Source organism: Pyrus communis, chromosome 7 (assembly GCF_041283825.1).
Source record: "Pyrus communis isolate YQ-2024b chromosome 7, ASM4128382v1, whole genome shotgun sequence".
Lineage (NCBI taxonomy): Eukaryota > Viridiplantae > Streptophyta > Magnoliopsida > Rosales > Rosaceae > Pyrus > Pyrus communis.
Genome location: NC_142571.1, coordinates 17136075 through 17207667, shown reverse-complemented (window position 1 = coordinate 17207667; position 71593 = coordinate 17136075). Strand labels below are relative to the sequence as shown.

The 71593-nt window shown below is 36.2% G+C and overlaps 5 protein-coding genes across 12 annotated transcripts; 4 read left to right on the top strand and 1 right to left on the bottom strand.

Annotated features, from left to right (window-relative positions):
- The first annotated feature begins 31810 nt into the window (after positions 1 to 31810).
- On the top strand, positions 31811 to 34639 carry LOC137733745 (peroxisomal membrane protein 11D). 4 transcript variants are annotated; one of them, XM_088696321.1, is made up of 9 exons: positions 31856 to 31979; positions 32067 to 32090; positions 33031 to 33237; positions 33494 to 33568; positions 33649 to 33723; positions 33815 to 33895; positions 33982 to 34056; positions 34152 to 34325; positions 34434 to 34639. In XM_088696321.1, exons 3-9 carry the CDS (start codon positions 33046 to 33048, stop codon positions 34467 to 34469), a joined length of 708 nt encoding a protein of 235 aa, XP_088552447.1. In that variant the 5' UTR covers positions 31856 to 31979; positions 32067 to 32090; positions 33031 to 33045; the 3' UTR covers positions 34470 to 34639. The 4 variants fall into 4 exon arrangements, with proteins under 4 accessions (XP_068329020.2, XP_068329019.2, XP_068329018.2 ...); XM_068472919.2 differs by lacking the exon at positions 32067 to 32090 and having other exon boundaries at positions 31811 to 31955; XM_068472918.2 differs by lacking the exon at positions 32067 to 32090 and having other exon boundaries at positions 31824 to 31979.
- Positions 34640 to 36453: 1814 nt separating this feature from the next.
- LOC137735061 (F-box protein At4g00755) lies at positions 36454 to 40815 on the bottom strand. Of its 5 annotated transcripts, none has more exons than XM_088696320.1 (6): positions 40263 to 40815; positions 39906 to 40089; positions 39032 to 39451; positions 38776 to 38939; positions 38338 to 38456; positions 36454 to 37037 (listed from the first exon to the last, which is right to left on the bottom strand). In XM_088696320.1, exons 2-6 carry the CDS (start codon positions 40030 to 40032, stop codon positions 36764 to 36766), a joined length of 1104 nt encoding a protein of 367 aa, XP_088552446.1. In that variant the 5' UTR covers positions 40033 to 40089; positions 40263 to 40815; the 3' UTR covers positions 36454 to 36763. The 5 variants fall into 5 exon arrangements, with proteins under 5 accessions (XP_088552446.1, XP_088552445.1, XP_068330526.2 ...); XM_088696319.1 differs by having other exon boundaries at positions 40476 to 40811; XM_068474425.2 differs by having other exon boundaries at positions 40412 to 40810.
- Positions 40816 to 52352: 11537 nt separating this feature from the next.
- Positions 52353 to 58423, top strand: LOC148695789 (uncharacterized). Its single transcript, XM_088696318.1, has 10 exons — positions 52353 to 52597; positions 53310 to 53425; positions 54146 to 54191; positions 54793 to 54921; positions 55018 to 55086; positions 55552 to 55620; positions 55749 to 55821; positions 55907 to 56003; positions 56161 to 56226; positions 56843 to 58423. Exons 1-6 carry the CDS (start codon positions 52492 to 52494, stop codon positions 55605 to 55607), a joined length of 522 nt encoding a protein of 173 aa, XP_088552444.1. The 5' UTR covers positions 52353 to 52491; the 3' UTR covers positions 55608 to 55620; positions 55749 to 55821; positions 55907 to 56003; positions 56161 to 56226; positions 56843 to 58423.
- Positions 58424 to 62733: 4310 nt separating this feature from the next.
- LOC148695788 (uncharacterized) lies at positions 62734 to 63864 on the top strand. Its single transcript, XM_088697399.1, has one exon. The coding sequence runs from the start codon at positions 62734 to 62736 to the stop codon at positions 63862 to 63864; it is 1131 nt and encodes a 376-aa protein (XP_088553525.1).
- A 3123-nt stretch (positions 63865 to 66987) lies between these two features.
- On the top strand, positions 66988 to 70078 carry LOC148695787 (replication protein A 70 kDa DNA-binding subunit B-like). The gene is made up of 10 exons (XM_088697398.1): positions 66988 to 67131; positions 67526 to 67799; positions 67896 to 67995; positions 68093 to 68217; positions 68290 to 68371; positions 68456 to 68588; positions 68942 to 69099; positions 69220 to 69672; positions 69782 to 69914; positions 70013 to 70078. Exons 1-10 carry the CDS (start codon positions 66988 to 66990, stop codon positions 70076 to 70078), a joined length of 1668 nt encoding a protein of 555 aa, XP_088553524.1.
- Positions 70079 to 71593: the final 1515 nt, after the last annotated feature.

Below are 71593 nucleotides of genomic sequence, written 5' to 3'. Positions count from 1 at the left end.
AAATTTGCCCTTCCCCTTGAAAATTCCTGGCTTCGCCACATACCAGAAATAAACTTTTTATTTTATTTTTTATTTATTTTAATCAAAGACCAGAAATTAACTACAACATAGATGGTAAGTCAAAATTTCATTGTTAAATTAATCTGTCAATATATACTTAGTGTTTAAAAAAGAAAACATGGTTCGTGTTATAGGCATAATTTACTTAAACAATTATGGAGGCCAGAAAGAGAGAGATGGTGCAGCATAGAGAGAGAAGAGAGAGATGTGTAATTGTGAGGTGTGTTCTATTCCACCCCATTGTGCCTTTTTTTATAGTAGTAGGGAAGGTTAATTCCTTACCCTTTTAAGATTACAACTCTAATAGGATATTAACTACTAAGCGGAATATTCAAAGATATCCCTAGATACACTAGGATTTACACAATCACATTCCTAATCTAATAAGACTGCAACACTTCCCCTTAAGTGTATAAATACTCAAGTAAATGGCGCATTGTCACATCCCGACCCAGGGCGGATCACTTCCCGGGCCCGCTCCACCACCGTAGCACGATATTGTCCGCTTTGGGCCCCGACCACACCATCACAATTTTGTTTTTGGGAACTCACGAGCAACTTCCCAGTGGGTCACCCATCATGGGAGTGCTCAAGCCCCCTTCTCGCTTAACTTCGGAGTTCCTACAGAACCCGAAGCCAGTGAGCTGCCAAAAGGCCTCGTGCTAGGTAAGGATGGGAATATACATATAAGGATTACTCCCCTGGGCAATGTGGGATGTCACAATCCACCCCCCTTAGGGGCCCGACGTCCTCGTCGGCACACCACGGCCAGGGTGAGTCTCTGATACCAAGATGTCACAATCCACCCCCCTTAGGGGCCCGACGTCCTCATCGGCACACCACGGCCAGGGTGAGGCTTTGATACCAAATTGTCACATCCCGATCCGGGGCGGATCACTTCCCGGGCCCGCTCCACCACCGTAGCACGATATTGTCCGCTTTGGACCCCGACCACGCCCTCACGGTTTTGTTTTTGGGAACTCACGAGCAACTTCCCAGTGGGTCACCCATCATGGGAGTGCTCAAGCCCCTTTCTCGCTTAACTTCGGAGTTCCTACGGAACCCGAAGCCAGTGAGCTCCCGAAAGGCCTCGTGCTAGGTAAGGATGGGAATATACATATAAGGATCACTCTCCTGGGCGGTGTGGGATGTTACACGCATCAGGTCTTCAATGATAAAGTAAGTACAGTTGATGAAGTCGTCAGCACAATGAGCGAATGCGAATCTTAAATCAAAGGAAGAATGCATAAAAAGGTAAAACTTACAAAACCTCGTTATGGTAAAACTCAAGGTGGGATAAAAACCTATAGACTAAGGAGAAAAGTGAGAAGTTGCATTAAGTCAAAACTATACGTCTTCTGGACGCAAATAGAAGAGCTCACAAGGGTATGATTAGCCTAGTTAGGTAGCAAAAACCTAGTAGGAAAAATGCTCTTAATCGTAGGGAAAAAGAGTACATTAAGATCAAGTGAGTATACTTCTGGACACTCCCACTGAGTTTGACAAAACTTCCAAATGAGAACTACAAGCATTGCATATGAATAGTTAGGCATACCAATTCCTCGAACAAACTTCTGGAAGGTTGACTTCGGCAGTGATGTCGTGTAGAGGTCGGCAAGATTGTTTAGGATCGGCTTGCATGACTTCAATCTCCTGATGCTTTGCTGATGTGAAGTAGACCAATATACCTTGGCGTTGACTTTGTTGATGTATCATGTCTTAGATGGGTGGATACATGTGGCATAGTCTTTATGGATCGTCGTTAGGACTCAACGATGGATGAAAACAACAAGTACTTCGAATATGCTAAACAAGAACTCCTAACCATGTCTCACTTATGGCGTAGTGAAGTGAGGTGATTCTTGGAATGATTCAAAGATTTCGCAACTAAGGTCATATCATGGACCTCCAAGATATTGTGATATCCCTAACAGTAAAGACATAACCATTCAAGCATTTTACCTTGTGCAGGTTAACCTGCGTCAACATAATAAACAAGGCAAACATCATTCCAAAGATCAGGGGGGTTGGATTCGCTCGAGATGCGTTGGGATATGCCCAAATTCGTAGTACCTTTAGGGTAAGTCTTTAATACCAATTTAGTGGTTGCATGTAGGCGTGGTGCTGCATCTTTACCAATAGATCAACAACGAAGGTGATGTCTTATCTAATACAATGAGCTCAGTACAACAAAGCGCAAAGTTGAACTTAGATATGGAATTTCGGATTCCATAACCTTTTCAAGCATTTGCATATAACATATGGACAATCATAGGTATACTCCAAGGTAACACATTCAGGGTGTAGTTTGATTGGTAAACCAAAGTACTGTCAGAACAAGAACTTCAGGTCAAAGCATAAATGAGTTTTTCTAAGATCTTTTATCTCAAATTCCATCTTCAGTTGCGAGGTAGTTTTCTCAAACTCTTTTAGAGTCTTAGTGAGATTCGTGTTAACGATATAAACTATAACTCTAGCAATTTGGAATAAGACTTCATAGTTTAACACGCAGGGACATTTATTCATTGATCAAATAATCACTTAGACAGGTATACCACATTCGTCGGATTGTTTCAATTCGTAAGTGAACACCTCAAACAAGTTAAAAGGGTGTTCCATGGTTTGAAACTATTTGAACCAATCCATGTAATTCTTCAGGAATTTACATGTAAATCTCTGTATCTATATCCCCATGGAGAAAACATTAACCGTATTTCATAATGCTGCTATTAATCACAGGACATTTGAGAGAAACCTTGCACCGTAAGGCATGCATAATATCGCACTATTTCATTCATCACATAACACTTCCTTTCCCACTTGTAACGCAACAGGGTTACCTTGGGCAATGTAGGAACGATAGGTCTAAAACACACTTTGGTAAGGAATTTGACCTAGATTGTAATTTCAGTTGTCCAATCAGTTCTACGTTGTCACTTAATCAACGGAACATGGTTTGATATCATCGTTTTTCATTTATGTTGGTAGCTACCATATGATTGAAAACATCATCGATGATAATCTCATTTCAATTCCATTTTCTCATCAAAACTAGTATACTGGACCAAGAACTTCAAGTCTCGGGAGTAATCCGGATTAATCTCATGAGATGGAAATGATCTAAAACAGTGATCAAGTATGGATGCATTGTTGTGTTGTGATCTTCCTCTTCTAGGTAAGTGAATCCTATAAACCGAGTGATATGTCATGCTCTAAGCTAAGACAGATTGATTGGTTATCCGCTGATGTACCGAACTATCCAACAGGAGCATCCAAACCGTCCAACAGGGACGGCACACCCTTCGGGGATGTTGACTTGACATCTGTTAAGTACGACTATCCTTGCAGGCATGTTTGCAGCTGGTATATGATCTCATCACTGTAACTGGATAAGAGGAATGCATCTGAAGCAATATTCTGAAAGCTATAATTCATCGCATTTGCTTATCACACTTGTGCGGTACAGGGATCGAAATAAGACATAGTGGGCAACATCCATGCAAATTCGCCCCATTCTACAAGAACGTTGATGTTTTTTTCTCCCCTTAACGACTGGAAGATTGTCTCACTAAAGTGACAACCCGCAAATGAGCGGTAAAGAGATCGCATGCAAGGGCTCTAAGAGAGCTAAGGTAAAGGAGAATCGTAATCGACAAAGATTCATATCCTTCTTTAAGGACCTAAGTTGGAACGTTGAGGCGGCGCAACCTGGCACATGGAATGCACACCCAAACGCGTAAATACAAAAAACGTCAAGTTTTTACCAACTGTAACGTCAAAATTGTTAGGTTGCAACGGGCCTCAAGACGGACCAACATAGCTACGTACAAGATTGCATAGCCCTCGGTAGAAACCGAAAACTTGGTGCATTCACCAAGGTTCAAGCAATCAATTAAATTGCGCTTTATGATCGTTATACGAGGCTGTTTTGGGGTGAACATGGGAATTTGATGTCTAATTATAAACCCAAGAGACATGCAATTCTTTATCGAAAAACGTCAATATAAATTCTCAAGCATTATCCAATCTCCCGGAAACCCTTAATCAACCAGGGGGTTTAGGAGCAATGTGTGTGGATAAACATGTGACCAGTTTGTCGATTCATCAACCAAAACCATAAGTATTTATATGGTCCGCATTTTGGTTGGATTAGTCTATATATTTTCCCTTGAATCCACTATGAAAAAGGGTGATTTCGTATCTTTGCGAGGGATGACATAGAAAATCAATTTGCTTAATCAGCAGGCTTGGCAAAGTGTGCTTGTAGGCACAAGATCCTTACTTCGGGTAAAGAGATATGTTGTAGCATCATTGTTCGACCAAAGTGTCCCAAATGGTCGTGCGAAAGCAAGTAAACTACTTAATCACCAGGCTTCAGGCCGGCCACATATGGTGTGTTCCCAGTTGGGAGACAATCTATTGGCCTCAAATCAAAGCTTCAGGCTTATTTTTGAAGGTGATGCAAAGATATTGCACTTTATTTTCTTCAGTGATTACATTTGTGATCATTGTCATCTCGAATATCCTTAAAAACCCAGAATGGTGAGAATATAAGGTCTTTTAAATGGTAATGTAATACCATTCATACAACAAGGAGCATGACGATGCTCTTAATTAGGTTAGACAGACCTGAAGTTGTTGCTAGAGATGTGATTTAGGCGTAAAGTTAGTGTACGTAGTATCGCATTCATCTAAACAACTAATTGTCCCACATTCGCACCTAATCACGTGTTTTGATTGAATTCGGTCACATATATACAAGAAACATGCTTTAATTAACCCGTATTCGAGGACAATATGAATAAGATTATCCATAACGAAAAACAAACACCAAACTTGAATCCAAGAACATGGAAAATGTTCACAAAGTAAATGGTTTAGTAAGGGGATTCGGCCAACAAGGCCACTCATGTCAAAATTCTGTTTTTCCAACGATGTTTGGTGGAGAAAAATTAGTCTAACAGATTGACTAAGAGAATGGTGCTCCTCAACGACATTGGTAGGGGCACGAACAAGTGCATAACCAATGATCTATGGAAGTAGATTTTGCAGGGTTGAGGTTTCGAAATATTATCCCTTATTCTTGAAGTTTTAGGTATTAGATTCTAAGGATCATGATTCGGGCATGATGCCACACCTTGGTAGACCTGATTCTACCATATGTTGTAAAAACAAACTCGAAATTGGATAGTGAGAGAGATAGACCCTGAATTGGGTTCAGTAAGCTCTAGCCGAAACTGAAGGGTTCTGTTCAGTAGGTCTCTACCGAAACAGAGTAGTACCATTCGATGCATCTCTGCCGAAGCAGAGCATGCCCTTCGGTGCATCCCTGCTGAAGCAGGGCATCACCTTTTGATAAACTTTGATCGAACTGGGTCGAGTCATTCGGAAAACTTCAGCCAAACTGGGTCTATACTGTTCAGTAGACTCCAGTCGAAGCTGGGTTTATACCTTTCTCTCATGGTTGTGGTAGTAATCAGATCCGAGAATTTGGTAAACTTTTGTTTTCTACACTGCTGCCTTAAGATGGAGTTAGAAACATGGAAGGACGAGAAAAAGTATTCTCCAATCAAAATTCTATCGAATTTATAAACTTCAGAATTGTACTCATTCGGGAGGTAAAAAGCCATCGAATATCTCGAATAATCAGACAGTTCGTATGAGCAAGCCAAAGAGCCGTGGAATCCTTGTTTAAGAGGTACTTACGTTTGTAATGCTTCGGGCATAAGTCTTCGAATAAAGATCATGGCGGAGGCTTATTCAGCTCTTCCATGACATTGTTAGCTACAATGGTTTCTTAGCTTCTTAATAGTCAAGTGGAGATTCACATCATGTACCCCACATAAAGTGGTTTCTATTAGAAATGTCCAGATCATGAAAATCGAACTTGACGCGGTTCGACAATCCACTGAATTGGAGGGAACAAAATTATGATTGGTGCTATGGGAATGAAACATCCATATGCATCAAAGTTAGAATATTCGAGTTCTAAGACATGGTTTTCATGAAAAAAGTCGAGTTTTCATGGGTGTATTGTTTTATGGAAACTTCGGGTTTCAAATGCCCTAAATTTGAAACTACAGGTTCAATTTAGTATATGAATATTTAGTTTATAAAAGAGAGGTTCCTGCAAGAACACATGATGCAATATGGTGATTTAAGTGTAGTGGATTTGAGTTGCTTCAGGAACTCAAGTGTGAGCGCTTCGGGACTACGAAAGGATGTCAACGGTCAAAGAAAAAAAAAATATATCGAATCGTTAATGTCTAAAAGTGATCTTCAGGTCAATAATTTTAGATTAATTATTAGATTAATGGACTGCTGGTCACTTTTAATTAATTCAATAGATGGAGATCATTCGAGGTCGATCGTAGAAGCAAAATAATATAAAGATTCAGGCGTATACACAGAAGTCATGTTGGCTGCAGGCTAATTAGGAGGTAGACCAAAAAAAATATATATATATATGGGCTCAAATCTGCTATGGGTAGCCCCAGCCTAATCTGGGTTGTGGGCCGAATTAAAAGGGAAGCCCAATTGGGCCCGGTCTATGATAAAAAAAAGCAGCCTATGCTACTGGTTAGCGCGTGATGTGATAGAAACTAACACACAAATTAAATCCTATAAATTATGCAATCGTAGTATGAATAAATAGGGATCGTTCTATTCCGGGGATTAGAAGGGATGCTAACTAAACTTATAAACTGAAAACTAAGTTAAAACTAACATTAAAACAATAAGGGGGGAGATTTTGGACAAATTTAATTAAAATAAAAGTAAAGGGCAGCAAGTAAATTAAGTTGTGACTGAAATATGAGTGAAAGGATAGCTAGAGGATTCTTCTCCACACATGAATCATATACATACAAATTGATTTCCAGTTATTCTTCCTATAAACCATGAATGACAATGCCCCAAATTAATTGTGAACATCACTAATTAACTCTCAGATTTTCCTAAGTTCATTGAATTGGACTCAACGACGCAACCAAATTATTCTTCTCAAGTTCCCTAACTATGAAAAGAATGATAGAGATATATCTCAAAGATCATTAAGTTCTATGAAAATCATAAGCATTGACAAAGCATTCGTAACTATGAAAAGCATGATACTCCTAAGAATTTACTTAACTCAATCATGACTAGTGACTTTTACTACTTGCAAATATAAGTTCATAACAATTAGGTGAAATTCCCTTATATTCTAGCATCCAATTCCCGCATGCAAACTAAGTGTGCACCCTTAAGAAACATATAAGAATAAGTTTTCTATAAAGCAGATAAGTAAATCGCAATCATGTTTTATAAAACAATAACTGGATGTAATCAATTTATATAAAACATATGATCATGGCTTCAAATTCAACTATAGCTAAAAAGAAACTTAGTTACACATGTTCATCATAACTGAAAAGCAATATAAAATAAACATTGAAAATTAAAACAAAGATAGAAAGAACTCTGAAAATTCCAGCAACTTCAATGGATGAATGGTAGGCATGGCACCCTCTAAATCGCTGCAGGAATTTCATATATGTAGGGGGAATGACTGAATCCAAGGAGGAAAGGGTTTTGGCGTTTTTGAGTTATTTTTGGACTCTAAAAATCAGGTAGAAAGTGTTGGTATGTGATTAGGATTCCTCCTTGCAGTTGGAGACAAGATAAGATAAAATAGGATAGAATAATGTTCCTCTCCAATTAGGATTCCTCTTTCTTGTGTAATTCCTTGCCTTCCAAGCCTCAACTTTAATTTCTCCAAATTTTAGCACATGTTTATCACCATTTAAACACCAAAAATTTCTAGCCCATATGTTATCCACGCTTGCTATCCAATCCAAGTCCAAAACTGCTCCAAATTGCTCAATTTTGCCATTTATTGTCATCTTTACCAATTGGACCTACAATACGAAAATAACATAAACTACCAAAATAAATGGAAATTAACGAAGTAAATGCAAAGAAATAAGATAACAAAGTGGCATAAATATGCTCCTATCAAATTCCCCCACACTTAGGTTTTGCTAGTCCCCGAGCAAAACAAAGAAAACAAAACAAAACCTAAACCTTCCAACAATTGCCTCAGGGATTTCCAATGAAACATGACATGTTAAAAATCATTACTTACATAGATTTTAACAATCCTTACTCTTGAGCTTATACTTAACCGTAGTAACCACTCTGTCACATCCCTGCCCAGGGCGGATCATTTCCCGGGCCCGCTCCACCACCGTAGCATGATATTGTCTGCTTTGGGCTTACCATTCCTTCACGGTTTTGTTTTTGGGAACCTATGAGCAACTTCCCAGTGGGTCACCCATCATGGGATTGCTCTAGCCCCCCTTCTCGCTTAACTTCGGAGTTCCTACAGAACTCAAAGCCAGTGAGCTCCCAAAAAGCCTCGTGCTATGTAGGGATGGGAACATACATATAAGGATCACTCCCCTGGGCGATGTGGGATGTCACAATCCACCCCCCTTAGGGGCCCGACGTCCTCGTCGGCACACCACGGCCAGGGTTAGGCTCTGATACCAAATTGTCACATCCCGGCCCGGGGCGGATCACTTCCCGGGCCCACTCCACCACCGTAGCACTATATTGTCCCCTTTGGGCTTACCATTCCCTCACGGTTTTGTTTTTGGGAACTCACGAGCAACTTCCCAGTGGGTCACCCATCATGGGATTGCTTTAGCCCCCTTCTCGCTTAACTTCGGAGTTCCTACAGAACCCAAAGCCAGTGAGCTCCCAAAAGGCCTAGTGCTAGGTAGGGATAGGAATATACATATAAGGATCACTCCCCTGGGCGATGTGGGATGTCACACACTCACTAGCTCACATTTAATCAATTAAAATAACATTTGAAAGTAGTAACATACCTTAGAGAATTCACTCAATTCCTCACCGGATATACTCTCTATTTTCACACATATTTTCTGGCTACACTCCCTATATTAAGTATATGTGAGAAGATTGATGTAAACATGTAGACTAGCACTCACATATGTTATAACAAAGAAAGCACTTTCTGAAATTTCTAATACAAATATGTATATGATTTCATGAATGGAATGCCACTACTTAAAAGCAAGAACCAGGGATTCCATATGCTCATACCAATTTCAAACTCCACATATGGAAATACATAACAATCAAGATAAAAGTCTAAGGGTTGTAATGGGGCTAAGGTATTGGCTAACAAAGAAAGGTTAAGGATAAACAAAGGTTCTTAAAGTGATAGTAAGCAAAGTAATGAAATCAACACTTAGAATTCAACTTTTGATTGCAGTACCCAACTTGAAACACAAAGGGGATATTCGTACAACTTTAGGGTCAGATTCACATTTTTGGACCCTTCTTCAATAACCAACACTTATGAACTCATTCTCACTTCGTTTCAACCTCTTTTTTCGACAAACTAAACTTATAAACTGAAAACTAAGTTAAAACTAACATTAAAACAATGAGGGGGGAGATTTTGGACAAATTTAATTAAAACAAAAGTAAAGAGCAGCAAGTAAATTAAGTTGTGAATGAAATATGGGTGAGAGGATAGCTAGAAGATTCTTCTCCACACATGAATCATTTGCATACAAATTGATTTCCAGTTATTCTTCCTATAAACCATGAATGACAATGCCCCAAATTAATTGTGAACAACACTAATTAACTTTCAGATTTTCCTAAGTTCATTGAATTGGACTCAGCGACGCAACCAAATTATTCTTCTCAAGTTCCCTAACTATGAAAAGCATGATAGAGATACATCTCAAAGATCATTAAGTTCTGTGAAAATCATAAGCATTGACAAAGCATTCGTAACTATGAAAAGCATGATACTCCTGCCAAGAATTTACTTAACTCAATCATGACTAGTGATTTTTACTACTTGCAAATATAAGTTCATAACAATTAGGTGAAATTCCCTTATATTCTAGCATCAAATCCCCGCATGCAAACTAAGTGTGCACCCTTAAACATATAAGAATAAGTTTTCTATAAAGCAAATAAGTAAATGACATTCATGTTTTAGGAAACAATAACTGGATGTAATCAATTTATATAAAACATATAGTCATGGCTTCGAATTCACCTCTAGCTAAAAAGAAACTTAGTTACACATGTTCATCATAACTGAAAAGCAATCTAAAATAAACATTGAAACTTAAAATAAAGATAGAAAGAACTCTGAAAATTCCAACAACTTCAATGGATGAATGGTAGGCATGACACTCTCTAAATCGCTGCAGGAATTTCATATATATATAGGGGGAATGGCTGAATCCAAGGAGGAAAGGGTTTTGGCATTTTTGAGTTATTTTTAGACTCTAAAAATCAGATAGAAAGTGTTGGAATGTGATTAGGATTCCTCCTTGCAGCTGGAGACAAGATAAGATAAGTTAGGATAGAATAATGTTCCTTTCCAATTAGGATTCCTCTTTCTTGTGTAATTCCTTGCCTTCCAAGCCTCAACTTTAATTTCTCCAAATTTTAGCACATGTCTAGCACCATTTAAACACCAAAAACGTCCAGCTCAATGCTATCCACACTTGCTATCCAATCCAAGTCCAAAACTGCTCCAAATTGCTCCATTTTGCCATTTATTGTCATCTTTACCAATTGGACATAAATAATACGAAAATAACATAAACTACCAAAATAAATGGATATTAATGAAGTAAATGCAAAGAAATAAGATAATAAAGTCGTATAAATATGCTCTTATCAGCGCACCGCCCCGATCTAGGTGTTTTCAGACTGAAAAATAAGCTGGCATTTGTCAGACACATGGATTCTTCGATGGAGAACCTTCTTGACGTCCGTGGTGTTTCCAAAAACCAGTGAGATTCGCATAGATTCTCCAAAATAGCATCAAGGTTTCGAGGTCAAGGACAACTTCCAATCGTTGTAGGTCACCGAATCTTGACTTCAGGCAAGCTGGCGTCAGGTGGAACGAAGAAGACGACGCAAAAAATGATATCGTATGCATTATGTGTATCTAGGTTTTAGGACAGAGTCAGCTCAGCTCGGTTTAAGGTTGGGGCGAGCTCGGCTTCAAGCCGTGACTCCAGCGCATTTTTTTTCTTTTCTTTTTTTTGTTTTTGTTTTTTTGTTTAGGGTTTTCAAAACCCAAATGGAATCAAGGCTTGGGCTCAAAGCCCAGCAAAAAGGATTAGGCTGCAGGTCTTTTAGCAGAGAATGGAGGCCCAGGTAGCGGGCTTTGTACTCATGAATAGCAAGCTTATAAGGGCTGCTTAGTTCCCTTTTGTTTTCTTGGTTAGGGTTTGGAAAAAAAAAACCCAAAATTGCTTCTATTTTATTTCGTTTCTTTGACTCACAAATTCCACATAGCGATTTTATAATTGCGTATGCATAAACATACATATATTGGCTAATATATGAACATATACAATATATATCAAAAGGTAAATATAAATGTAAGGGGTTCATGCATCATGGGGAATGTTTTCATGCTTCATGATCGTTTCAAATATCTTCCTTTATTTTAAGCGTACCTGATTGGCAGAAAACAATAAAGGCCTTTGAATTTGTAGAAGACCCTTTTCAGAAAGCCAGAATTTCATCTCCAATGCGTTGTATGTTGGAAGTATGCCCACAAAGCCACTCATTTCATGTAATAGCTTTTGGAATACTTATTGCGTTAAACTATTATATGTTTAATGAAGGGCAAAGCTTATTGTTAAACATTATTTATTGTATTATGTGTTTAAGCAATAAGGGAATCCAAGGAATGTATTTAATCTAATGGATAAGTGATCTAAGTATGTTAGATTAATGAGACCTTTCTATTATGTTCATTCCTAAAACGTTCCTAGCCACAGGACTGCCAATTGGGCATTGACAACCTGCTGAGGTTAGTATGTGCTATGTTAATTCAAGTGTGAATATGACTAGTCTCAAGTCATTTAGTGTTGGATACTGAGACAAACACATAGGTGCTCAAAATGGTAATCAAGTACACTGAACTACGATCAAAAGAGAGTTCGAACAAACATGTCATGTAAGAACTCGTAAGTTGCAATATGCAAAGTAGTCATTTGACCTGAGGCATCATAGATATCTAATGGTTAGGTCATTGATCTTTGATCATGTCAAAGACATTCCATTTAGAGTGTCCACGACATTGTTAGGGTCAAGCTATCTAGTTATGTAGGCATATGAATGCACAACAAGGGATCTCTAACCTTCCGTGATGGAGGGAGAAAACTCTAAGATATGATTCAGGAGTCTTTGGTCAAAGCATACAAATATGACTTAGGAAGTTGGTTCCAAATCCTATTCAATTGAATCATATAGAGAAGTATGACATTGGATAGTAGACATGAAACAAACTATCACTCAAACAATGTGATTAAGAGTATTGTATTATAAAAGGACCGTATTGCATTGTAATTGTAACTGGATAGGTTCTTCAACCACTTCTACTTAGCTTAGGTAACCATGACATACTGCTAGGTGTCACTCATGGTTTGTGGGAGCCTGAAGATTAGCAAACACTAATCTTCACCAAAGGGAGAATTGAAATGTAATTTCAATTCACAATCGATCATTAAGAGTAATAATCGTCCACTTCCTCGCTAATTGGAACCTAACGGATCGTACACCGAGTAAGGATGAAAGTGAAGAAATATAAATGAGATGGATAAGCAATTAAATGGTTTAATTGAGAATGGTCAAGATTAATTAATTAATTAGTTAATTAATTATACGAAAGGTTCATATTGGGCTTTCAAGTTAGTTTCGGGACTCGGAGCCCAAAAAGGTTTTGATCCACAAGGCCCATTTAGTTTAAGTTGTGTAACAACTAAAACTAAATGGAAATTAACCCAAATACAAAGTCAAAACCGGCCATACGGCGAGTGGTAGCAAACTTGGGTTAATTGCAAGTTTGTCACTCACATGTGAGGTGGTATAAAGGCATCTTTATAGCCATTCTCTCACTAGGGTTTTTCTTGAGGCAAAGTTTCTCCTTTTTCTTTATAGAGGCCGGCCTTCCTAGGGGAGTTCACTAGCATCCAACTTCCTCTAGGTAATCCATTTCATCTTCACACCATCATCCTTGGTGTGGAAACTTAAAGGTACCAAACTTTTGGTATTTTTGGAGTTCCTTTCCTCACATCCTCAAGGAGCAAAGGAGTATCAAAAGGGAAGAAAATCACAAGGATGATCTAAGGAGCTAGGAGGTGACTTGAAGGCCCTCCACTTGGGTGAATCCCTTGTGTAAGCAAGGATGAACTTCAAGGGTAATGAATCTCAAATCTTTTCTTCTCTTTAATGTTGTTAAAGTGTCTTGTGGTTCACCATTCACTTAGCTTTGAAAGTCATGGGTTTTAGAATTGTTTTTGAATGTATGCCTACTTTAAAGTGTTAATAGTTTGCTTTTGTGTTCAAATGTTCTTACATGTTCTTAGCTATGACAAATAATTTCCTTCATTGTATCACGTTTAACATAGAAAAATTAAATTGAATCAATAGCATGGAGATCAATTTAATAAAATAATAAATTAATCATAAAAAGAATGATTAAAATGTAATACTCCCCTGATTGAAGATCAAACTGTCTTTAGCTCAGCGTCAAGAGCGTGCTGATAACATGTTGTAGGCATAATTTACCTAAACAATTACGAAGGGAAAAAAGAGAGAGAGGGTGTGGCATAGAGAGAGAAGAGAGAGATGTGTAATTGTGAGGTGTGTTCTATTCCACCCCATTGTGCCTTTATTTATAGTAGTAGGGAAGGTTAATTCCTTACCCTTTTAGGATTAAAACTCTAATAGGATTTACACTAGGATTTACACAATCACATTCCTAATCTAATAGGACTGCAACAGTTCGTTTATTTATTGGATTACTATTATATGACTAAACGATTTCAAATTTAGTTAATTTTTTTCATAGAAGATCATATAGACAGTAGACGGTTCCAATTATCATGCAACAAGATGAGAAGGATGGCTGAAAATATAGAATTAGAAGGTTCGAGTGTGAATGTTAGTAGCATCCTTTTTTTTTTTTAGTAACTGAATGGGTGGGTGGTGGGAAAGCAACTTGCATGAAATAGGTTCACCACCATGTGGCATCCCCATCCAAAATACGTTTTGTGACATCCCGTCCCGAGTTTAATATTATTAAATTTCCTAGCCTTTAAAATTACAAAGATGCCCTTGGCATGTGGAAAACCTTCGTGGACATTCGAGTCCCTGTTACTCCTCATTTCTTTGCACATATTTCTAGGTGGTACTTGTTCTTACGAACACGTCAGCACGAACGAGGCTTAAATAGAACAATTTATGTATGTTTCCCAATGAGGAGCAAAATGGTAATTTTATACTCTCGGAAATCCATTACTTTTTTATCAAGATAAAGTGAGTTGCTGGCATTGCACGCTGCAAACTATAATATCGATGGCTTATTTGTTAGGTTCGTTAAGCAAGTGAGCAAGTAGGCATGTCTATGTTAGTGTTTTATTAATTAGGACTCGTGCCTAATTCATTATTATTTGGGCTTAACCCAAAGTTACACACATATATTTTCTCGTAGTACTCGACGATACGAACGCGTGGGCGCAAGCAGAACTAAATTCGGAATTACGATGAAGATTTTACGAATTTTGGAGCGTGAAAGGAGTTTTCGTAATTACACATTTATGAGAGATATTTTTCTGTTTCTTCTTTTGTGGATTAGGTTGTGTGCCAAGTGGAGCCCACGCCCCATTCCTTCCCCTTTCTCTTGTGGCCCTTCTCCATGCCTCCCTCTTATATTGTCTCTCTCTTTTTCCCTCACTCTCTTTCTCATAAAAATTCTCATCTCTCTACCCTTTACACTCTCTCTTTGTCTCAGCCTATTCTCATCCCTCTTTCCACAAATGCAAAGAAACCATACCACCATCACCTTCAACACTCCGGCGAGCACCACCACCATAAACCCAGACCAGTCACAAACCATTTACCCAGAAACAACACCATTGAACCCGGCCTGGCACTACACCACTGTCTTCTTCATGGAACTCCAATAGGTTCTTGACCTTTCCGATAAAGCTAAGCCTCAGGACATTCTAAACCTTTCATTTTTATTCCTATGATTCGATCTTGACCTTATGGATGTGTTTTGAATGTTGAGGTAGCATTGAATCGACGAGAAAAAGATTCCTCAGTTTTTCCAGCAAAGAAACAATAGTTGTCAGGCCATTTTTCCAGCCAACACCATCCATGACTTAACCTTATTTTGGTATGGATTTGTTCCCTACATTTCTAGCTTCAAATTGATCTTTGGATCATCGATTTTGGTGGTGAATCCAGCTAGAAGTTAGGTTAAACATGTTCTTCACCATGAAGGCGAGTATGTATGTACTCGCGGGCGATGGACACGTGAGGATGGTCGTCGACTACGGCTCATGGTGGCCTGTGCAGCAACCTTGTTGCGGCGTGTGGAGGAAACTCGAGGTCCCTCCTTAGGTTTCTCGACATGCCGAATCCGAATTTACCCTTCGTTTTTCCAAATTCGATTGTTTTAAAATAGTTCCTTTATTAACCGTACTTTGTACGTATACGCGAATTTACGATAGTATGTTAAATATTTACATGAATGGTTTCATTGCTAGGTGAAATGGGTTGCAAGGATGTTTGATGCCGGCGAGGGGGGTTCAACCCGACGACATAATTTTGAATAGGTCTTTACTTTTAAATATTGTATATTTATTTAATGTGTGTATATATATATTATAAAGAATTTTCTACGTTTTGCCTAGATTAGACTAACGTTTATAAGAATTAGCGGAATAACGGAATTTATGAAATTATCCTAAATCCTACGGGATGCACATGTATGCATACTATTATGGGATGCCTTAATTATATTTGCAGCCATAAACAGTATTTTATTAACTAGAATTATCGAATTACCATGACATGGTCATACTTATATTACTGCTTATCGTGCATCCTACATTGGTGTTAGGACTCGCCATGGCTAGTCTTCACGTCTATGTTCACATCGCACCGATACGCTCACTTTGGATCCATTGTAGGTGACAGTCTTGTCCTAGATTGCTATAGGCAATTAGGACTCGTATATGGCGCGCATAGCTTCAGTCTTCACGTGATTTTAGAATTAGAGCATAAATCATTATTACATCTAATCATGTTCATGTTAGAATATCTTTGCATGAATTCGTGTGTCAGCATATGTCGATCAGCACCTAATATTGTATGTTCGTTTATGCGAGATATGACAATTACAGGATGTTATATGTTTCACATGTGAAATATTGTGATTTACCGTATTTCTAAAATATTATTGTTACACTAAGTGTTTTCATACTATATGTAGTATATATATTTGGAAACTACTTTTGTTTTACGACGAGGGGTTATACGTTTTCGAAAAAATTTTTACAAAACTTTATTTCAGGCCCACTCACCCTTGTTTTTCACCTCTCCATGATTTAGTGGCAGAGCTCTTGTGTCGACGAGGAATTCTGGCAAAAGTTGGTATAGGAGGCTACTTCTGATGGTATAATTCTTATTCTAATTTTACTGTACTTTACTTACTTGTGAAATGGTTTCAATGTGCTCATATGCGCACTCTTGCATTTAGTCACTTTTAGGTTTAAATTTACTTATATTTTCCACATCATCACATTTTATGGCTTCACCACCTTCCTGATGTCAACTAGCACATCTCGATTCAGAGTCCAAGTAGACATTCTAGGTCGGGGTGTGTCACGTTTTCATGCGGAGCAAAACTCACACTTGATAATGTATTATTGAATACAAGAGGCCACATGACAGTAAATCAGTTTCATGTAAATCCTTCTCAAGGTAGTGAGGGTTAATATAATCCTCATTAAACTACCATCCCATTTCCCATGTAGGGTTACCTATAAATGCATAATAGATGTAGGTTACCCCAATATTTTAGATGTGTTCAAATGCTTTGAATTAATATCTTCCCAGTTTATAATCTGTTCTAATCTATGGACTGTTTATTTTCTTGAATGCACAAATCATCCTTGTGATGCGATCCACATGTCAATGTTATTTATATGGTGAAAAAAAATTCATAATATGTACAATTTCTCTCTTTCTGTTTTTTTTTTTTTTTTCCTAAATCAAACCAATGCGCTAAAATATGTACAATTATCTAAATCACATAGATAAACTGAACAAAATTTGGATAAAAGGTTGGATACTCAACTAATATTTATAAGAAACGTAACCACAAAGGTAATCATACGAGTTCTTCACCACATGGATAAAAAAAACACGTCGGATATATAAAAAATTAAAGGGAGGTTGTTCCATTCCTTGGCTTTTGTGGAACATCGTTGAGGATATTAATGGCTCGGAACAACTTTTGAGGCGATTACTTGGAATCATGTTTATAGAAAAGCTAACTTTATTACAGATGGCTTTTTTTTTGAAAAAAAGAAACCTATTACAGACGTTAGTACTAGTACAGAGTTCGATTTTAATAACTTTCATATTTAGTATAGGACCTTGACCCCTGCAGCAAGAAAAGTTTTAGTTTTGTACTATATTGAAAGTAGTTGTGATCGTAGACGTTCTATTTAATCTATTGCTTTTTTTCTATAAAAAAAATATTGTAAAAAATCGAGTACCTTGAAAAAAAAACCACAAGAAATAGAAATAAAATAGAGAGGGGATGGGTGCAAGGCAAATGTAATTAGGGATGGGTAACTGTTATGGCGGGCGGATGACCGCGATTATTTACTCATAACCACAATAACTAGATGTAATCAATTTATATAAAACATATGATCATGGCTTCGATTTCACCTCTAGCCAAAAAGAAACTTAGTTACACATGTTCAACATAACTGAAAAACAATATAAAATAAACATTAAAACTAAACAAGGATAGAAAGAACTCAGAAAACTCTAGCAACTTCAATGCATGAATGGTAGGCATGGCACACCCTTAATCTCTGCAGAAACTTCATATATATAGGAGAAAATGGTTGAATCCAAGGAGGAAAGGATTTTGGCGTTTTTGAGTTATTTTAGGACTTTAAAAATCAGGTAGAAAGTGTTGGAATGTGATTAGGATTCCTCCGTGTAGCTGGACATAAGATAAAATAGAATAAGGTTTGAATAAGATAGGATAAGGATAAGATGAATCTGGATAAGATAAGGTAAGATTAGATAAGATAATGCTCATCCCACTAGGATTCCTTTTTCTTGTGTAATTCTTTGTCTTCCAAGCCTCAACTTTAATTTCTCCAGATTTTAGCACATGTTTAGCACCTCTTAAACACCAAAAACGTCCAGCCCACATATGCTCTCCACGTCCAAATTGCTCCGAATCCAAGTCCAATTGCTCCTTATAAGCCCACATATGCTCCTTATAAGAACATCCAATCCAAGTCCAAAATTGCTCCGAATTGCTCAATTTGACCATTTATTGTCATCTTTACCAACTGGACCTACAATAATACGAAAATAACTTAAATCACTATAATAAATGGAATTTAACTAAGTAAATGCTAAAAAATAAGATAACAAAGTCGCATAATATGCTCCTATCAAATTCTCCCACATTTAGCTTTTGCTAGTCCCCAAGTAAAACAAAGAAAACAAAACAAAACCTTAACCTTCCAACAATTACCTCAGGGATTTCCAATGAAACATGACATGTTAAAAATCACTACTAACATAGATTTTAGTCATCCTTACTCTTAAGCTTATACTTAACCACAGTAACCACTCACTAGCTCACATTTAATCAATTAAAACAACATTTGAGAGTAGTAACATGCCTTAGAGATTTCACTCAATTGCTCAGTGGATATACTCTCTATTTTCACACAGATTTTCTGACTACACTCCCTATACTAAGTATATGTGAGAAGATTGATGTAAACATGTAGATTAGCACTCACATATGTTATAACAAAGAAAGCACTTTCTGAAATTATTAATACAAACATGTATATGATCTCATGAACGGAATGCCACTACTTAGAAGCAAGAACCAGGGATTCTATATACTCGTACCAATTTCAATATCCATATATTGAATCACATAACAATCAAGATAAAAGTTTAAGGGTTGTAATGAGGCTAAGGTATTGACTAACAAAGAAAGGTTAAGGATAAACAAACGTTCTTAAAGTGATAGTAAGCAAAGTAATGAAATCAACACTTAGAATTCAACTTTTGATTGCAGCACCCAACATTAAACACAAAGGGGAGATTCATACAACTTTAGGGTCAGATTCACATTTTTAGATCCTTCTTTAGCAACCAACACTTATAAACTCATTCTCACTTCTTTTCAACCTCTTTTTTTTTTTTTCTCAACTTTTTTTTTTTTCAATTTTCTTCTTCTTTTTTTTTTTTTTTTTTTTTTTGTTTCGTTTTCTTTTCTTTGAAACATACACACTACTTCATTGGATTCAAAAGAACAAATTCTTCCCCCACACTTGTTTTTTCTGCAAATCATAGATCAAAAGGAATTCTCAATAAGTCATGCTTCACTATTCTTTAAAAACAAGGGTATGGATATTCCTATACTAAGCTAGGTAGGGATAATGCAAGCTAACAAAGAAATAAGCTAAATAAGGCTCAAAGGGGTTTAAACCTACTAAACATATGCAAGGGATAAGGCTTTTTGGCTGTGGTGGTAAATAAGCAACTTCATCTTGTTATTTGTTATGCAATCAATTTTATATTTTGAATGCAATAGGCATGATTTCTAGTATTTGGAACTAAAATGATGAAAAAGCATTCGAACTAGCAACCAAGCAAAGAAATAATGAGATCATGCAATGACTTTAAAAAGCAAGAATATCACAGATTAATAACTCTCCAAACAAAGAATAAGCTCAAATCTCATAGGGTTGTAGCATTAGTTTGAGTTTCTTCCTTCAAGCATGTTACAAAAACTGATTTTCTTTTCTTTTGTGATTACATGTGAATTCGTAAATGACAACTATAACTAAATATTAACCAAAAAGCATATCAAACTTCTACCCATGTTTGTAACTTTCTTTAACAGTTATACAATTAAAAACCAAATCCTCATCATTGTGTTGGAAGGTACCTTAAGACACAAACAAGCAACAAAAACGACTCTTTTTGGTATTTTTCTCAAAATTTTTCGATTTTTCTCAAAACAATGAATAACAACATTAGTAGTGCTAGGTGGTGAAATTCAAAAATTAACCATCAAAAGCATTTTGTTTATATGAAACGTATGATCATGGCTTCAAATTCACCTCTAGCTAAAAAGAAACTTAGTTACGCATGTTCAACATAACTGAAAAACAATCTAAAATAAACATTAAAACTAAACAAGGATAGAAAGAACCTAGAAAACTCCAGCAACTTCAATGGATGAATGGTAGACATGGCACATCCTTAATCTCTGCAGGAACTTCATATATATAGGGGGAAATGGCTGAATCCAAGGAGGAAAGGGTTTTGGCGTTTTTGAGTTATTTTAGGACTCTAAAAATCAGGTAGAAAGTGTTGGAATGTGATTAGGATTCCTCCTTGTAGATGGATATAAGATAAAATAGGATAAGGTTTGGATAAGATATGATACGGATAAGATGAATCTGGATAAGATAAGGTAAGATTGGATAAGATAATGGTCCTCCCACTAGGATTCCTTTTTCTTCTGTGATTGCTTGTCTTCCAAGCCTCAACTTTAATTTCTCCAAATTTTAGCACATGTTTAGCACCTCTTAAACACCAAAAACGTCTAGCCCATATGCTCTCCATGCATGCTATTCAATCCAAGTCCAAAACTGCTCCAAATTGCTCAATTTGACCATTTATTGTCATCTTTACCCAATGGACCTACTATAATACGAAATAACTTAAATCACTATAATAAATGGAATTTAACTAAGTAAATGCAAAGAAATAAGATAACAAAGTCACATAAATATGCTCCTATCAATATGATTACAAAGTAAAGCTTCTAAGAACAAAAAGTAGTCATTATCTTGAATACTAGATGATTCAAAGCTCCAAAATATTCCGAAACTAAACACTTTCAAACACTAATGCTTTAGCATGTTCAATCAAAAAGTCTCATCGACTTGTTGTCACCAAACTTTCGGAGTGTACATCATCTACAAAGGGAAGGGAAGGTCCTGATGATCGTCAACGTCGCATTGTAGAGGTACACAATATCTAATACCAATAACCGCCTGTGGATGCAAATTTCTTCCTCCTTGATCTTGGACAAAATTGCACCTACAAAAAAAATAACACATTTGGTCAAGGCCAAGAGCCTCACGCGCCCATGATGATTATGACCGCGGCGGCGGCGGGGGGGGGGGGCCGCCTTTGGCCGAAGAACCTCCGATGCCAAAGTTAGAATTTAGAGAGAATGTTTGAGAATTTTATAGAATTTTAGCGAGAGAATTGGAAGTGAACTTTGAGGAGAATGATGGGTTTAAATAGGAGAGTGGTTGGCCTCCTTGGATGAGAGAGGGTTGGCCACCTAACTCCCTTTGTGGGCTAGGTTCTTGATTTGTGTTAAATTGGGAGTTATGGAATAATTAACTAATTAATTAGTCAATTAATAGAATAATTGCCTAATTGATTAGCTAATAAAAGGGGAAAATGAGGTAGAATATATAAGGCATGGCCGGCCCCCTTGGGAGAGAAGGTGACCGGCCTTATGTGTGTTTTTTGGGAGTAATTGGTAGTTTAATTTAATTGGCTATTAATAGGTAAATTAGGTAATAAATCTATTAATTAGCCAATTAACATAATTTAAAAGGAATGTTTTGGGAGTTACCTTGTAGAAAGGATTTGATGAGGATGGATGAAATAGGCTTTGAATTGTTACCTATTTTGGTCATTTTTGACTTGGTTGAAAAATGATTGCCCGCTGCTTGCGTGTAGGAATTCTGGTGTGCCTCAAGGGTATTCTTGTCCTTTTTCATCCAAAGATCCACATGTCGCCTTGTGATTATTTTTGGCTCCACAAATGCCCCCATACCTATTGGGCTGCTCGCAGAAAAGGGCAACAAGTGTAGAGATTTTCTTGCTTTAGGAAACTTTAGGACTGCTTCCTATTTTGATGTAGATTCCCTCTTCAATAAGAAATTAGATCCTTCTAGGAAAAGGAAATAAATTTCTCTCAAAGCCTATTGTAAGTCCACCTTAAGTGGATTATTAAATCAACTTAGAAGAGAAATTTATTCTACCTTAAAAGAAAGAGAGAGAGAGAGAGAGAGCTTAGAGGATATTTATTTCCCTCTAGCAATCTTCTACATCTTGCCCATGCAAAGGATCGTCTTTCGTGGATTGCTTCGTCTTCTCGTTGCTTCTAGTTAAGAAAAAATTAATTTTCTTGTCTTCATAATTTTTTTTTTGGAAGCCTCAGGGCTTGAGAGTGGCTCAACGGGGGTCGAGGAGACTTGAAAAAGTTTGGAAAGACCATGGCACTGTCACCGTGGGTTGTGGTATGCCAATGGATGGCTGGGCTCGGCTCGGGCCATGAGGAGGGAGAGGATGTGGGGGCGCCAGCCCCCCTTCTGCGCTTGGGCCGAGAGCTACCCTTTTTTTTTTTTTTTTTTTTTTGAACAACTCTCTAACAAATCCCTCTTATGCCTTTGTAGAATTTTTTCAAGCATGTCCTCGAACCATAAGAATGATGATGGTGTGCTACCGTTGTATCGTCAAGGCAGGTCTTTGAGCAAGGTTGGTTACTTCAAGGCTGCACACTTCAAGATTAGCTCCAATGACTTGTTTAGAGACTTCCTCAAGGCTTATTGGCACGCCATTCCGTCAGAGTGCGTGTGAAACGTTTTAAGGATGGTAGCAGCCGTGAACCATGTGATGGGGCTCGGAGAGCCATCAAGTTCCACCCCTACTATTTTGTGTTGAGCTTTACTTTTCTCATGCTGCATTTCTTCCAAGAAGTGTTTTGCTCCATGAAATGTGCCCCCGCTCAATGTTCTTCGAATGCGGTACATGTGATGGAGGGATTCCACAATCTTAGCTAATTCTTTGACTTAGATTTAACTGTCAACGAGTTTTGGTAGTTTTTTTACATAGGTCACATTGAGGGAGTTGGGCAGCTGCTATTTCGCCATAGGTTTTTTGATAACTCGAGCAAGGGAGATCATAACTGGGCCAATGAGACTTTGGAGATAAGTGGAGAATGGGAATCTGATTCTTCCCCTAAACTGTGTGTACCAACGGTAAGTAGGCTGCTTAATCTCTTGGTTGCTTGGTATTTGTGCTACGTTGCTCTTTAATTTTCTAATTGTCTCCTGCTGCTTTTGTAGATTAGGAATTCAGCTCCACTCCTAAGACTTCTCCTGATATGAAGAAAGTGCATGTTGCTCTAAGTATCCCCTCCGAGTACCGTGAATGGTGCTGGCTGCTTAGTCTTCTTCATAGGGAAAAAGGTGAGCTACCCCCAAGAAAGGAGACAAAACAAATCAAGCCTGAGGCATTGGCTCGTCCTATAATTATGGTGGATCCTGCTACAAATGAAGGTGGGAAAAAAAGGTATTCCCCACCTGCCTAAGAGACGCATACTGAGAAGAAACCGAATACTTCTTCCACTGCTCATGAAAGTTCACCGGCTGCTCCCAAGCTTGTGATTAACTTAACTTCCTACAAGGGCCAGAAAGAGAAAGCTGCTAAATCTGTGCCAGTGGCACCTGTCGTTTTGAAGACTGCTATCTTGGTTGCTAAAAGGATTGCCCAGCGTAGAGGTTCCTCTATGCCTCCAATGCCGAAGTTTGTGCCAAAGCGTTCGTCTGGAGCTAAGTCTAGCTCACCTTTGTAGAGGCTTGCTATTATGAAGAATGAGAAGGTGCCTCTGCCTGCTAAAATGGAGCCAAAATATGTTCCCTCTGCTACTGAGATTAACTCATCTGTTGACAAGAATGAGACTGTTTGCACCGACAGTTGTGAGAAATCCACCAAGTCTGTTTCTGAGGAAGCTGCTGAGATTTATGGGCTTTTGAAGCTAGACCTGCTCGAGGACATGGATGTATGTGCCAAGTTTGTTGATGGCGTCAAATGAGTTATTGACCTAAGTTCCTTTACAAAACATACAACCGAGTATAGGAGGACTGGTCTAGTAGCATTGATGCAGAAAACGACGATTCTGGCAGCCAAATCTATGCTTCTTGATCAAGAGAACACCAAGGTTGTTAAGAACGTGGCAAGAACTGTGGCAGTCGAAGCTTACTCCTTGGTCGAGAAAGTCAAGAAATTAGAATATGGACTTGCTGCTTTAAAAGGGTCTAATATCTCTGCCCCCACTTCTCTGCAGCTTGAGACCGCTCTCCAAGAGATCATGAATTTGAAGACTAGGCTTCATACGATCCAAGTAAAGTACAAGAGTGTAGAGAATGAGATCGAGTGTTACATACCTCAGATTCAAGATCTTAAGCATGCCATCTTTGAATTCTGCTCCACTGCTTATGCAAAGGATGAAGAATTGATCGCTGCTTACAACCAAATGATCCATTTCAAGAAGGTTGTTGATAGGCTTGAGCCAAAAGTGTTGGAGCTCCAAGGTTCTTTGAAGATCAACAACAATTTAAAGAAGGAAGTGGATGAGCTGCAGCAGGTTCGTGCTTACCTGTTCGAGGAGAATGAGCAGTTGAAGGTGAGAAGGCTGGGTTTGAGGCTTCGCTTACTCTGAGTCAAACCGATTTCTACAAGTTAGGTTATATAGATCATCTCTTTGGACGACCATCTAATTTTGAGTTTTCTGGTAAAGACTTTGAGACCTTCTCTATTTCTCCGGAAGACTTGTTCGCCTTTACTTTTGAGTGTTTTATTGGTGAAGTAGTCGGAGAGGTTGGTGCCCAGGCTGGGGCAGCTGAGGGTGAAACACCGGATGGTGCCACTGCTGAGGGCATCACGGCTGCTAAAGGTGTGGTGACCGAGTAGTCGTGGGATGGCTAAGCTACTGAAGAGTAGTCTTCTAGGTAGACTTTAGGATTTTCTTTGTGTTTTCCTTGTTGCTTTTGCTTTGCTTGAACTCCTTCAATCTTCGCTCGTTGTTTATCGATTTTGCTAAAGAATTTAGTAAACTTGTTTCCTTCGCTTTTTTCCATCTTCGCTTCTTTTGTTCATGCCCTAACCTTTAAACTTTATAAACCATTAGCAGGTGTGCTGCTTTTCTATAAGCAGACAGGCCTACGTAGACTATGCAGCCGTAGGTGTTGGCATAGAACTTTTTGCAAAGTTGTTAGCCATAGGGTTGGCAGCCGGATATCTTACTTACAGAAGTAGACAAGTCCGCGTAACCACTAGGCTATTTAACATTGGCTTTCTCTAATTCCATATGTTGCATAGCAAGTATCACAACACTTTAGGATTTGGTGTAAGTTGTTTCACGCTTGGCAGTGGTGAAGCTTATCGACTAAGTAGCATGTTGGCAGTGAATAAGCTTCGTATATGCATGCTAGCTTGTTTAACCTTTCACAAGAATGTGCAATTGTATAAGTCTAGTGTGGTTTTACTGCTCGAAGGGCAAGCCGTAGGCAGTCTTCCGAAAACTGTAGGTTACCTTCGTGCACTCGGTAGCAGCTTTAGGTTTCCAGAGCAGCCGTCTGTCGAGCATACTACATAATGTGGCCCCTCCATCTCTGGGGCCCGATTCCCCGCGGATTAGGCCAAGAGACCCAAAATCCTTCAATTAGCTAAGCCTTGAAAGAAACCATTGTGGCTACTTCTAGGAATCTCGACGCAAGCCATCGTGCATCTAGTTATGCTAGGGCAGCCAAGCTCATCCACGTCTGGATATTCGGAGTGTAAAGTTTATCCTCCCGCTTTGGAGAGCATGGTTGGTCCCTTGGAGGGTGTAATTCCTGCGGTAAGTCCCTAAGAAGGGCGCAATCTTCTTTTGAAGTACAGGAGAGATAAGTTATTGTAGACATGTAGTCGAGCCAAGTTGTAAATTACTTCTGAATTCCTCATTGAAAAACAAGTGAAATGAACGAATAACTTAGTTGTAAAAGAATGCATAACAACTGGATAACCCTCAGTTTACGAGGTAGTGCCCGTTAAGCTGCTTGAGTCTTCGCGTCTTCATATAGTGGGAGGTCACATATGGTACTTTCTTAAGTTGTAGGCGTTCCATTGCTTCTCGATCTCTTTGTCATTTATGGTGGCGATGGTGTAATTACCCTCGCCACCTACTTTGCTGATCTTATACGGACCTTCCTAGATGGGATCCATCTTTTTGGAGCCTTCTCTGTTGGCAGTGATGAAGGCCTTTCTTAGGACTAGATCTCCGAGTTGCAATTGTCGGATCTTGGCCCTTTTGTTGTAGTTGGAAAAAAGCTGATGCTGGTAAGCTATGATGAAGGTGATGGTCTGCTTGTACTTCTCCTTTGCCATATCTAAGCTTGTGGCCATTAATTTACTGTTCTGCTCAATGCTTAGCAGTAGAGTGTTGATGCTTGGCACGATGATGTTGGGATGAATGATTGCTTCCAAACAAAATGCCAAAGAGAATGGAGTCTCACCGGTTGCTCATCTTTTGGTGGTGCGATATGCCCATAGACATCCGGAGAGTTCATCTGGCCATTTTCCTTCTTGTCAGTGAGGGATTTCTTGAGGCAATCGAGGATTGTCTTATTGGATCTTTCGGCCTACCTATTGCCTTAAGGATATCTTAACGTGGACATGTGCTGCTTGATGCCATACCTTTGGAAGAACTTCGCCAAATCTTTACTCACAAACTGCGGGCCGTTGTCAGTGACGATGGACAAAGGGATGCTAACTCAACAAATGATATTCTTCATATGAAGCGTTTTATGTCCGTCTAAGTCGTGGTCGTCATGGGCTTGGCTTCTACCCATTTAGTGAAGTAGTCGGTTGCCATGATCATTATACCTCTGCCTCCAGTAGCAGGCGGTATAGGTCTTACCAGGTAGATTACCCACTGCATAAATGGCCAAAGACTCGTCTGCGGATGTAGCTCGCTGACAGGCAATGCTAGAACCGGTTTATAGCATTGGCAGCGGTCGCATTTTTGTACTAACTCCTTAGCATCTTGGTGCATGGTAGGCTAGTAGTAGCCTGCGATAAGAGCCTTATGTGCTAAGGATCAGCCTCCAAAATGGTTTCCACAAACGCCTTCGTGGATTGAGCTTAGAACCTTCAAGTCATCAGGAGGTGTTAGGCAGCGGAGATGTGGTTCGGTGTAGGATCTTCGGATGAGAATGCCATTCCACATGTAGGAGCATGCCGCCTTGATTTGGAGCTTCCTAGACTCCAATCTTTCTGTGGGAAGTGTGCCGTTGACCAGGTAATCCATAATGAAACTTTGCCAGTTGGGAGTTACACTAACCTGTGAAACTTCGGCTGCCGGCTCCGCCTCTATGCTTGGCATGTCTAGATATTCCACCAGAATAGAGCGTTTGAGTTGGTGGTCAAGGGCGGAATCTAGGCCAGCTAGTGCATCTGCATGGGTGTTGTCTGTCTGCGGAATTTGAGTAAGAGCATAAGTCTGAAATGTCTCAAGCTGCTTGCATACCTTCTCTAGGTATTGCTTCATCCTTAGATGTTTTGCTATGTACTCCCCAGTAGTTTAGCTAGTGATTAGCTGGCAATTGGAATAAATTGCAAACTTCTTCACCGCCAAGTTTTTTGGCATTCGGAGGCTTGGCCTCGTACTCTGCTTCGTTGTTAGATGCTTTGAAGCCTAAAGTGATCGCTTTCTCGAGCATTGAGCCGTCTGGGGTGACAAAGACCACGCCTGCTCCCAAGCCCTTGTAGTTGGATGTGTTGTCAACATGTAAATGCCAGAAGTCTCCATTGGGGGGAACAGGCACGGCTAAGGTGTGCTCGGCTACTTCTGGGGTGTTGCTAGGCTGCTTGGTTGCGTCGCCTAGGCTAGGGGTGAATTATGCTATAAAGTATGCCAAGGCTTAGGCCTTTATCGCCGTGCGGGGTTGAAAAACTAAACCATATTGGCCAAGCTCCAACGCCCATTACATCATTCGTTGAGAAGCGTCTGGACTATGTAGGATTGATCGTAGAGGATACTGAATCATGACAATGACTATATGAGCTTGAAAGTATAGTCTGAGCTTCCAAGCCACAACAACTAGCACCAAAATTAATTTTTCGATCTTCGGATATCTTGTTTTCGCATCGAGAAGAGCTTTAAAAGTGTAAAATACCGGTAATTGAGCCCTCAGCTCTTCTCGTATAAGGGCAGAGCTCACTGCTACTTCGGAGACTGCCAAGTAGATGTATAAATCATTCGCTACTTCCAGTTTGGATAGTAAGGGAGGTGATGTGAGATACTTCTTCAGGTTTTGGAAAGCTCTTTCACATTCTTCATTCCATTTATCTTATTGTGCCCTCTTAATAGCTTTGAAGGCAGCTCCTCGTCCAATCAAGCTTTGAATCTCCTTCAAGGTAGTTGGAGATTTCATCTCTAGGATTGCTTGGATTTACTTAGGATGTGCTTCAATTCCTCGTTGGGTTACTAAATACCCTAGGAATCGGCCTGAAGATACTCCGAACGTGCATTTGGTGAGGTTGAGCTTCATCTTGTGCTTTCTGAAAATGTTGAAAGTTTCTGCCAAGTTACGGATGTGGTCTGACCGCTGCTTGCCCTTTACCATGATGTCATCGACATAGACCTCCATGGTTACCCTAATTTGCTTTTTGAACATCATGTTTACTAACCTTTGGTAATATCTTCCGTGTTCTTGAGGCCAAAAGGCATAACCTTGTAGCAGTAAGTGCCTCTCTCGATCACGAATGCAGTTTTCTCGTTGTCTAGTTCGTAGTGCATGCTTCTCAACCAAAGCAAAGGAATCTGCTGAAGTTAAGTCTTCTTTCATGATCATTTCTCTGAACAGTGGGTGGTTTGCTGGGAGTCCTTTTTGGAAGGCTTCACTTGTTATTGAGTTGTCGCATCTAACGATCTTTGCCTTCTCTGCTTTGAACCTCTTCACATAATCGCGAAGCAACTCCTTTTGGTTTTTCTTCACGCTGAACAAGTGGTCAGACTTTTTCTTGATCAAGCCGTAGGATGAGTATTCTTTGGTGAAAAACCAAGGAAAGATCATCAAAATTCCGAATGGATCGTGGTGGCAAGGTGTGAAACCAATTTTGTGCCTCGCCTTGTAGAGTGGTAGCGAATATTTTGCACATAAGAGCATCGTTGTTTTGGTAAAGGACCATCGCGCTTCGATAGTGTTTCAAGTGCCTCTCTAGATCTCTATCTCTTTTGAAAGATGTGAAGTGTGGCATGCTAAACTTGCGTGGAGGCTCTGCCTGCTTAATCTCGTCCGTGAAATGTGACATGCTCATGTTGGTCATATCCAGCCCATAGTGCTTCATCAGCCACTTCGTTGCATTGGAAATTACACAATCGTTCGTTGATTAGTCTCTCTACCTCTTCTTAGATTTGCCTTTATTGGGGTAGTAGAGCCCTCGACTGCCCCAGATTTTGACCTATTAGTCTAGGCTACTCTTATCTATGCTTGGCTCGTCTATGTCGCAGTTGCGATGCATGAGGTAAATTTCCAGTAGGCAAAGGATTTCTTCATAGGCTACTAATTGAACTTGAGCCTGACTAAGTGACTGCTTCTATCCGTTCTCGTGCTGCCTACTCCAATGTGATGTGGAGAATGCTCTTTGCAAGCCTAGCCGCCAATGAACGCTTTGCCTAGAAAGCTGCTTATGTTGACTATCAAAGTGTGGCCCCAACCGTAAGTGTATACTTGTCCGTAGGCCCAATCGAGAGTGCACGCTATCTCGAGAACCCAATCGGGAGTGTACGCTGCCTGAATGCTCTAGTTGATCGAGTGGCTGCTTACCAGGACGCTGCTGGAGTGGTTCCTCATTTACCCTTGTTCTACTTCGGGACACCTCATTTGACGTTGGATCTCGGTGCATTGCAAGAGTTGATTCACCATGGTCGTCTGTTGTGCAAGGGTACTCGTCAACTCTATGACTTGTCAGGACAAATGTTTTTCGCCATTCGGATTGGAAGAGCTTGGAAGGAATGTGCCTCCTTGAGCAGTGGAATGGTGGTAAACTCCGGGCACGAGATTTGAGTTAGGAAATGTCAAATACGCGAAGAAATGTGGTGAAAATGTCCACGGCTCGATGGTTGGGATATTCTTGGGCCGACTTAGGCTGCTTAGGAAACCACGGGAGCAGGCTGCTCGGCGTGTGATGCACGCGGGTGCGAGGCTTGGAATCGGCTTAGCAACGCGTTGGGCATGGAATGACATGGCTTGGGTCGTGGCCGTGGTGCCGTAAGCCTTGGATGGCACAGCTTGGGCTTACTTAGATGGCATGGCTCGAGCCGTGGTGGTGACACCATGGACCTCACCATGGGTGGCCACCAAGGTGGTTCCCGTGGTAGAACCTCGAGGTGGTGATGCCGCTCCACTTATTGTCACATTTAGCCTCGTGGATCGCCGAGATCCCATTTCTTGGATGTTGGAATTTTCACTTATTAAATTTTCTAAATTTCTTGCCATTGTACTTCTCTTTTATGTTTTATCAAAAAAAATTCGCAAATAAAAAATTCTAATAATAAAAACGTACAAAAAATTTACAAATGGACAAGAAAATAAAAAAAACCTTGGATGCAAGAGTCTTCTACGAGTGTGGGATATGAATATTTACGAACAAAATGAACATAGTATTTACAAGTATTCATATCCATGCACGGCGTCGGATCGAGAAATTTGCCATGTAAATAAATAAATATACCAAAAAATTTAATACCATATATTTGTGCAAGAAAAAGAATAAGAAAAAGAAATCATCTTTATTTTTTCCTTAGAATGAAATTAAAGCAATATTAAAAAAGAAATACATTTGTTATAAAAAACAATACAACTAAGTCTTCCATATTATGGCATTCAACCCACTATCTATATGATGAAAATGAACTTGCCCCAGTAATAAAAGTACAAACTTGGCTACTTAAAGATGAGTAGGAACTCCTACTCAAAATTTCTCAAAAATGTTCGTCATCAATTTATAGAATTTTGTGTTTATAATCAAAGATGTTTATATTACAAATCACCATATAAAGATCGTCTCTGCAAAAAAAAAAAAAATCAATTAAAACTAAGGTCACCTCATCAAACTGTTTAAAAACAAATGAACAGTATTGGTAAAAGCATTACAAACCGTCTATGTATTTGCTACAATCGATTGATTAAGCGACCTTACTTTTAATTTATTTTTTTGCAAAGAAGATCTTTACAATGTGATTTATAGTATGAACGGTTCTGATCATAAGCACAAAGTTATATAATTAAAACACTAAGAGATTTGAGTAGAAGTTCATACTTATGTTTGAGTAGCCAATTATTGTTCCTAATAAAATCGATAACCTTAAGGAGAAACATATACGATTAAATGGATAACAACTAATTGTGTCACACCTATTACGTTTTAAATAAATGCATTACTTTAGCCAAAGAATACCACATGGTCAATTGGCCAAACCCACAAATCCACACCACAGCCCATGTAAGACGCAAACTCACACCATAAACCATATTTAAATAGAAAAACTAATGAAAATGATTTGAAAACTTTGAGTTTTAATGATAAAGAAAAAATAGAAGGTAAAATGAATAGTACCATGATTAACTTTTTAGTATAAAAATATGATTTTTTTCGTTAAAGTAAACAATAACATGAGTTTTTCGTTAAAATTTCCTATTTAAATCAAGAAAATGACAATTTCGTAATTAAAACCAAATCTCTTGTTCAATTGAACCACGCCTCCCCAAATAGAGTAATTTTGTTTGTATGTATGGGAAAGGAGAGGACCAAACAAGCCATTATCACAGCCTATCAAACACCAACAGACTCTAAAGCAGCAGACCAAACTCCAAAGGCTCCTCTTTCCAGTTTTTGCTGTTTTCGAGGTCATTTCCTTGGCACTCTCTTCGGTACTCTCTCTCTCCGCTCTTTACTTTCTGGATTTATAGATTGGGATATCACAAATTCTAGAACTTGATTGTCATCCTGCACTCTAGGAACCAGAAAAGACACAGCTTTAGGTACGCACACTCTCCGACGTAAATCTCAAGTTTAAGTCTATTTATGTTTGTGTGAAGTGGTTTTCTGGTTTTGATGATTTGGCTGGTGGGTTTTCATTTGTTGGATAAAATTTTGATTTGGATTTTGGGTATTTCTTGATTTGGGCCATTTCGTTGATTTGATGTTGTTATTGATTGCTCACGACCTGCGGTTGTATGTTTGGTTGCTCGGAAAGTGAAGGAAAATGAAAATCTATTGTTAAATTGTGTGTGTGTGTGGTGGGGGAGCTAGATTTCAGCTGGGTAGACTACAGAATCGTTACTAATTTCAGATGGCCAAGAAAAAGGGTAAATATTGTATATGATCGGTGTGTCGTTCTGCTTTCCTTGTCATGGAAATTGTTTGCTTCTGAATGATTAACGAAGTTGGACAATGCAAAATTACAGTTGTTAGATGCTAATTGAAGTATTTGTATGCGGGTGCGCGCGCACTTGTGGGGTTCAGCTGAAGGGGGTATGGACTGTGTTGTATGTTCATGGTGGGTAGGCTGGATAGCAAAGCATTTAACTCCTACTTTCTGACGATAAGCTGAATATTGTGTAGGATAAAATGGTTATTTGGTTCCTTTATAGTGGAATCTGTATAATTAAATTACAGTTCTCGTATGTGAATTGAAAAGTTTTCTACAAATTTTATCGAATTTTTTAGATGGTACAGTTGTTTTGACCAGATTGAACTCAAGTAAAAACTCAGGGACTGGTTCATACAAGCTGAAATCATAAGTATATCGACCAAAAGTTGGTCTATTTCTTGAGTGATGGTTATAATACATATTTTGCGAAATTTCACGTGTTAATATATGCATATGCTTTATGTATCATTTTCCCGTGTTGATTTTCATGCTATATGTGCTTCCCAACATTGCTTCATATGACAATTTACTTGTACTTGTTTCCTTAGGTCTACGCATAAGGGATGAGTACACTAGATGCAACTAGAGCCGAACTTGCTCTTGCAGTTCTGTATCTGAACAAGGCTGAGGCCAGGGACAAGATATGCAGGGCAATACAATATGGTTCTAAATTCTTGAGTAATGGAGAACCTGGAACAGCCCAAAATGTGGACAAATCAACTAGTTTGGCACGAAAAGTTTTTCGTCTGTTCAAGGTTAGGATTTGTGTGACATATACCCCTTATTATTGGTAACAAACTTTCTTCGTGGCTGTTGTGCTCCTTTTAAATTTTTGGAAGAACCAGAGGGAGTAAGGATAATGCTTCAGCAATGAGGCCTTCGTTAAGTTTTTTGTATCCACTCTCATGCTTATTAGGAGAACCTTTGGTTGTCCAAACGAAATATGACATAGAACTTGAATTTCAAGCCTTTCTATTCTTGAACGTTGTATGAATTGTCTTTTTGGTTCAGTTTATCAATGATCTGCATGGTCTTATTAGTCCAACCACTCCAGGGACTCCTCTTCCACTTGTTCTGCTGGGAAAGGTATAGATATAATCTACTTCCAGCTAAAATCTATCTTCTTATTTTTCTTCATGATGACAATCTACATTGATGCTTTACAGTCCAAAAATGCATTGCTGTCAACATTTCTGTTTCTTGATCAAATTGTCTGGCTCAGTAGAACAGGTATTTATAAGGTATGTATTATCACATTTCCCATACAATTGTAATCTATTGGGTTCTGTGATATTCAGTGGGGTAAAAGTTTAGAAATTATGTTTGTTATAGAACAAAGAACGTGCTGATCTGATTGGCCGGATCTCGCTTTTCTGTTGGATGGGCTCCTCAATATGTACCACTTTGGTTGAGGTTCGTTGCTTCCTAACCATGCCTCCTTTACCTTTTTCGAGATATACATGGCATGAACAATGTATTCTTATTGCTTCCTAAGTCAGATTGGGGAGATAGGAAGGATTTCTGGACAACTTAAGAAGTTGGAGAAGGATCTGAAGAACAGTGAGAAGTATCATGTATGTTGACCACAGACCTTGTAAATCCATTGACCATAAAAAACTTCGAGATGGTACCACGTTCTTTACATTTTCATGTGGATTTGTGACTGCAGAATGAACAATACCGTGCTAAACTCAAAAAATCAAATGAGAGGTCACTGGCCATGGTTAAAGCAGCGTTGGATACAGTGGTAGCAGTTGGGTTGCTTCAGTTGGCTCCTAAGAAAGTTACTTCACGTGTTACTGGAGCCTTGGGATTTACGACTTCTCTGATCTCATGTTATCAGGTTTTTATACTACCTTCATCCATGAACATTTGTCTATGAATTTGTAACGGATCCAAAGGCGTTTTTCCTATTGTTTTCGACTGAGTCTCCTTTGTGCCTGTGATGCAGTTGCTTCCAGCACCAGCAAAGTCCAAGGCAGCCTAAAGATCGAAGTCTGTTTGCTTGATGTGCTTCAGCGTCCGTTTAATAATTGTTTATACTTTTATATGAGTATTTGTTAGTTGAAACGTTTGAGCAATTTGAAAACTAAAACTTTAACCATTACTTTGTTACCATCAATAATGCTTTGTGCAATAGAAATTAGTCATTTGATAGTTGTATCAGCTCAGCAGCATAACTTTCGTTACGGTTTACGTTATCTGCAGCATTACTTTCGGGTTTTTTTTTTTTTTTTTTAAAACAATATTATCGGATGGGGAGTAGGCTAAGCCTCATATTGGACTATTAATAATATGGTTCAAATTCGTCTTTGCAGAGAATTGAACCAAAGACATCTCACCTACAAGTAAAGAGGAATACCACTAGGCTGAAGTACTAAGTGGCGCATCATTACTTTTATTCCTGGTTATACGTTTAGATGTTGATCCGACCTCGTTAGCGTTTCATCTAGAATGCAAGGAAAATCTATTTTCCAATACGAAAATTTTGTGCCAAATCCGAAAATTTAGAATTCTGAACGTTTTCGAATAAAATTGAATGGAAATTAAATTTTTAAAAAATCTGGGAACTCTATATAGATCTTTTATTATTTTTTTTTTTGCAACTTGCACCCAAACGGAAGTAAAAAACATTGATGCAAAAGTTTGAAATTTTTCAAAAACTTGTATTCCAAGTATTCCAAAATTAGAATAAAAGTTGGATTCCAATTTTCCTTTTTAGGAACTGGAACTCGTCTCTGATCTGATATGTCCAACAAACACCTAGTTTCACTGCAAGTATTACTCTATTCTGGTAGATATTAAGAAACGTCAAAATATAGACCCAATTATAGAATTACAATCAAAATATGTCCAAAGTTCGATTCTCTCCAACGTAACAAAACAAGAACATTTTTAATTTACTTGCAACAAAAGAGTAAGAATAGAAGATTAACGAAAAAATGAAGGGCATGTAAAATTAAAATAATTTTGAATCTCAAGTTCCTGCATTTACTAAAATGTAAATATACAAATCAATTCACTTTTAAACCTTCCCTCTGTTCGCTTACATGTAAATAGTCGTGTTAACTACCCTTTTAAAATTCATAATCAAATACCTAAATATCAAGAATTAGATCAAGTAGGGAGGGCTAGTTGATATGAATCTATTCCTTAGGTCATCTCCAATGGAAATGGCTAAAAATCCAAAAGTAAAAAAATAGCTTGATTTGCCCAAACTTCATCTCCAACTAATGATTGTTCTATGGCGTCCATCGGACCATTATTTGGTTATACGTAGTCCCCCTCTTAGCTCTTTTTTTGGGGCCCAATACTTCAGTTGTGCAATAATTGATTCAAATTCAACCGTTAAATTTGAAAACATCCAAAATCAGTTTAATTAAAATAACCAATAAATTTAAAATATAAACTTAAAATTTATACATTATTGAGGGAGCTAAGTTTAGCCCCTTTGGTTGGAGATGGTATGAGACCTGGTTTGGTACTGAGGTGATTCTGTAAAAAGCTACTATCAAAAAAAGCTAGGAGCTGTTTTTGTGTTTGGTAAACACTCAGCTTCAGCTTTTTTTCACAGTTTTGGATGAAAAAAAGCCAAAAACAAGAAGCTACAAAACTTAGCTTTGAAAAACTGGCTTTTTTCACATCTGTTTTACATAAAAGTTTACCAAACACTCTAATACTGCTTTTTTTTTTCAAAAGCACTTTTACAAAAAAGTTTACCAAACACTCTGCTGCTTTATTTCACAGCTGCTTATTCTCACAGCACAGCAGAAGCAGTTTTTTTTCAAAGCACAGCAATACCAAACCAGCTCTGAGTATGACCTGACATTGTTGATTTAAAAATAATTTTTTCAGGACAATAATTCTGAACGGAGCTATATTTAGCCCTTTTGGTTGGAGATAACCTTTTGGTTCTTATTTCTAAATACTCCCCTTCCTCATTCAGTAGAGATGGCCCAAGAGGAGAAATATACTTCCAACATATAATTTCAATTCTCAAACAATGAAACAAACACCAAAAACATCATGAAACAGACCTCAAATGTTCAAACACCTCAAATATACAAGCAGGTATACCTGGCATTTAGTAGGATTACTGTTTTTAACACCTCAATTATATCTCTACAGAAACTGTTTATCACATTATCACTCTCACTTTACGAGGGCTAATACACTCGAGAAAATTAACCCCAGATGCGCAGATATCCAATTCAAAGAGGAAGGACAGAAGCTATGGTTTAGAAACGATCAAAGAAAAAACCCACACCTTGATACATGTAATTAGAGGAAATATTCTTCATCAGATCCGTCCTCTTCCTCCCCTTGGTATTCCTCCTCAATACCTACTAGATTCCAATTCACAATTGGCTGCATGCCTCTCATATCCTCCAAATTAACAGTGGAGATAACAATGGACTCGTTCTCGGGCAAATTCTGTGGGTTGTGCAACTTGGCCTGCACGTCATTCTTCAACACAAACTCCCCAGATGGTTCATGAATTTCAACGCCAAATGCAGGCGATAATGGCTTCCCTTTGACTTCAACATGAGACACACTGCAACATGCAATAAAGTGCACAAAATTAAAAAACATGCAAAACAACACTCTGCCATAACAAAATGGGTGATCGAACCAGCAAGTCTAAACAAAAAATTAAAAACTCCTGATTGATCATCTATCTCATCAAGGAATTCCCTTTCCTGAGGTAATATTTCTACCTACACAAGTTTTCGATTGTCATGTTGCAATCCCAAAACCCATATGTCATGACAGCAAAAACATCTTATTGGCCTAGTGATCGTAAAATCTTATAAATCCTGTTCTTTTCCTCTATATTGTTCTATGTTTGTCTATTTCCAGTACATTCAACAGATAGGAACATAAGAATGACCACTAAAATTAAAAACTAAAAATTAAAAGAGGGTGTGAGGCTTCGAGCCTATCCATCACGATACTGGCACCTGGCAGGATTATTCTCTTTCTTATTAACAGAAATATCATACATAACATGATAACAAACAAATAGTACATTTCTTCAACACTAAAAAGAGAATACACAGAAAAATGAAAAATAATTGGCGAAATGCACAGATAAAGCAAACATGTTTCCTCAGATAATATGCCATCAGGTATCAACAAACTGAGGCACAAGGACATGCACATAGCAGAAACAACAAGCTTCACTGATCAACTGAAGCTAAAATAAAGAAAACGAAAGTAATTGTTGTTCTCGAGACAAAAGATGTGGAAAAGAGTTCACATGTAGAATTATTTCAGTTTCCCATCCTTCATATCAAAATGACTAAATCCAATTCATTTTCACCATTCCAACAAAAGTTACTCAACTTATCCTGCCACTTCATATCACTTTTTTAAGAATGTATAAGCAATTTCTTAATGTAGTGGCGTTTGTTCTATTATAATAAAATATTGAACCATGTGAACTTACCATTTTGCAGGCTGACTACAATAAAATTTTAAAGCCAAATATCCAACTGACAGAACAAGAGTGATGCTGTTACCACCACCCATGTTTCCCATCCCACAATCTCTTATTCTTTGTAACATATTACTCGATCAGCAGTATCACAGACTAAACGTGCCTCACAGTCAAAGAAAAGTATTGAACCAATTACAGGAAAGGAGTCGCAACATAAGTTTGTATTAAAACAATTGCAACATGTTTTCGGTCAAAAAACTCTAGTAACATTTCTATAGTACTACTCAGTTCTCTTTTTTAAGTTTGTCCTTTAAAATAATTTCATCAACATAGTCATTAACGAATCAACAAAAGTCAGTGGGGTGAGCATTTCGAGTATGGTATTAACACTCAAGAAAATAAGCGCAGAACTAACCATATATAGAACAAGCCATCCATTTCTTGTCTCTGTACTCTATCCAGAAGCTCAATCTGCAAAATTCCACCTATGCAAAGAACTGGTTCTGGAAGCTTAAATGTCTGCAGGCGGTTCTCCTGTTTGTAAGTTATCTATTAGCTTATTTAAGTCAAGTATCTAATCATAATCTAACACTTCAAATCCAGGATTTCCAGTTTCTATACTGTAAAAATGTCTAGAAGATCCAGAATTTTCAGTTTGTAGTATGAATTGAACGGCCCAAACGGCTCATTTTCTCTGCTTCAAAGTTTCTTTATTAAGTAATGGAAACATAAGGAGTGTGTCACTTCTTCCTCCCAAATGGAGGGAACATTAAGTATCAAAGGAACCATTTCACAACAAATATGATGCAAATGCAGAAAGACTGTTAAGAAGTACAGGTCAGGTGGTACACACCTGAGTCATTGGGAACACTTCTGAAGTGTAGGTCCATACGAACTTGTTCTCATGACATGATTCATCCTTTGAATCACACTCTACAACCACAAGGGATTTGGCACGACCCATACGAAATCGCACAGCCTTGGCTGAATATATGGGTAAACCTGCCTGGAAAAAAGCTGTAAATGGGAAAAGATAAAGAGACGCCAATCAGAGAAATTTAGAGAGTAAAAAATGGTAAAATCCACAATTTGGAAATTCAAACACTTGCCTTGGAAAGGATGTATGCTGATTTCATTAATTACAACTAAATCAGACACCAACTTGTATATCAGAATCTCAGGCACTGCAGGGTCACTTTGGCCTTTACTTGACCAATACGAAGCTCTCCGTCCCACCATGGCTCTTGGTTCTAGAGTATTGCGGATGCTTTCTTCTGGATAATTGTCGGTGCTGGAAGCACTGATTGCCTTAGAAATAGAACTCCTCACATCGAAAGAAATAAAACCACGAGCTAAAAAAGCATAGACCCTATGCTCCCTTTCCAAGGTTTCCCATTCCTTTGACTTGCTAGATCCAACTTCTGCAACCTCTTCTGCGTCAGGGCTGTTTAACTCAACCACACCAGCAACTCTAGATAACTGAGGAAACATTCTCAAGCACAACTTTTTACAAAGACCATTTTCTATCACTGCATATGATTAAATGTTACATACATTTCAGCCTCGTTTGGTAATACTGGAAAACTTCAAACAAAAGGGATATAAATCTTCCAAAAAACCCACGTTGATTTCCATTCAAAATATTCATGTCAAACATCAGTGAGACATAATTATAACGGTTTCAGAAATTCTCAACCTAACAAATTGATGCAATCACATAACAACCAGAAGATAACATATTAATAAAGGAATCAATCCATATATACAATCTTGATACAGAGCACAGACAATAAGTATATAAAACTTGCCACCTACAAACAACTTACTCAACCATAAGAACTTTTGTGAAAAAAAAAAATCAACTTTATATCTTTACTAGGCTTAATTACTAAGCTACACACATGTATAGCACATATAATCACAATTGGAGTTACGCATTAGTAAACTTAAAAAAGCAACGAAATATACAAGCCCTCAACTCACCAAAATGACGCCAAGAGCGTGAGACAGAACTAACACGAATAAGATCAAATAGATCGTCCAAACAAGTTAGGACATTTAAGGACATGTCAGGTTCAAGCCAGTTCAAGAAATCCATACAAGGACCCATAGCAAGCAACTACGAGATTAATGAACCAAACCCGGGTGCCTTTCTGAGCCTCAAGACCTGATTTCAGAAAGTAAGAGACCATCAATACAGTACATAATGATAATTGAAAGAAGAAAAAAAAAGTAGAAGCAATGCAAATTCTGCCATATATATCGAAACAACATAGGCTTATTGAAACAACAATCTAACAGCAGAAACTATAATTAAGCAAAATTAAGAAATGCCCATACAAAAACAATGGAATTGATCACATTCCTGTCATGCATGGCATCAAATTTCACATCAATTACTGTAATTCAGTGTCGAAGTGGCGATGACGATTAAGATATGGGGAAAACCACAAATTTTCAAATCATTACTATAATTTCACATCAATTACCGGAATTTAGAAAAATAAAAAAGGTTAAATCTTGAAACCAGAATTCATAATTGCAAATTCATACGTTGGAAAATTTGAAACAACACGAAGAAATTGAAGGGAGCTGCCGGCGAAAAGTGAGTAAAAGTAAAACCGAGAAAAATTAGAAAATTGGAACAACTTTATCTTTTCAGAAAATATAAAAGCGCACAGAGAGGAGGAGGAGAGTAAGAAGGAAAAAAACATCGAATTCTGAACTTTTCTTGACGAGCAAAGGTGTCTCTGAAATGCCCGAAACCCTAGAACAGAAGAAAGATTGGGGCACAGAAGGGGGGAGGGAGGGAGCGAGGGAGAGAGAGAGGGAGAGTTGGTGATAAGCACCCAAGAGAGATGGCGTGTAATTACAGAACAGAAATTGATGAAGTGAGATAATGGAAGGGAGAAATTTGGGTAAAGTACAAAAAATTAACTATTGATGTCACGATAGTTTCATATCTTATTTTTTAAAATTGATAATGTCATACCACATCTTACAAATTTGTGTCAATGTTATACTTTTCGTTAGCTTAGCATGAATTTCTCAGTTAAATGTTGACGTGGCTTGATTCAGGACTCACTTTCTTTTAAAAAAAAATTATTAAAAATTAAAAAAATTATATAATATTTTTGAAATATTAAAACAAAAGTTCAAAAAATAATAATAATAATAATAATAAAAACCCTCACTTCCCTTCCCCCTCTCTCTCTTCTCCTCCCATCTTCATCTTCCTGCGTAATCTTCAACCAAAAAAACAAAAATTTGAAAACCCATCAACCCCCCCCCCACCAGAAGAAGAAGAAGAGAATAACCAAAAAAAAAAAAAAAAACCGCAACCCAGAAAGAAGAAGAACAAGAAGGAAAAAAGAAAAAAAAAACACCAAACCGCAACCCAGAAAGAAGAAGAACAAGAAGGAAAAAAGAAAAAAAAAACACCAAACCAAATGCAATTCGTCCCCTCTCCCACCAGCACCCCCCCCCCCCCCCCCAAAAACCCAACCCCCTACCAACCCCAAAATCCACCACTCCCACCCCATCACGAAGGTTTCCTGATTCCACCTCAACGGGATTTGGGTTTTTTTTTTGGGTTGCAGGTATTGGGTGCAAGGGTGGGTGTGGGTTTAGGGAAGATGGGAGGGGGAAGAAAGGAAGGGGGGTCGGGGAAAATCACGAGTTGGGGGTGGGGGAAGATAAATTGGTTGTTTTTTTTTTTTTTTTTTTTTTTCTGGGTTGCAGGAAGGGCGCTAGAAGGGGGAAGAAGATGAAGAGGGGGAGAAGAGAGAGGGGGTGGGGAAAGGGGACGTGAGGGTTTTATTTTATTTTATTTTTTATTTTTTACTTTTCTTTATTATTTTGATATTTAAAAATTATTAAATGATTTTTTATTAGTTTTTAATAATAATATAAAATGGGTCCCGGATCAAGCCACGTCAACATTTAATTGAGAAATTCACGCCAAACTAACGGAAGGTATAACATTAACACAAATTCGTAAGATGAGGTATGACATTGTCAATTTTAAAAGATGAGGTATGAAAGTGTCGTGACACTAATAGTTGAGGTAGTTTTTTGTACTTTACCCGAGAAATTTTTATGAATATCGAAAATAAGGGGCGTGTATTCAATTTGGATTCTAAGGGATTTTAATTCTCTTAATGAATATAGGGGTATTCAATCAAGATTTTAAGTGATTATCTGAAATTCAATTAAAGGTATATTCAATTAGAATTTTAAGATAGTTTATTAAAATCCTTAGAAATCTGGGTGTATTCAATTATGATTTTAAAGAAGTTTATAACATTTCAGATGTATTCAATTAGAATTTGATTTTAAAGAATTTGATAAAATTGAGGAATTAGAGGGAAATGGAGAGATTTTGTAGTGTATTTTAAGTATCCACAAATCTCACATCTCCTCATGAGATTTCGAAGGAATTGAATCAAAATTTTATATGGAATCTCTACAAATCAATTAAACTCCATAAAAATCCATGGATTTATAAATACATTAAAGTCTTTCAAATTCTCAATTGAATACACCCCTAAAAGTTATTTCCACTATGTTTAGATGAGAAAAATAAATTTAGAATTTAGATAAAAGTTAAAATTTATAAATTGACATGCACCAATTTCTTTGGTTTGATTTATAAGCATAGAAATTTAGAATTTCCGCGTGGAAAAAAAACTTAGAATTTGGAACCTCCAATTTCCAAGTTTAAATTTCATGTAAATAGATGTCATTTTCCAATTTCTATGATTGAGAGATTAAAAATAACAAATTCCGTATTCAATTCTATTGTTCTTTTAGGTTAACCAAACAAGAAAATTCACAAATTCTAGAAAATAAAATCTCGTCATTTCAATTTCTGTTAATTTTAAAATTCCTTAGTAATCTTAAATTTCTTCGTACAAACGTAGTGTTAATATATTTGTTTGTTTATTACTTTTTTTTTTTTTGAAGAAGAAGAAGAAGAAGAAGAAAAAAAAAAGATTGAATTAAAGAGAAACTTCGAAAACACTTAAGACCTCGAGAATCATACTGGAGAGCGTTTTTCTTTGTTACGTAACATATTTGTTTATTTATTACTGTAACACCAAGCAAATACTTTCGAATTAATAAGAAAACAAACTTTTTTTTGCTTCATCAAAAGTATTTGCTTGCTTAGTTATTCAATGTACATATCAAACAAGTTTCCTTTGATTCGGAATTGAATCGATACTTATTGTACGCGCATCGTTTTTTTAGTTTGCGTTTAAATGTATAGAAATGCTAGACTCAATCGACCATCTAAGAGCATCTTTAAATGAAATGTTAAAATCTTAGGTGGACTGCTATTGTGCATATTTGACATCAAAAGTCTCTCCAATCGAAGTGTTATTTGCTGACTGGATTTGAAAACTTTGTGATTTGAAGTCAAATTTGACATCAAAGTTAAATTTCTTTTTAATTCATTTTAATAGTAGATCCCTTATTCTACTACATTTCAACCAATAAAAAATTTTGTTTCAACATTTTTTTAATAATTACAACTATTTAAAGCTTTATTTAAATAATAAAATAATATTTGACAATTTGGTTGGAGAAGTACAAAATTGGACATAAGACCTCAGATTGTCACATCAACCATCAATTGAATTTGACTCCTATAATTTGACATTTTCTTTGGAGATGGTCCAATTTGGGCAAAGTCGCAATTAGATGTTAGAGATTTCTCATGATTGCCATTCAGACTTCACTATCTCTTAAAGCATCACGTCCTCATTTTAAACGCCACCAGAAATCCTCTGATGCTATTCAACTCTAAGAGTGATGCTCTCATGCGCATTAGAACACAAAAATGGTCAATATCAATCATTCACTCATAAAAAAACAATGTGCAAGATAGAATTACCATGTATTCTAATTAGGCACATATATTAATTGTGTACGACTTCAAACTTAAGCTTACAATGTTGCACTACTATTAAAGCAAGTCCACCCCTCTTAATTGCAAGGGGGATTGGTGATTCAATCCACCAAAACCAGCAAAAAGTGCTCCAACCCCGCCCAAACAAGTTGGGCTATAGAAAAAAGAGAGAGGCCCGACCACTCACTTAGGCCAAAATCGCTCAACCCAGCGCCTGAGGGAGTGTGATGTCATGGTGACTGATAAGCGTATGTTTATATATATTTTACATGAAATTCACTTGTATTTTCTTAGTTAGTTCCTTATATTTTTGAACTATTTACTTTGTTTTTGTGTTTTTTAGTATTTGTTAAGCAAAGAAAAGAAAAATAGCACAAGCAGAATTTTAAGTAACAAATTCGTCAAAACTGCCTGTGCAGATCAGTTGACTTTGCAAGCAAGTTGCGAACAACTCAAAATGAAATAGAGAATGAGCCTTATATGCTTGGAAAGCTACGGATGTCTATTTTTTGGAGCGTTTCACGGATTGTTAATATCATTTTTTTCTGGAAGAAGTCATGGCCGTTTTAACACTGAAAGGTTCGCAAGAGGCTGAGTAGTTTGTAATTGCAATGAAAGCAATAAACCCAATAAATCTAGCGGCTAATATTGATGCAACCAAAAACAAACCAGCTGACACCTATTTAAATATCAGAGGAAATGGAATTAAAGATGAGGATTAAGTGGGAGTAATTGGCATAAAGGCTACCCAAAGAGTTACAATTGTTTTACCATTTTCTCTCACTTATTGTCATCATTAAATTGCTATTAGTGGGAGGAGTTATGGAGAAGACAATGATGCAGCAAGAATTGGTTTAAAGGAATGTTAGGGAAGGGAATAAAGGAGAGTTTTACAGAAATAATTTTGAAAAAAAAAAAAAAAAAAAAAAAAAAGGCTGCAAGTTGCAGCAAAAAGGAAGAAAAAAGGCAAGGCAGTAGCGTTGGTGAAGCAATAGAGGAGGAAGGAGGAAATCATGACATTCTCTTCTTTCAGTTTTATCTTTTCAAACTCATGTCTTTCTTTTGGTTTAATTTGAGAATTATGTGTAACTAAATTTTTAGTGGTTAGGGGCTGTTTTGAAGCCCCGAAATAATTGCAAGTTTGTTATGACATTTTGTTTGAATTACTTTTATGAAAGGATGAAAATTGGTTCACTACTTGTCTCAGTAATGAATACTTTATATGTTTTCTAAGGATGCATACTTACTAAGCATATCTAGGATTCTAATGCTATGAACATGTGTATGACTGCCCTTGTCGAATGAAGACCTACATATGTTCTAGAGTAGTACTTGTTAATTGCAATTAACATGTGAACCAATTTCTAGGATAAATAAGACAACGCTAGTAATTACGATGCCTTGTGATGACTCAAATTCTTTTCGTTCTTAATGATTTCTACTTGTTAAATCTATGAACACAACATTCTATATTGCATGTTAGGGACTAAGTTAAGTTGAAAACGTCATTTTCTTAACATACTACATAAGAAAGAGTAATAGGTTGAGTTCTAAGATTGAACCAACTTGAGCATCTTCATCCGAAAATAAAAGGAATTTGAATGAAACATAACATGTTTGTATGATTATTTGGTGGTGGATAGAAATTCCCCTAACTCATTTTTCTTAATTTGTGAACTACTTAAAATCTGTTTCTGTGAGTGTAGCTCTGTGTGTCTAGTGTTTGCATATAAAATCTCATAGACTTTAGATAAGTGTAAGTCGGTCTAATAATTATTTTCAGTGGCTGGTCAGTAGGGACAGGAACCCAGTTTTTGTGACATTTTAAGTAGTTAGATAAAACAATCTTCTGCGGGACAGACCCTTATTTTCATATGCTACAATTGACAAATCTTAGTGTTAATAAGGAAAATCAATAGGATATTTGTGTGCTACTTTGTGGTGTGCTTTTAATCCTATCAGTGACTTCACCCACGTTACTATACTTTTTGTGCCAACACATAGGATTCACATACGTGTCAGTGTAAGTGGTCAACTAACCATGCTGCGTTGAGCCTCAACTACTCACTCTGGCCGAAATCGCTCAACCCAGTGCCTAAGGAAGTGTGACGTCATAGTGATGTCACCCACATTACTATATTCTTTTCTTTTTTTTTGCGATGCCACTTTGGATTCACGTGCGAGTGAGCGCAAGTGGTCGACCAACCCTGCTACGCTAAGGCTCGGGTTGCAGGCACACTCAACTCTTAGCCGTCCGATTTCAACAAGATTTCTAGCCTATGATCCAAATTTGTTCAACAAAAAAAATTAAAAAATCTGAAGAAAAAAATAATAATAATTGTAACTCAAGCAGTTAATAATGTATCATTACATTAGATTATCTTTTCGTTTCTGTGATATATCAATATCGCTAGTGTGGAGCCAAAAATAATCACAAGGCGACAAGTGGATTTTTGGGTTAAAAGGATAAAATTACCCTTGAGGAACACCAGGATTCCTACACGCTAACAGTGAGCAATCATCCCTCAACCAATTCGAATTTGACAATAAAAAACCCTAGACTCCAGCAGCAAAGCCCACATCGCCACCGCTGTCACGTCCTCGGAGGAAGCCAAACTCCAAACCGAGAAAGTAGAGACCATATCTAATTCTCCTTCACGAGCCCCTGCAAATATATAGAAACAAAGTATCATACGGGTAGAGGGTGAGGCTAAGGGGAGTATGTAAAATATCCAACACTTAGCCTTGATGAGGATACAACATATGTATGACATTTGGGGGGGGGGGGGGTGGGGAGTGAAGGAAGGAAGTGGATTTGGTATCCTATTCTTGATTGGAACCCGCCTATCCGAATACATGGTGGGGTGCTGGGATGTAGCATCACAACTAAGGAGGAGGGAGGACAACAAGTTAAAAGACAGAAAGCAGTAAAAGTAGCCAAAAGATGCCGGATAAAGAGCAAGAAGCCTAGTTGATTGGAAGGAAGTGGATTTGGTATCCTATTCTTGATTGGAACCCGCCTATCCGAATACATGGTGGGGTGCTGGGATGTAGCATCACAACTAAGGAGGAGGGAGGACAACAAGTTAAAAGACAGAAAGCAGTAAAAGTAGCCAAAAGATGCCGGATAAAGAGCAAGAAGCCTAGATCTGAGACAAGCTCAGGGGATAGTAAGCTCAGGGAAAACTAAGATAAACTCAGAGAGAATAGGGAATAAAACAAAAGAAAGAAACTGGAAAAAGGAGAGGAAGAGATAGATGTAGGAAGGGGGATGGAGCAGAGGAAGTGAGGGGGGAGGAAAAGAAGAAAAGGGCAAAGGAGGGAATGAGAGAAGGAGGGGAGGAGGAGGGAAGAAGGAGACCGGAAAAAATGAGGAAGTAGTGAGTTGCTGCCTACCTCAAGCAAGAGCAAGGGGCGGCGGCTGAAAGTTGAAGCTGGAGAAGAGGTTTCAATTTGGGATTTTAGAGAGAGAAACTATGAGAGAGGGAGAAAACGCGTCAATGGAAAGATATGTCAATGGCCAGAAATTCAACTGCCAGCAGTAGGTTTTTCTAGCTAATGTGTGTGAAATGGTTTGAACATCTCTTCAAATGCTAAATTAATTTGACAACAGTGGCCAGCATATCATAAGGTCAGGAAGCTCTGATGAACTGTAATTTATGTTGTCATTCCCTAATTGTTTACATTTGAACTTAATTATTCCTTTGGTCGGTTTTGTTTGAAGCATAAACATCCTCAAACATTTCTTAATCTAAAAAATAATCTAGTTTTTAACCTGCAACAACCATGTTCTACATCAGTTCATCCAAAACAAAATGAAAAAAAAAAGTATTTTTCTTCAAACCAACCACTAATGGGCCTATCAGTATATAAAAAACTTGCACCATCCATGATTATTGAAGAAGTTGAATTAACTATTTAATTAATCATGTTCCAAAACCAAATAGGAGCTCAAGACCAATTAATAAAAAAAATTAAACTTTTGAATATAGGTGACTAGATAAGGAAAGGAATAGGAGACAAGGGTATATAATTATTTTCTAACTAGCATAAACATATGTGGCATGCATCATTGACTTATTCATAATTATTATAAATATTTCATTGATTATGTTTAAGAAATAAAAAATGGCCATAGATATATGGTTAATTAGTAAAGTTTCCATTGACCTTTGCCTAAATAACTTTTTTTTTTTTATTGAACAAACGATATTATATACACTAAGAGGAATGGGGTGAGTTAAGTTTCATAATGGGCTAGCAATAATGTGGTTCAAATTCACTTTTGGCGAGAATCGAACCTAAGACATCTCACTTACAAGTGAAGAAGAATACCGCTAGACAATAGTACTAAGTGGCGCCTAAATAACCTTTTAGAAAACCATTCAAATTAAAATCTAAAAAGAATTTTATTTAAACTCTAAAATCTAAAAGCCCATTTTTCAACTATAATAATAATAAAAATTTAGACTAACTTATGAGTAGTCATGTTTCTACATCGAAATCTACAGTTGAATACATTTTTGAAAGGGTAATGTTAGGGAGAATAAATTTCTAAACCAATTTTGTAAACCAAATGATGTGGATATTGATGATTGGATTATTACTTAAGTGTTAATGAGTATGGTTATTTCTTATTGGTGACAAATCATTTAGTTTAAAATTTTGGCCTTCCTAACATTATCCATCTTGAAATAATTGTGAATTGCAAACAGATATTCAACACAGAAGCTCAAAGTTAAATCCTTGGATATTGAATCTTGAATACCTTAGCTCAAAATGTTTGGACTTGAAAATGCTAAATCGTACGACTGTCGTTTTTGGACATATGTAATCACAATTTACCAACATTCCACAAAATTAGTCAAGATTAAAGGTTGGTTTGGGATTGTGGTTCTTTAAAAAAAAAAAAAAATGTTTATTAAAAAATCTTGAATATCAAATGTGTTTGGTGTTAAAAAAAAAAAAAACAAAAAAAATTTGTTGTCAATGACAATAAAAAAAAAAAGCATAGAAAAGCAGAAGCAGGATCTACCATGCTTCATTGCTTCTAAGAAATTTTTTTTTTCTTTCAAAACATAGTAATTAGTGCTCATTTAATGAAATTTTCATATAACAAGTATACCCCACATATTTTACAAAATATACCCCCACTTATTTTACAAAATTACAATCATTGGTCCTATGTTATTCTCTTTTCTCTTTGACAATTATTAGATCACATTAAATACCATATTTTTTTTAGTCATTTAACATATTCACAACAATTTATATAAAAGTTTACCAAACACTCAGATGCTTTTTTTTTCTTTTTTTGCTAAAAGTACATTTACAAAAAAAAAAAAAAAAAGTTCACGAAACACTCAACAATTTTTTTTACGGCTGTTTATTCTCACAGCACAGCAGAATCATTTTTTTTTAAAGCATATCAATACCAATCTAGCCCTAATTAGAAAATGTAATGGGTAACTAGCGCGTGAGATTTGGTGTGACGAAATTATCATTTTCAGTAACAATGATGTATTAATCTTATATCAACAACACAACAATGACATAATAGCCGCATAATAAAAATTAATCATTTTTGTGACCCTATGTTACAATATATTATTGTAGTTAATTGCCAAATATAATTTATTGATGTTCATCTGAGTATAATTGTTAGTCCCATTGATTTCACCAATAATGCACAAGAAACGCAATATTTGTGTCCTTTATTCAGTTAGCGTGATACTATAACTTGCCTTTTTAATCTTTTATTTACACCTCATAATTTTTTACTCTCGAATCAAATAAATTAAAGATAATCCACTTACAAAAACTGTTAAAAGTAAAAAATAAAAAAATTGTGAATAACACCACTAATTCAGTTGTCGTAATCTTCGAGTCGAGTCGTTGAGTTAATATGTTTGCAAGCATAGAAATGTTCTTCTGTTACGAGCTTTTGTCATGAAGAAGAAGCCATAAGAACTTTTTTATGACTTTTGCAGACAGAAGATTGCTTGTTTATCCGTGCAAGTACCAAATGAAACTTCGAAATTCCGAGTGGCCTTCCACTTCCTAATTATCTCACGCGCTTGAGTAGCCCACCACCTCACCTCAGCTGCCAATAGTGGGTGTGATGCCATTTTCAATCAAACACACGATGAACATCTCTTAGGCGTCAAAGACATGCACCAAATATGAGTTGTGACAAAATATGTCATTTCAATGTTTAACAAATTCAATGATCAATTGATTAATTAAATAGCAAATTTCTGTGCCAAACTTGTTCAGTTAGTACTATGATTTAATAGTATTCCTCTTCACTTATAGGTGAGAGGTTTGAGGTTTGATTCTCGTTAAATGAATAAACTATCATTTATAAAAAGTTAAAATATAAATAATAATAAAATATATACGTGGTTTTAGTAGCATGTACATTCAGGAAACCACTACAACTTTATGAAATTAAATGATCCAACTTCGTCACTTGATCATTACCCATTTTCACTTATCCGAGGAAGAACTGATAATTACCTATGTGAAGAAAATTTTTGATTGAAGAGACTACATATGTATGTTATAGCAGTAAAACACGTATTAAAAACTGTCGCTTAGTATTACATCTAAGAATTTTTATGACATGTAATAGATTTTACTTTGTGGATAGTGAGTTTAATATCAAAATATTATATATGTCAAGCTAGCTTAGTGATGTAGAATAAATAGCTGAGTGGATTGAAGACCAAATTTACAGATTTGGCGTCCGAGCTCCATTCGTGGCCCATGAATTTCAACCATCTGAGGTCGTACCGCATTTTAAAGTTTGGAATAAAAATCATACCTTTCGTCTTTCCATATGATTAATGTTTTGTATTTCCTAAGACCTCCTAAGAACTTCCCAAGGTATGATTAAGTCTATTTAAGCTCTATGGCTCCCAATGTAATTCATCAATTTAGAATTAATCAATTACCCTTTTGGATTTTCTCACAAACTCTAGTGCACTTCAAAAAACTTTGTTCTTCCAGGACATACGTTTGTAACACTCTAAACTTGTGTTGTGTCACTTAGCCCAGATCCTACAACTGTCAATATTGTTGTATTACAAAGAAATGACCCACACGATTACAATGCACGCTAGTAACTATACTCAAAAGATTTGAATAACATTTACTTTGAAGGAATAATTTAATGATCTTGAGAACTGTATAACATGTCACCTAGTACTACGGTTTAGGGGTACCCTACTTCACACATAGTGAGAGATCTTAGATTTGAATTTCGTGAATTATGAATTCGACACCAATTCATTTCTTCCACTCCTTAGTGTAAATATGTCGTTGTATTAAAACAGTAACCACATAAAATAAACTCTCTGATTGTTTTATATAAAAATATTGCATGTATATCTAAATCATTTCATTTATGTAGGTGAATTCAATTGGAATTTTGAGAGATTTTAATTCTTTTTACAAATCTAGGAGTATTCAACCAAAATTTTAAGTGATTTTAAGAAAGTTTAAGTGTATCCAATCAAGATTTTAAAAGTGTTCATAACATTCCAAGTTTCAATTAGAAATTGATTTTAAATGACTTTAAAAAGTTGTGGAATTTGAGGGAATTAGAGAGATTTAAGCATTTTGTCATGTATATCTAAATCACGTCATTTATGTAGGTGAATTCAATTGGAATTTTGTGAGATTTTAATTCTTTTTACAAATCTAGGAATATTCAACCAAAATTTTAAGTGATTTTAAGAAAGTTTAAGTGTATCCAATCAAGATTTTAAAAGTGTTCATAACATTCCAAGTTTCAATTGATTTTAAATGACTTTAAAAAGTTGTGGAATTCGAGGGAATTAAAGAGATTTCATCATATATTTTAAACATTCACAAATTTGACCTTTTGCCCTTGAGAATTTGAGGTAATTCATTGAAAATTTTACATGAAATCTCTAGAAATATGTTAAACTCCATCAAAATTCGTGGATATATAAATCATTAAAATCTCTTAAAATCTCAATCGAATAGATTAATAAATTATATTTTGATGGAAAGTTTTGAAATACACACCATGTGTGACTTGATATTGCACAAACTACAGTGTTTGACACCTCACAACAATAATTGTAGATTAGAGCTTACAAAATTTGGCTAATTGTGGGTTCTGTTGGATATGGTGTTGTCCGAAGTCTATTACTATTTTTCAAAATTTGTTTCATATTTTTTTTAAAATTCCATTTTTTTCCTATTATCTATTCTAAAACTAGGGAGCAATTGACTGTTCATTGGGCTACAGTCAAGAAAATGCCACTCGATTTCACTCTATTTACAAAAATGCCAGCCAAATTAGGCTGGATTGGGAGGGTAATTCTCAAAAGTTCAGAGGGTGATTTTGTCCGTATGGTTTAGCACGGAACCACTCGATTTCATGCTATTTACAACAATACCAGGCAGATGGGGCTGGGTTGGGAGGGTAATTTTGTCCGTTTGGTTTGGCACGGATTGCTGGGTTAGAAGCGTGCGCTCTCCTCCCATCTCTCACTCTTCCTCACTCGCTCCTACTCAAACCCTAGCAGCCACAACACCATCTCTGGAATAGCATCGGCTCCTGCTTCCTAAAACCAAAACCACACAAACTGCCCTCCATTTCTGTAACTCGAGAGCTTCGGTGAGATGAAGGAGAGGAGCAGGGAGATGGGCTCGAGTCCGCCAACGGCGGAAGAGATCTTCAGGGATTATTGTGCTCTGAGAACCGACGCCGTCCACTCTTTAACTAACGGTACTTCGATCTCTCTCTCTCTATTCTCCCTTTTGCGTGTCGGATGAGTGGCTGGATTTCAAAAGCTAAGTTCCATTTTTTATTGGATTCATTACTGTTAGCATAGATTGTCATCATTTCAGCCCTTTTGCTGTGAATTATTTCCGGATTTTGTTGCACTGTTAGGTCAAGTTGTGGGGGTTCCTTTATTTATTTCGTTTTCTGTCATTTTCTCTCATTTTGGGGATGCATCTCTCTGTTCTGTGTATTGTTCTTTGTTTTAAGGTCAGTTTTCTTCTTCTTTTCTTTTTTTTGTTTTTTTGGGTTTTTTTTTTTGTGGGCTTTCAGTGAGTTGATATTTTCATTTCCATTTTGCTGTGAATTTTCTTCAATTTGATCGAACATCTCGATAGGAACAGTTGATTTTCAATTTATCTTTAATTTTCTAGAGGCCTGTTGGTTGCATGTACAAGAAATACTTTTATATTATGTTTCAATTTCAAAGTTGTTTGATATATGACCTTTAGTTTGTATTCTTATATGGAATTGTGCAAGGTTGCCACTCTTTGCCCCCTTTCGATTGTGATCGAGTTTATTGTTTTGTTCTTTCTTATTGTAAATGTCATTTTGTTTGTAAAGTTTAGTTTATAAACTGTACTTCTATTTACTCTTTGAATTTATTTTTTTGTTTATGTTGTCGTTTCTTGATTTTAGTTTCTGTGGATTTATATAGTTCTCATTACAGAAAGTATTGTCATTGGACAAAAACTCTTACAAGCAAGCTGCAAATCTGTTCAAAGAAACCAAGATCTGTTAATATCAAATACGTCAGCCATTGGCAATGCAATAGTATGTATTATTATTTCTCCATTCTATAGTCACATTAATAATGTTTATGATGAAATCAGGTTTGAGGTGATCTTTTAGAATCCTTTTGCTGGAACACTTGCTTTAATCTGGATTTGGTCTAACTTAAATGCATTTCTATGTACTGCTTGAAGAAGCAAAACAATTCTGGTTTCCTTTTGTTTTGTACTCGGGGTGTAAAGATAATTCTCTTCTAAGCAAGCTCGCTTATCTTTGAACTCTTTAACTGATTTGTGCCTGCAACAAGATTTTTTTCGGACTTTCTGCAGTGTATTTAACAGTATTAGGTCTCTGTCCTGCATGTCACTAGGTTTACTCATTTTTCAGTTCACATTGATCACGGATTTATAGTTGATTGCATTTCATTTTGACTTCTTTAAAAGCGGTTTTCATTAGCATGTCTGACATGATAAAATCGTGTCTTTTGGATTAATTCAAACAAAGTAAACATTTCATTCGTATTTGTGATCGTTGTTAATATTATAGTTACATGTCTACGAAAAAGGATTTCTTTTAATGAATAATCTGTTATTACCCTAAACAAGTTAACTTTGCTTAGAGTTTGCTGCTTAGTAAGTTATGTTCCTAGGTAACATGCTTCTGAAATTAGGATTTGAACCTTCTGCTCCTCTGCTTTTTGATTTGTATATATGTCAAATTTCTCTCAATTGCTAATGGATTTATTTTCTTTTGAAATTTCAGAAAGTTGGGTCGTGGGAGGAAGAAGCTGGTTCGTTGCCATTTTTAGGTATATAATCATGTGCCCTGATAGCATATTCAAAGCCTATTTAGTTATATGGATTTTTTATTTATCTTTCTAAAACTTTTGTGCCTAGATTTTAAATATGTGATTGGTAATTTCTTAGCATGATAATTATCAAGCATATGATCGTTATTCATGAATACAAAACAATCCAAAACCTTCATTCACAAATCACAAGTATACGATGAGCTATTTAGAAGTTCGACATTTTCGTCATCCAATTCAAAACCATTTGGGATACTATGCTAGAATTCTATTACAGGTCCAGTTAAGGGATGTGAAGCATGAAGAATATCTCTTTAGGAAGTGTTAGCTAATCCGGTTAATTGGTCAACAAAATTAGCCATTTTCGTCATCTAGATTGGATAACCTAGGAAGAATGTTAGAATGATTGATCATATTCGTTAGCCCTAATCATGTCACGAGTACTGTCTATTTGTATTTCAATCAGTTTAACTCCCCTTTTAACCCTTGAATAAGGCATTACCAGTTTCTGGATTGATTCTACATTTTAGTCTGTTTTTATGCCTAATACTGTTTGTTATTCTTAAATTTTCCATTTTGTAGTTGTATAAGTTTTCCATAGGCTTCGATCATCTCCCCAATAAACCCAGAGCCTCATTTTCTCCTGCTAAGCAAAAGAAAATCAAGGAGGCCTGCAACTTCGTATGCAGTCCGCCACTGCAAATCAGTCTGGAAACTGGAAAATTCAAAGGTAAAACACACCAATATCTTTGATTTTGGTCTCTACTGCACAGTTTGACAGACAAATGATAAACCTAACACATGCATGCTCTGATTTCCTTGGTAGGTCATATTTTTCACTTTCTGGATGTGCAAAGTTTGGATAGTACACATCACCGGCCCAAACCTTTCTCAGGTAAGGAATTACATCGCGTTTGTTGAAAATATTTGCTTCCTTTCCTCTGATGTATGTGTATGCATGATGTATGTGTGTGATTTTAGATTGTAATGTATCACAAATTTGTGGCATGAAAATTGATATTTGTAGACTTACCCTTTATTTTTTGGCTGTGATGGGGGAAAGGAAAATAAAATTCCAAAGATTGATACTTTTATGTGATTTCTTGGCTCTTTTTTTTCATATGATTTTCATTGTATGTGTGCCAGTGTATGTCTCTTCTTGAAAAATGCATGTTGAAAATGGGAGAATTTTGGACATTGACATGTTTAGAAGTCAGGTTTTCTGAATGAAGATACTCTTATGATTTGTTTGTAATTTGTTTTGCAAATGGGTAGGAATGTCATTCTAAAAGGATATTGGCAGAAGGGGGTGGAATGTCATTCTAAAATATATGTAATTCAATTCTCTCATTTTCTATAGCAGAATTGCAGATTTCTAAATCGAAAAGGAAAAATAAACAATATAGCAGCATGTAAAAGGGAAGCACAGGTAAAGGTTTCTGATGTCAGTTGGCTGTTTCTTTTTAGTGTTTTCAATTTGTTCCTTTTATTCTGTCTGCAATTTTTAATCTGTGGTTATGCATCAATTTCTCTGCTTCTTCTTTATAAATCTTGCAGGTCAGGACAACACGCTTATCGGGGCAATGTTGGGATGTTTAGGCTTCGGTGGAGACATGGACTTTTGGAAGAGGTGAATTAGCTTAGCTCTCTGTCATTAGCTTTATCTGTTCTATGCATCTCTACAATCTTACAATGCTCCTTTATTAAATTGCAAGATGTTGGGACCCGTTACTGGAATACAAGATTTGGAACAAAAGTGGTTGGCAATGCTAGAGTCGAAAGCAAGTGTGAAATTCACATTGAAAATGACAGGTGAGAATGCTAATGATATTCTAAAAAAATGTTGGGCTTCCTGATGAGATCTCTAGCCGAATTCAAGAGGCTAATTTAGTGATTTGGAGTTAATTTTGTGAATTTATTGAATGAAGTTATTTATTTTTAGCTTATCTTGCGTTTGCTTTGGTTTTAGGAGAGGGTTGCGCATGATCTGTAGGTTCAATCAACCTCGCTGTTTTCGTTAGAATCACAATTAAAGGTCAGTTTTTCCGACTTTTTTTTTTCTTTTTGCTGCATGTTTATGTATGGTTGGTCTATGAGATTTTGTTTTTAGTCACTGTTGATTTTCAGTTTATGTCTCCCTTTAGCTACATATTGACACATGTTTATTCTCAGCATTTTTTTGTTAGGGTAAGTGGTTTGGTGGTTTGGTGAGTTCTATATTATTATATAATCTTTGGGGCTATTTTAAGTAAAAATGAAATGTTAACATTGATATAGCATACGGCACACTGAATTCACACTCCTGTATTCGGTCTTCATGTTTCCATTGCAACACTCTGCATTTCCTAACCAACGAATTTTTTGATAAAGACGTTAAAGCAATTACATGCTCTATCAAGTATGATTGATAAGCTAGGAAGAATGTTAGAATGATTGATCAACGAAATTAGCCATTTCTGTCATTTAGATTGGATAAGCTAAGAAGAATGTTAGAATGATTGATCATATTCGTTAGCCCTATGTTTTTTTATTGCATAATGATGGAATTGATGCGTCATTTAGTCATAGTAATTGATGTAATAAGTACGTATCAACTGTTTCACTCATCTATCACTCTCTTCATTTAGGTAAAATGTATCTTATTCACGCAGTTCACAGAGAGACAGACAGAGAGAGAAAGAGAGAGAGAGAGGCAGAGAGAGAGAGATGCCAAGGGGAAGACAGCAGGGAGAGGTATGGCTGTTGTCTGCAGTTTCATTTGCTGTCCTTCAAGGAGGGTTTCGGGGGGATGGACTGTGACAGAGAGTGGAGAAATTAAGCTCTCACAGAGAGCGGAAAAAACGGAGAGACAGAGAGACAGACAGAGAGAGAAAGAGAGAGAGAGAGACAGAGAGAGAGAGATGCCGAGGGGAAGACAGCAGGGCGAGGTATGGCTGTTGTCTGCAGTTTCATTTGCTGTCCTTCAAGGAGGGTTTCGGGGGGATGGACTGTGACAGAGAGCCGAAGAGAGAGAGAGAGAGAGAGAGAGAGAGAGATGACGATGGAAAGAGAACGAAGAGGAAAGGGGAAGCCTATGCTCTGTTGTACCTTCAGATAAGTCACTTCTTGCTTTTGATTTTGGACTCAAATAATATTTTATTATTTCTTGCATTTATATCTGCTTGCATGATCAGATGAGTCACCTTGCCCTTTTGATTTTGTACTCAAATCTTAATATTTTATTATTTCTTACATAAGCCTATGCTCTGTTGTACCTTCAGATGAGTCACTTCTTGCTTTTGATTTTGGACTCAAATAATATTTTATTATTTCTTGCATTTATATCTGCTTGCATGATCAGATGAGTCACCTTGCCCTTTTGATTTTGTACTCAAATCTCAATATTTTATTATTTCTTACATTTATATCTGCTTGCATAGTCACTTTGTCCTTTTGAATTTGTGCTCAAATCTTAATATTTTATTATTTCTTGCATATATATCTGCTTGCAGGTTCGGTTTGTCATTTTGATTTTGTACTCAAATATTTATATTTTATTATTACTTGCATTTATATCTGCTTGCATGTTGTGATTGAGAGGCCATAATTAATTTACAAATCTTTCTGCACTGTTTGGTTGGTTAGGTAGCATGCTTTTGTCTTTTTTTTAATCGATTTGGGGATTTTCTGCCCCTCTATTTATTCATTTGCTCTCAGTTTTGTTTCTCAAGTTCCTGTGTTTTTCTGTTAACTGTTCAAAGGTCCATTTTTTTCCGTTTTGTAGTTTAAATTTTGTCTATTATTCTGTCTGGCCTACCATTTCAATTCCAATGCTCTTAAATTGTATGCATCTGTGTCTCTGTGTGTGCATATGAGGTTGTGCATCGACTTCTCTGCTGCCTAATTTTAATGCAATTTTTTTTATTTCAATTGTTTCAAGACGAGAAAACTCATTATTCTCTTATTTTTATGGATTGCAGGAAACGTCCTGCTGACTTGGGATTTCAGGTTTCATTTGCTAACCCTAACTTTTTAATGTTGTGAAACAATTACTGTTTGTACGTTCATTTGTTGTGTTGTTGTATTGAATATTTTTGTATTGTTCTACAAAATGTTTTTCATTCCGTCTTTGTTTTTGGACAACAAAGTGATTAATTACGAGTCTTTGTAGATTAATCTGTGTTTCATTTCCCCTGTCTGTCTATCTTTTACCGATTGGTTTTAGATATGTATATGTGTGACTGTTTTGAGAAGGGTATTATGTTGTAGTGTATGTTTTGCATCTTCCACTTTGGTTTGACAATTAAAAAAAAGAGGTCACATATGTTATTAGGCAGTTTAGATGTCAAAAATTGTTTCCATACCAAACTTGAGCCGTAAATGTGTTACCCGCTGATTAGTATTTATATATAGAGTTGCTTAGTATTTGTATATAACACCAGAACACATTAGCTGCTACAAGTTGCAAACGACTAAAAAATGACAATTCAAAACTCCAACGAATTATCGTGCCTATTCGATAATGACACGGGAGTTTCTCGCAATAAGGTGCAGACCCCATTCTGTCCACATAGGTAGAGAAACCAGCACCAACAAAAAACTTAAATTCAACAACGTCAAATACATGTTCATTAATGGCTGTCACTCCTCGGTTTCTTCAATTTTCTTTTAGGCTTGGCTGTAGACTCCTTAAAATTGCTTTTGCAAAATTTTAATGCATTTACATTACAAGCTAAAGTGAATTTTTTCAAATCGGAGTAATGAGCAGAATTAAGAAGTTCTGTCAAACTTTCTTGGGATATTCGATTGGATCTGCAATTTTAACCGTTGGAAGAAGGTTGGGATGTTCCTTTGGCTCATCGCCACCGTAGTGGTCTTTTGGTTTTTAAATATGTACGGATGGGTGGGATTTTAATTTTAAAAAAGGGTCATGTAGGCCATTTTTGTTGGGTCATAAATCCAATGATGTAAATAATTAACTTTTTATCCTTTTAAGAAGTAAGTGTTGTTACTACTTATTTGGCCACCTTTTTATCTTTAATTAATTAAATTTACATTAATGCAAATTTTTTCTAATCAATTTCATTACACACACACACACACATCTGCTGCCTGCTGCGGTTCATGCATGCAAGACATGCTATTTGGATCATGGATCCACCCGTTTTGCATTTTTATATTTTGCTAATAAATATTCAAAATGTTAAAAACCCAAAGACTTCCGTAGAACGTAGAGTTCGCTTAGAGTTACAGTAGGTTAACTCATTGAGTTTAGGGGGTGAGTTCAGAAAAAAAAAAAAAAAAAAAACAAACAAATACCGAAATAAATTGAACCAAATTTTATTCATTTGGTTCGATTTTAGAAGTTCACAAGTTGAACTAAACCAAACCAAACCAAATTCTAAACCGACTTAAAAGAATTTTCTGATACGTAAAGAAAAACTGATATTCGACTGTGGGCATGCGCAGTTAACTTTGGGATTTGTTATTGATTATTACCAACTGCTCAGGATTAAATTAATTTGACATAACTTTGCTTGACTATTGCACGGTATGAAATGGATTCTATGTTAATTTCCCATTGCATGCGATCGTTAAAATTATTTGATGTTAATGCCGTATATGACCGTGCATTATAATTATTTGACGTCAGTGCCTTACATTTGAGCAAGGCGTTTGCCCCGATTAATTTATTTGGTTGTCCATGTAAGCATGGCTTATACAATTATTAGTGTCGTTTTTTTATTAAATTGTTTTATCATTTTGGGTGATAGGAATATGTATGCATCTCGCCTCCCTTTGAAGTATCTTTATTTCTCAATTCTTCTAGGCGGAGGACAATAGTCCATAAACTCTTTTTCTAATTATGCTATATATGGACTCTATTATTAATCGAATTTTTTCTCATGTGCATAATAGCTCACATGCATGGTAATAAAAACAAATGTCATTGCATAAATATTTTTGCCTTTGCATACGTTGCTTTTCTTCAACTTTGGCTTTGACCATCGTAAAACCTAAAAAAACTGGCCTTATTCCTGATGCCTAATTTGACATACATGACAACCGGAGGGATGAATGAGAGAACGAAAGGGACTCATCCTTCTTTAAGTGCTTCAATAATTGCTATTGATAACTGGTCTCTTCAACGAACTACAAATTATTCAGAAAAAAAAAATTTCGTAATTTACATACTTAATAAAATGAGTATAAATAATCTTATAACAAACACAAATTGGTTATTCAAACAGATTTATAAATATTTCTATTCATGTATTCTTTACTTATAAAAAAATAATTAATGTATTTTCTTTGTTGTTTCAGATTTTTTAGAATTTAAACAATGTTGCTCAAGTCTACAAAATTTTATCTTTTTAAAAACATTTATTGACATTATATTTAATTTTTGATTCAGAGAAAAAAAAATGGTGAAAGAGATCGATCGAAAAGAACAACAAATTCTAGGAGGGGTTTTGGTAAAAGATTTAAGAAGATTGGTAAAAGCTCGAAAAGAAGAACAGCTTCGAGGGACAAAATTGTTTTATTCAGAGACTGCTCCAGGACCCAGCACATCAAGAGCACAAAAAATAGAAAAAACAAGAATGGGTTTACGTGTTTATGGAAAAGGTGTCAATCGAAACAAGTTGGTCGTCCACACTATGTATTCACCTACAAATCGTAGTAATCCACCAAAAGAAAATGTTCAAAAAAACTGTTTTGGGTTGTACAATTGGATTTGCAAGTTTAAACGTCCGAAGAAGATTGGGATGCTCCTTCTTTGGTTCATCTCCACTGTAGTGGTTTTCTGGATTTTAAAAAATATGTAAGGATCAGCTAGATTTTCAATTTTGAAAAAGGTTGTGTGAACCTTTTTTGTTGTCTGATAAGTATAACGATGTAAACAATGAAATAGTTTTTTGAATTGTGTATATGTAAGGATGGTTGACGTATTAGTGTAATGATGTAAACAATGAACTCCCTTATCAGTTTAATAATTAAGTGCTATTACTACTCTTTTACACACTTTTTTAGTTCTCATTATTTCATTGCTGCCTTTAAACAAAAAAAAATAAAAAAATCATTTCTACCTTAATGCAATTTTTCCCTAATTTTGCGACTTCATATAATTGATGTTCATATTCCATTTACTATATAACAAAGATAATCACAATATTCAGAAATAATTCATGTTTTGCTTCAACTTTAATTTACCTTTATTTTTATATTGTTTATGTTTATTCGCTGGTTGATCTATTGTTTACCTAGAGTTGTTTTTCTTTTTGTTTATTTCATTGTGTCGTGTATGTCCTTACATTTATAGTTTTGTTTGGTTGTTTATCTTTCTATTATCCAGGTTTTTGCAATTAATTCCTCACACTTGCCAGTGATTCCTTTTGCAACTACAAACTGGTTAGCTTTCTCGCTTTTTACATATAAATTGGTTTTCAAATTAAACTTTGATCTTATTTACTTTCTTTGTTTTCGTTTTAGAGAATTAAAAAATTGTTAATTTTGGTAGATGTGGAGAAATGTTTAGGGTCTTAACATAATTTATATGTGGTTTCTTCGATTTTGCTATTTTGTGCCTAAAACCTTTACAATCTTTGACAAGATTACTAAAATTAAGTGCTCTTTATATCTGGTGTTAGTCAAATTTAACTAGGCTTTTACTTATGTGATTATATTTTGGGTGCATTTGTGTTTTTAATGCACCATTTTTTACGTGTGGCGATTTAATTAGTGAGTAAGGTGTAGTCATTCGTATGTTTTTTTTTTTTTGTATTTGCGTAGTGTTATGCCTAGGAAACTCAGAATACCTGGGAAGGTTGCTGAAATTCAGCATGCCAATTTGCGCATCTTTAATGGTGATGTTTATCCAGATGATGTGGTTTTGCAAGATGTCCCAACTTCTTACGATCAAGAATATAACAATGTTTCAAACTCTTTACTATCACATGACAATACAACCAATCCTGTTCAACCATATACATCTGTTTTGAAACAAAATGCATCTATTAGCGATGAATTCAACTCATCTTCGTCTGTTGCTAGCACTTCACATGAAATCACCGTCCCTATTTTTCTTGCGAATGATGCCACTTTGCGTGGTATATTGGTCACTGATGCTGAAGCTGGTCATTCTGTTAGAAGCTCACATGTGATTGGTCAAGCCGCTTATCAAAAAAAAAGAAAACGTATGTGCTCTTACAATATATTCATCTTTGCATTTTTTTTGGCTTATTTAAAAACTTAACTTTTGCTCGCTGCTTTGGGGATGATTTTGTCGCTCTTTCTTTTCATAGGTGGTGTTCCATATTATATTGATTTTGGCCCTAGAAATTTTCAATGTCAATATTGTGGCGCTTTATTTTGGTCTACAGAGCGATTAAAAACAAACGCTTCTTCTACTAGAAGGCCACAATTCACTGCATGCTGTATGAGTCAAAAAGTAAAATTACCACCTGTTAAGCCTGCCCCTGCTTATTTGGACCATCTACTAAATCCAACAAATTCTCAAGAAAATTCACATTTCAAAAAAAATGTTAGATTGTATAATTCAATGATGGCATTCAGTTCAATGGGGGCTAAAGTTGATGCATCAATAAACAAGGGTCAAGGTCCTTATGTTTTTAAGATTAATGGTCAGGTGCATCATTTAATGGGTTCTTTGTTGCCTCTTGAAGGCGAGAGCCCTAAATTTGCCCAACTCTACATTTATGACACTCAAAATGAAGTCAACAATCGTATGAGTTGTTTTCCTCATTTGGAAGCATCTTCAAAACTTGACAAACAAATTGTTGGTGGGCTCATTAAAATGTTAGATGAGTGTAATCAGTTGGTTCAATTATTTAGACTTGCAAGGGATAGAATTAATCAACAGTCAGCAAGTTCTTTGCGCTTGCGTTTGTACGGCACAGTGAACAACCATGATGCGCAATATAATCAACCAACATGCGACGGCATAGGAGGGTTAATTGTTGGGGATATCGGTCAATTTCACACCGAAAGAGATATTATTATTGAACACAAGGCCATTGGTCTACAAAGGATAACAAAGTTGCATCCTAAATATATGGCTCTTCAATATCCTATTCTTTTCCCGTATGGTGAAGATGGATACACCAAAGGTCTTCCTTGGAATCCTGCTTTTAAGGGAAAAAAACCCAAGACTGGTGGGGTGTCTATGAGAGCATTTCTAGGTTACCAAATTCAAGATAGACCAGGACAGGATAGCACCCTGTTGAAGGGTGGCAGATTGTTTCAACAATATTTAGTAGATGCATATGCCACACTTGAAGAAGATAGACTTGATTTCATTAGGACAAATCAAAGTTCTTTGAGAACTGAGCGTCTTAAAGGAATTCATGAGGCGTTAAAAAACGGAAATGCAAGTGGTTCAGACATTGGTAAGAGGATTATCTTGCCAACTTCATTTACTGGCAGTGCTAGGTATATGATAAATAATTATCAAGATGCCATGGCTATATGTCGTCACTTAGGAAATCCTGACTTATTCATCACCTTTACATGCAATGCTAAGTGGCCAGAAATTATTGAAGATCTACGTGAAAGACCTGGTTGTAAGGCTGAAGGCAGACCAGACATCATATCCAGAATTTTCAAAGCAAAACTTGATCATATGATTAAGTATATAAAATCAGGAAAACCTTTTGGCAAAATTGAATCTGGTTAGTTATTCACTTTTCCCAATTCTCAAGATTATTTGTTTGTTTTCTCTTATGAGCATAAACCTTAGGCGCTTCGTTTTCATATTTTTGTCTTATTTTTCTCCGAACAGTTATTTACACAGTTGAATTCCAAAAAAGAGGTCTCCCACATTGTCACATCTTGGTTTGGGTCAGTAAAGAGTATAAATGTCATTCTCCTTCTGATGTGGATTCAATCATTTCGGCCGAAATTCCTAGCGAAGTATTTGACAAAGATGGGTATGATGTTGTTGCACAGTATATGATTCATGGTCCATGCGGTCTTGCAAATGAAAAATCTCCTTGCATGAAAGAAAAAAAATGTTTCAAGAAATTCCCAAAACGTTTTGCAAATGAAACTACTTTTGAATCTGATGGTTTTGTCACATACAAACGTAGGGAAATGGAGAATTGTTTTGTTGTTAAAAATGGAGTCAAGCTTAATAATGCATTTGTTGTCCCTTATAATCGTGAATTATTATTAAAGTATCAAGCTCATATAAATATTGAATCGTGTTGCCAATCAATGCTTATTAAATATCTTTTCAAGTATATAACCAAGGGTGTTGATAGAGCTAGAGCTGTTTTTGAAGATCAAGAGTTTAATGAGATTCTAGCTTATCTAAATTGCAGATATTTATGTCCTTATGAAGCAGTTTGGAGATTGTTACAATTTCATATTCATTTTAGAGAACCAGCTGTTCAAAGATTATGTGTGCATCTACCCTCTGACCAAAATGTTGTCTTTAAAGACAATGATAGTTTAAACTATGTTGTTAACCAACCTGATCTTCAAAACACAATGTTAACAAAATGGTTTGAAATGAATACTCAAGATCCTAATGCACGCCAGTTGTCTTATGTTGAATTTCCTTCGAAATATGTTTGGAATAGTGAGAATAAAGAGTGGACTCGAAGGAAAAATGGTAAATCTCTAGGTAGAGTTGCATATGTTCACCCTGCTGCCGGTGAATTATACTATTTGAGATTATTGCTTAATTATCAAAAAGGTGGCTTTTGTTTTGATGATTTAAGAACAATTAGAGGTGTTCTTCAACCCACATTTCAGGCTGCGTGCAACTCGCTTGGCCTATTAGGAGATGACAAGGAGTGGAACAATGCAATGTTAGAAGCGATGGTTACCGCATCATCGCATCAATTGCGACAATTGTTTGTTACATTAGTTTTGTTTTGTGATGTTGCTGATCCAGCAACTTTGTTTGAGGCACATTGGAAAATGATGTGTGATGACATCTCGATAAAGATGATTAATGCTTTTGGCTTGCAAGATATGTCTAAGTATGAGGATGAACTTAAAAATTCTCTTTTGTATGAGTTAGAAAAGTTGTTTGTTGCTTCAAATAGTTCTCTATCTAAGCATCATCTCCCAATTCCAAGCAAAGATGTCATAGATAGACTTAAGAATAGAAGTTTAAGAGAGGAGTTAAACTACGACACTGAATCATTGAAAGAGCAACATTCACAGTTGGTTGCACAATTGAATAGAGAACAAAAAATAGTTTATGATAGTGTCATAAAGGTAGTTGATCATAATAAGCCTGGTATGTTTTTTGTTCATGGACATGGTGGGACTGGTAAAACTTTTTTGTGGACTACTATCATAGCTAAGATTAGATCAGAAAACCATATTGTTTTGGCAGTAGCTTCATCTGGAATTGCCTCCCTTTTGCTTCCTGGAGGAAGAACTGCACACTCTCGATTTAAAATCCCTATTAGCATTACAGATTGTTCACTTTGTGAAATAAAAAAAGGAACTCATCTAGCACAATTAATTAGTGATGCAGCTCTTATTGTTTGGGATGAAGCACCAATGAATCATAAACAATGTTTTGAAACTTTAGATAGATCTCTTCGTGATGTTCTCAAAGGTTCAAAACCAGGTTTTGACGATTTGCCATTTGGAGGAAAGCCAATTCTCTTTGGAGGTGATTTTAGACAAATTTTACCTATTGTCCCAAATGGAACTAAGGCTGACATTGTTGAAGCTTCGTTGACAAGCTCTTATCTTTGGCCTTCTTTAACCATTTTTTTTCTCAAAGAAAACATGAGACTTTCAAAAACAGGTTTGAATGAAAAGGAAAAACAAGAGTTGGCTGATTTTGCTAATTGGATATTACAAATTGGAAACGGTAGTGTCACTAATTCTATATTGTCAACTGATGAAGAAAATTCTTGGGTTGAAATATCAAAAGACTTTCTCATTGATTTTGAAGACAATCCCATTGAAAACATGGTTTCAGCAGTGTACACAGATTTTCAAAGAAATTTTCATGATGTGTCATATTTGAAAGAAAGAGCTATTGTTACACCGCGAAACGACACAGTGACTGAAATAAATGATTTTATGTTAACTATGGTGCCTGGTGAAAATCGCACATATCTTAGTTTTGATTCTGTGTCTTCTTCAACAGAAAATGTTGAAAATCTTGATATACTATACCCATTAGAATTTTTGAACCAACTTGACTTACCTGGTTTGCCACACCACAAGCTAGCATTAAAAGTCGGTATGCCAATAATGTTGCTTAGGAATTTAAATCAAAGTTCTGGATTGTGTAATGGCACAAGATTGGTGGTGATGCAATTAACTGATAGAATTGTGGAAGCAAAGATCATAACGGGTAGCAACATTGGTGAAAGAGTTTACATTCCAAGAATCATTACTGAGTCATCACAAAATAAATATCCGTTTACTTTGCGAAGAAGACAATTTCCTCTCAGAATTTGCTATGCAATGACAATTAATAAGAGTCAAGGACAATCTTTGAAGATTGTTGGGCTATTTCTATCTCAAACAGTTTTTTTCTCATGGACAGCTCTACGTTGCATTATCTAGGGTCACCTCAAAAAAGGGTCTTAAAATTGTGATTGCTCATGATTGTGATATGCCTTACGGATACACAAAGAACATTGTTTATAAAGATGTTTTGAATCGTTTACATGAAGGTGTGTTGGTTTGTGTTTATCCATTCATTTTTCTTTTTCTCTTTTTACCTATTTTTTTGAATTCTAATGTATTCTTTGTTTCATCTGTGTGTTGTATGATTTTAAAGTTTTTATTTGCTTTTAAATTTACTTTGTATAGATTGATGGAGCATATGCCAATTCGTCTTTTGTTACCATACAACCCAATAAGCAAACTACAAGTTAGGATATGCAGAATTTGGGTGACAAAAAATATTGGAGCTGATCATCAACCTGCAAGTTTGGACTGTGTCTTTGTTGACAAAGAGGTTAAATCTTTACACTTTTTTTTCATTATTAAATAGGTACAAATTTATATATGTCGAAATGCATTTATCATACAATTAGTATTAATTCAAATTTTCCTTCTCATTTACTCACATTCCATTTGGTTTTGTATTACAATTTCAATCTTTAATGCATATGAGAAAATATTTAAAATCTACATCATTTTATGCATATTTTTGTATAAATGTCAATCTTTAAATTTTCAAATCTATAAAATAGTAACTTTGTTACTTTGTATGATTTGCTTTTATGCATATGTTACTCTATGCTATAGCCATACAAAACATGCTTTATACATTATTTGATATGTGATTTAATGCATTTTTTGCTCATTTAAAAACTAATCGATCTAATTTTGTTTTTCCCATCCAAAAGGGACATGCAATTCAGGCAACCATGAAACCCTGGGACATCCAATTCTTTTTGGAGCATCTAAAAGTTGGGATCGTGTATGAAATAGATAAATTTCGTGTTATCCGCAACAGAACGTCAAGCAAAATTGTCCCTCACGATGCTATGCTTGAGTTAAACAAAAACACTAGCATAGTCCCTGTTGAGAAACCAAATCAAGTGATACCAATGCATTGGTTTAATTTGATTGAATTTGATAACCTTGACCAAAGAGTTGATAAAGATGTACACCTCACAGGTAAATCGTCTAATTTTGACGATTGTCGCTATTCTAAAATCATTGTTCTTAGTTTTTAACTTAATAAGCTGGTTCTTATAACTGTATCGTATGTAGATGTTTTTGGTTGTCTAATGGCTTTACAACCAATTGAAAACATCACTGTGCAAAATATTAGACTTGAAAAAAAGCGAGACCTCCAACTTCAAAATACTAGGTAAACCATACTTCTCTTAAACTATAATTACATGTTTATACATATATACCCATATAAAAATTACATAAATAGTTTTGACTCCATTTTGCAATTGTAGAGGTGAACAAGTTACAGTTACCCTGTGGGCAGAAACTGCAACAAACTTTCAAGAAGATGCATTAAAATCACTTTCACCTCCTGTCTTCATTGTTTTGACTTCACTCAAAGTGAAGAAATATAAAGGTTATATCTTAACAAAATCTAAATGTTATCGCTTTTCTTTTGTATTTATAATTGTTTTCTTTGTATTTATAGGAAAACCTGTTCTGGGAACCACAGGCTCAACGGTTTGTATTTTCAATCCTGATATCCCACTACTTTCAGAATATGAACAAAAGTGAGTGCACAAATCTTATTTAATATTTATTTTCGTTTTTAATTTTATAGTCTATATTCTTGGACCTAAAAATTTGAAACTCAGGTTTGAATACCTCAAAACACCCATTGAAACTCTACCAACTTCTGCTGAAAAGTATGGGAAAAGTACTATTATCGTTGATTCAGAACAAAAGACAATTGCAGAATTGCTTCTTCTTGATCCGACATTAAACAAGGTCAATCCACCATCACTAAATTATCTCATATTTTGTCAATTGTATTATGCAACTACTTTGCAATTGATTGGTTGTTGTAATTTGGAAATCACATTGTTTCTTAGTCTATACTGTGTTGTGTATACAAAGTGTCATGTTGTTTGTTTGTTTCTTCATTTATAAGATTCAACACAAAAAATTAAACAATTTATATTTTGTGATTCAATATACATTTTCCAAATGTCATTTCATGACCAAAATCTGTATTCTACTTTATATTTTGTGTGTAAATGCATTTTATAGGGTGCAAATGTCATGTTTGTGATTTTGTTCTCAAAATGTCATTTGTATTTGAAAATTTTATATCATACCAGAATACAAGTTTCATGTGTCAAGCAACAATTGTCGATTACGATCTGACAAATGGATGGTGGTACAAGTCGTGCCCGTATTGCCACAAAAGTGTGAGAAATACAAATGGAACCTTTCAATGCTTTGAGCATGGGCTGCTCAAAAAAATGCCTGAACCATGGTAATTTCCTAATTTCTTCTTTCTACGTTGTTTACATCTCTTTGCAATCAAAATTTTGTTTTTATTACAAATTTTTTAAACTGCAAAACACATCTCATGACATCTTCATCTCTTATTTAGGTTTAAGATGAATTTTATTGTGGATGATGCCACAAATCAACTCAACTTTTTAGTGATTGGAAGGACTGCTGAAAAAATTTTAGGTATTTCTTGCCACTCTTTGGTCATAGAAGAAGGCTATGATGACTCTTCTGTCTTGCCACCACAGCTCCAAAAATTGGTTCACAGCACAAAAAAATTCCTGCTCCGTTTTGGAAATCAAAACAATGAGTTTGGCAACACCGACTTTGTTGTTCATGGAATAATTGAGGAACAAACATCAGTTGAACCAAAACTTAGTTCAATTGTACCACGTACACCTGCTAAGAACATTGGAAAACAAGTTATTGATGCAACAACCCCTCTCCCTTTTACTACCCTTGAATCCCAGACTCAACAAATCCAATCAGCTGCAACAAACAAGGGTGTAAAAAGAACACTATTTGTTGAAAATGAACCTTCAAAAGCTCACAGGTTAATTTTTCCTTTTCAAGTAATGTTGCTATTTCATTAAACAAAAACATCATGTATGCACTTTATAATGCTCATTTCCATATTTTTAAAATTTGACATGTATTCACAGCAAACATGATGAGGGGAGCCAACCACTGTCTGCTAATTCAACCAGAATCTCAGCAGAATTCTCTAACTTGGTTGTCCCAAAAGTTGAACCTACAGACAAAAGTCCGATCAGTGCTTTAAGAAGTAGATCACAGGCAAAGAAAATCAAAGACAGGTATAATGACATATTGTTTACAATAATCTATGCCAACTTGGACAATTACTTACTTTTTTGTTCTATTTTGTTGCTCAGTATTGGAGATGTTCATTCGCCAAAGAAATGAACTATGGAGACATCGTGATGGACTACTGCAAATGATCAAACATATATATTTTTTGCTCATCCCACTAACATGGACATATACTTTTTGCGAATTCGACTACTAAAGTCAACTAATGTACATACCATAAAAACATGTTTATTATGTTTTGCAACTGTTGGAATGATACAAACCCCTGCAGAACATGTATTTTGTCATGTTGTATGAACAAACAAAATATGTGTAAAGTGCATGGTACTTCAGTCTCTAATGCAAAGACACTATATTTCGTCCTTGCAACTATTGTCAACGTAAACTTTCATTCAAGTAATTTTGATTGCATACTGACTCTCAATATTGACTTAATACATAAGCAATGTAAATGAAATTACTTTTTCTATAGATCAATTCATGCATATCTTGCTTTTTCTTTCATTTGGAGCTAATTGTATAAATATGTGGTTTTGTAAACGTTACTCATGTTAAACATACGTTCTCTAACTTGCTACATTTATGAATGCAATTATATTACTAAAGCATTTTCAATCAATTTTCTATGAATATTATTCATCATCTAAAAACCCGCAGCAAAGCGCGGGCATTCATCCTAGTAACTTCTATTTTACAAAATTTGTTTCATATATTTTTTTTAAATTCTATTTTTTTCCTATAACTTCCTAAGCCATTATACAACATTAAATTAAGTAACATGAAACAACATTAAACAATATGAAACAACATTAAATAACATTAATGACACACCCCGACCCAGAAAGTTCACTTGGACCCTGAATCGAGCTGTGCTGGCCGACACCTGGAAGGTGACGAAGCCATAAAATGTGATAGTGTATAAAAAGTGAATAAATTTGAATCTAAAAGTGTCTAAATACCAGAGTGCGCTACGAGTGGGAGCGAACCCATTTCACACGCGATGTCAGAGCATAAGTAAGGTACAGTAGCGTGGGTAAGAATCATACCCTTAAAAGTAGCCACCAATACTAAGATTAGCTACATATCATTGTCGATACGAACTCAGCAGTTAAAACCTGAAGGGGTACAAAACAGAAAGTGTGAGTAAGCAGTAAAACTAAGCTTCCCAAAACTATTACCTTTCTAACAGTAATAACCCCTCACTGTAATTCCCTTATCGTTTTCTATAGGACAGTACAACATATATACATATATACAAACCATACTCAGAAATGACCAAAACCACAGTTTGCCATCAACTCCACCATACATTAATAAGTAGGCCAAATGAACTTAATCAATACAAAGTGATATATCAGTCAGAGTCATCTAAAATGACATGTACAACTTATCCATATCTCATCAATCATGGCTAGCATATAAGTCGGAGTCACCTATAGTGACTTGTACGACTTATCCATATCTCATCAATCATGGCTAGCATATAAGTCGGAATCACCTATAGTGACCTGTACGACTTATCCATATCTCATCAATCATGACTAACCAATAGCTCAAAGTATACCTGCACACAAGTCGGAACCACCTAAAGTGGTCTGTACGACAGGACTGTGCACCTACCTTGGATCCAAGGTGAGTGTAAG

Bases quoted from the DNA above. Each gene is read 5' to 3' on its own strand.
- LOC137733745 (XM_068472919.2), top strand. From the start codon at position 33,046: ATGAGTACACTAGATGCAACTAGAGCCGAACTTGCTCTTGCAGTTCTG. The intron at 33,238-33,493 runs GTTAGGATTTGT...TTTTTGGTTCAG, and splicing joins AAGTTTTTCGTCTGTTCAAG to TTTATCAATGATCTGCATGG. The intron at 33,724-33,814 runs GTATGTATTATC...TGTTTGTTATAG, and splicing joins GTAGAACAGGTATTTATAAG to AACAAAGAACGTGCTGATCT.
- LOC137735061 (XM_088696320.1), bottom strand. From the start codon at position 40,032: ATGGGTCCTTGTATGGATTTCTTGAACTGGCTTGAACCTGACATGTCC. The intron at 38,940-39,031 runs GCAAGTGTTTGA...TCCCATTTACAG, and splicing joins CAGCATACATCCTTTCCAAG to CTTTTTTCCAGGCAGGTTTA. The intron at 38,457-38,775 runs GTGTGTACCACC...ACTTACAAACAG, and splicing joins AAGTGTTCCCAATGACTCAG to GAGAACCGCCTGCAGACATT.
- LOC148695789 (XM_088696318.1), top strand. From the start codon at position 52,492: ATGAAGGAGAGGAGCAGGGAGATGGGCTCGAGTCCGCCAACGGCGGAA. The intron at 52,598-53,309 runs GTACTTCGATCT...GGATTTATATAG, and splicing joins CGTCCACTCTTTAACTAACG to TTCTCATTACAGAAAGTATT. The intron at 54,192-54,792 runs GTATATAATCAT...AGTTTTCCATAG, and splicing joins TGGTTCGTTGCCATTTTTAG to GCTTCGATCATCTCCCCAAT.
- LOC148695788 (XM_088697399.1), top strand. From the start codon at position 62,734: ATGGCATTCAGTTCAATGGGGGCTAAAGTTGATGCATCAATAAACAAG.
- LOC148695787 (XM_088697398.1), top strand. From the start codon at position 66,988: ATGGAGCATATGCCAATTCGTCTTTTGTTACCATACAACCCAATAAGC. The intron at 68,218-68,289 runs GTTATATCTTAA...TTGTATTTATAG, and splicing joins CAAAGTGAAGAAATATAAAG to GAAAACCTGTTCTGGGAACC. The intron at 68,372-68,455 runs GTGAGTGCACAA...TTTGAAACTCAG, and splicing joins CTTTCAGAATATGAACAAAA to GTTTGAATACCTCAAAACAC.